Consider the following 71,229-nt stretch of genomic DNA (forward strand, 5'->3'; position numbering starts at 1 on the left):
CGTTCCAACCCCCATTGAGGCTTTGGTCATGGTCACGCCCACAAGGCAGGGCAGAGGATGGAGAGGAGTTCCTGCGCTTGTTTCCGGGACGCTGGAACTATACAAATACAGAACTATGTTTGTTATATTGTACACATATTTTTACTCTTATTTGAAATATATGTATATTGATACATATGTGAATTTTTATCTGTATACTGTATGTATGTTCTACTTCTGTTTAAGATATTCTGTATACTGATATATATTTAGGATTATTATCATATTGCATATTGCACTATACATTCCTACCTGTGTTAAAGATATTTTGTGTATTGTCACAATTTAAAGTATTTGTCCTTTTACTGTACATTTGCTTACAGACTGTTTGCCTTATTTGTAGGAAGCCTTAGTCCTTAGGTTGTTTAGGTAGATAAGACTTATAGATTTATTGTCACTTATGCTTGTCATCTCTGTAATTATGTTAGTTAGGTTATCCAGATTTATAAATACATAGGTCAGATGGACAGGTAATCTTCAAACACTTCATGGACCTAGAGAATATGGCATTTAAAAAACTTAGAATTCTGTTGACGTGAGACAGAATTGCTCCTGGCAGCACCAATTTGATACCGACAGAATGTTGGGCTCCTAAGACATTTCCATTTGGAAGTTTGTCTTCTTGGCACAAAATGGCCTACTGGGCAATGAACTGCCCTTGCCTCAACTGCTGACAGTACAAATGCTGTCCTTTCTGGACAAGCGGGACACAAGGAAAGCACCCACTATACTTTGCCAAGACAGGGTAAGATGGTCTTTCAGAATTCCTGCTTCTGAAAATGGTCTGTCAGATACTCTAGGCCTGTAGCCAATTTGAATGCACCAAGGATGCTGAGAAACATTAGGTGACTGTCCAGGCTGCTAGCTGTCTCTGTCTACTCTTGCAAGACTCCCAAAAGTTGCTTGCGTCCTTCTCACATTTCTCAGGTAATATTATATTCCTTCTCAGGTCTTTGATGAGGTTGGAGATTAGCAGTTATAGTTACAACTTAGTATATATACATATATAATATCTTAGATAGAATATATTATGTATTAGACTCAGGTTCTTCAGGATAGGACACATTTGGAATGATCTTTGTAACATGCCACCTACCCACGCTCTAGACTTCCCTGGAATTTACTATGTGTTTTTTGCTTGATATTGTGTGCACTTATTGTAATTCCAACTTATCTAATTCATTATCCCTCATTACTCCTGGACAATATTTGATAACCATCTCTTTGTATATAGTCTTGTATTAGGTTAGAACCTTCTTATTTAGACAAAAGGGGGAGATGTAATGGATAGCCATCCCAGCATTGGACTGGAAGTTCCAAACCCCATTGAGGCTTCTGTAATGGTCATGCCCACAAGGCAGGGTGGAGGATCTAGAGGAGGTTGTGCACTTGGTTCTGGGACCCTGGACGCTGGAGGGAGACGGAGTAGAGTTCTCCAGAAAAAACTGCCGGACTGCACTATACCTTTGCCAGACCCTGCAACCTACCCCTTCATTGTAAGTTACCCCACAAAATAAACCTCCCTTTTAAGTACGTGGAGTGGCCTAAATAATTTTACCATTACACCCACATTCCCAAGATGTGGGGTAGTATATTTTGGTCATTCAATGGCTTATGGATAATTGTTATTGTTTAAGATGGTAGGTACAATTTTTTAACTTTAGTGGTCAAAAATAGCTAAACAATTAGATTAGATACAGGGTTCTTGTTTGAAAAAAAAATAAAAAAGAAGATATGGAAAAGGGTATATCACTGCATTAGGAATCCACTCTGAAAAGGGAAGATATAGAAATTATAAGATAAAAGGTACATTTTTGGATCTACACAGAAAAAAAAAAGAATATTGATAGGATAAGGTAAAAAGGGAGAGGGTTGGATCTACTTTTAAAAAGGAACTACTTGTTTTTAACAAGATAAGTAATGAAAAATTTTGTCTCAAATTGTCAAATATTAATAAAATGGACATTATATATATACATATATACACATATATGTAATGGAGTTTTTTGTCTGAATGTGTCAAATGATAATGGACTAGCCATTGTTAATATAATTCTTGACAGTATATATTGTATATACTTATTGGATATAGCTTTTCTTCTATTAGTTATAAGCTTTTTTAATTTAAGACAAAAAAGAGGAAATGTGATAATGAGTTCCCAATATATTGTGTACCCTAATTAAAATTATCTGGGGTAAGAGAACAGAAAAGCCACTATGCATCAAGGCCAGAAAATGGTGGCACACACACACACACACACACACACACACACACACACACACACACACACACACACACACACACAATCCTAGCATTCCAAAGGCAGAAATCTGTCTGGATCTTTGTGATTTCAAAGGCACACTGCAAACAGCCAGGTATAGGGACACACTCCTTTAATCCCATGAAGTGGTGGCAGGAAGATGGATGTTGTATAAGGTATGAGGAGCAATAGCTAGGCCTGGATAAGCTTTTAGGCTTTTAGTAGCAGTTTAGCAGAGATTCATTCTGGATGAGGACTTAGAGGCTTCCAGTTGAGGAAAAATGGTCAGCTGAGGCTTTTGCGAGATGAGGTAGCTGTGGTTTGTCCTGTGTCTCTGATCTTCCAATATTCACCCCCATAACTGGTACTGGATTTGTTTTTATTAATAAGACCTTTTAAGATTTGTGCTTCAAGAGATACTTCAGTATATTGGAGAACATATTGTTGCTTAGTCAGGCTGACAGGGTGGTGTGCAGAAGCCTGAAACATGCACAGTTAGCTCCTAAACATGCTGCCTATCCACATGATCACACTGGTTCTGAGCAATAACAGGATGACCAAGATAAAATAGTTCCTTTTCTAGTTTGGACCTCCTTAAAGACCTCCATGATCCCTGCTGCCCCAGAGTTATGTTGATAGCCATAGTTGACTTCCCCAGTAGGTTGAAACACAAGGTTCATGTGGATGTCCATCCTCTGGGCTGCCACCTGAGGTCATGTGGATGTCCAAATACCTTGCTACTGTGGAGGCCAGATAGATTTCTGTATTGTGTGTTAATGAAGGAGGGCAGATTAGTATCCATCTTCCTGGGTAACACTAGAAACTATATTTATGTAAGTGGCCCATACTGCTGCAGAGGGTGGGACATGCAGGGAAAGATGTTCCTGTTGCTGCGACATGCATAGTTGATGTGTGAGACCCATGTTGGCCCCTAAATCTCACTATAATGAATGCGTTATGCTAGTAAAACATCTTAAATGAAAAATTCTGTAGGTCTCTGAAGTGTTTGAAGACCAACTTTCTATCTAAAATGTATCCCTACACTTACGTTTGAAAACAAAATAAAAAAAATAAAAAAAAGACTAAAGCTTAAATCACACATCAGTGCTCATGCATTCATAGAGGGACATTTTGACATCACACTCTTAACAATGGAGAGGTCATCTAGACAGAAAAGTAAACAGAGAAATACTGGAGTCAACAGACTTTATGAACCAAAAGACCTAACTTATATCTATAACATATATTTACCCAAACACAAAAGAAGGCACCTTCTTTGTGTATCTCACTGAACATTCTCCCAAACTGACCATAGAGTCAGACTCAAAGCATGTCTTAACAGACATAAGAAAGCTGAAACCACCCCCATTCACTCTATCAGATCACAATGGATTAAAGTTGAATATCAACAACAACAGTAATAATGGAAAGCTTGCTATTCATGGAAACTGAACAGTTCTCTACTGAATGATTACTGGGTCAAGGCAAAAAGAAAGAAAGAAATTAAAGACCTTTTAAAACCCAATAAAGCATACCCAGACTTATGGGCCAAAATGAAAGTAGTGGTAAGAGGAAAAATCATTTTTTAACATAAAAACAGGTTATAATTCAAAAGTCCAGGGTTATTTTAAACAGGAAAATATACTCTGTATAGAAAATATTGAAAAACATATCATTTCCCAATTTAAGTACTGTGGTTCAAAGTCCTTGTAATTTAGTTCAAATATTGGAATTGTACAATATTCTGTTGGTATTAATGGAATTGTCAGAACTTCTCAACAACGTTACTGACTCTCAGTATGCCAAAAGTGTGGTATTATATATTGACACTGCAGAAGTTATCCCTGATGAGTGAGAAGTAACTTTCATGTTTCTTCAGTTACAATATATAATCAGGAATAGGAATAATCCATTTACATGTAAATCACACCTGATCCCACATGAGTGTGCCAGGCAATCTAGCACATGGTAATGAGGAGATTGATAGGAAATGTGCTGGAGGCCTCAGAATTTCATTAAAATAACATCATGTCACTAGTAAAGTTTTAAAAAAGTATTTTTCCATAACCTGGCAACAAGCCAAGGAAATTGTAAGGAAATGTCCTACTTGATCATTTTTTATTTTTTCTTTATTATATTTCTTTTTAAATTTTACATATCAGCTATGGGATCCCCTGTCCTCCCCCTCCCACCCCTATCCTCACCTTCCCCCCAGCCCCTTCCTCCATTCCCATCTCCTCCAGGTCCAACACTCCCCTGGGGATTCATTTAAACCTGGTGCATTCAGTACAGGCAGGTCCAGTCCCCACCTTCCAGGCTGAGCAAAGTGTCCCTGTGTAAGCCTAAGGTTCCAAACAGCCAGCACATGCACTAAGGACAGGTCTAGTTCCACTGCCTGGGTGCCTCCCAAACAGTTCAAGCTGTTCAATTGTCTCACTTATCCAGAGGGCCTGATCCAGTTAGGGGCTCCACAGCTTTTGGTTCATAATTCATGTGTTTCCATTAGTTTGGCTGTTTGTCCCTGTGCTTTTCCAATGTTGGTCTCAACAATTCACACAATTGGACTCCTGGAGCTCCTTCTGGGGCCTGCATGAGGATCTCTGCATCCACTTCCATCAGTTATTAGATGAGAGTTCCAGCATGACCTTTAGTGTGTTTGGCCATCTGATCACCAGACTAGGTCAGTTCAGGCTTTCTCTCGACCATTGCCAGTAGTCTACAGTGGAGGTATCATTGTGGATTTCTGGGGATCTCTCTAGCACTTTGCATTTTCCTGTTTCCATGTGCTCTTCATTTATCATGGTCTGTTATTCCTTGTTCTCCCTTTCTGTTCTTGATCCAGCTAGGATCTCCTGTTTCCCTAAGGTCTCTTTCCCTCAAAACTTTCCCTTCATTACTGCCACTGTCATCCAGGTTGTTCCTATAGATCTCATCCATTTTTCTGTCATTGGGCAATCCCTGTGTCTTTTGTAGGGTCTCATTTTCTAGGTAGCCTCCCTGGAGTTGTGTAGCAGTCTATTTATATTTGATTTACATGTAGTATCCTCCTATGACTGAGTACATACCATGTTTGTCATTCTGAGTCTGTCAATCAGGATGAATTTTTCTAGATCCATCCATTTGCTTGCAAACCTCATGATGTCATTGTTTTTCTCTGCTGAGTAGTACTCCATTGTGTATATGTACCATATTTTCTTTATCCATTCTTCAGTTGAAGGGTATCTAGATTGTTTCCAGGTTCTGGCTACTACAAACAATGCTGATATGAGCATAGCTATGCAAATGCCATTGTGGTATGATTGAGCATTCCTTGGGTATATGGTCAAGAGTGCTACAGCTGGGTCTTGGGGGAGATGGATTCCCAATATTCTAAGGAAGCGCCATATTGATTTCCAAAGTGGCTGTATAAGCTTACGTTCCCACCAGCAGGGCAGGACAGTTCCCCTTCCTCCACATCCTCTACAGCATAAGCTATCTTCTGTGTTTTTGACCTTAGCCATTCTGACTGGTGTAAGGTGGTATCTCAGAATTGTTTTGATTTGCATTGCCCTGATGATTAGGGATGTTGAGCAATTCCTTAAATGTCTTTCAGCCATTTGAGCTTCATCTGTTGAGAATTCTCTGTTTAGTTATATAGCCCAATTCTTAATTGGACTGTTGGACATTTTGATGTCTAATTTCTTGAGTTCTTTACATATTCTGGATATCAGCCCTCTGTCAAATGTGGGGTTGATGAAGACCTTTTCCCATTCTGTAGGCTGTCTCATTGTCATGTTGACCATGTCCTTTGCTCTACAAAAGCTTCTCAGTTTCAACAGGTCCCATTGATTGATTTTTTTCTCTCAGTGTATATGCTACTGGTGTTATTTTTAGTAAGGGATCACCTATGCCAATGCATTCAAGAATACTTCCTTCTTTCTCTTGTACCAGGTTCAGAGTAACTGGATTTATGTGTGCTGTTTGATCCACTTGGACTTAAATTTTGTGCTCGATGACAGATATGGATCAATTTGCACCCTTCTACATATTGACATCCGGTTATGCCTACACCATTTGTTGAAGATGCTTTTTTTCCATTGTATAGTTTTGGCTTCTTTGTCAAAAATTATATGTTCATAGGTATGTGGATTAATGTCAGCGTCTTCAATTCAATTCCATTGTGTCAGTTTTGTGCCAGTACCTAGCTGTTTTTATTACGGTAGCTCTATAATAATGCTTGAGTTCGGGGATTGTGATTCCTCCAGAGGTTGTTTTATTGTACAGGATTCTTTTGGTTATCTTGGGTTTTTTGTTTTTCCTTATGAAGTTGAATATTATTCTTTCCAGATCTGTGAAGAATTGTGTTGGTAATTTGATGGGGATTGTGTTGAATTTGTGGATTGCTTTTGGTAATATTGCCATTTTTACTATATTAATCCTGCCTATCCATGATCATGGGAGGTCTTTCCATTTTCTGACATCTTCTTCAATTCCTTTTTTCAGGGACTTAAAGTTCTTGTCATATAGGTCCTTCACATGCTTAGTTAGAGTAGCCCCAAGGGAATTTATATCATTTGTGGCTATTGTAAAGGTTGACATTTCTCTGATTTCCTTCTCATCCTGTTTGTCTTTTGTATATAGGAGGGCTAATGATTTTTTTTGAGTTGACCTTGTATGCTGATGTGTTTCTGAGGTTGTTTATAAGTTGTATTAGTTTCTTGGTTGAATTTTTGGGGTCACTCATGTCTACTATCATGTCATCTGAAAATAGTGAAAGCTTGATTTCTTCCTTTCCAATTGGTATCCCTTTAATCTCCTTATGTTGTCTTATTGCTCTGGCTAGCATTTCAAGTACTATATTGAATATGTGTGGAGAGAGGGGACAGCCTTGCCTTATTCCTGATTTTAGTGGTATTGCTTTGCGTTTCTATCCATTTAATTTGATGTTGGATGTTGGCTTGCTGTAAATTGCCTTTATTATGTTTAAGTATGTTCCCTGTATTCCTGATCGCTGCAAGACACTTATCATGAAGTGTTGTTGGAATGTGTCTAATGCATTTTCTGCCTCTAGTAAGATGATCATGTGGTTCTTTCCTTTGAGTTTTTTATAAGATGTATTACATTGACAGATTTTCCTATGTTGTACTACCATTGCATCCCTGGAATGAAGCGTACTTGATCATGGTGGATAATTCTTTTGATGTGTTCTTGGAATCTGTTTGCCAGTATTTTATTGAGTATTTTTGCATCAATGTCCATGAGGGAGATCTGTCTGTAGTTTTCTTTCTTTGATGCATCTCTGTTTGGTTTAGGAATCATGGTAATTCTAGCCTCATAGAAGGAGTTTAGTAATATTCCTTCTGCTTCTATTGTATGGAACAATTTGAAGAGTATTGCTATTAAGTCTTCTTTGAAGATCTGGTAGAATTCTGCACTGAAACCATCTGGTCCTAGGCTTTATTTTATCTTATTTTATTTTATTTTCATAGACTTTTAATGACTTATTCTGTTTCCTTAGGCATTATTGGAATATTTGAATGGTTAATCTGGTCTTGATTTAACTTAGGTATCTGGTACCTATCCAGAAAATTATCCATTTCTTTTCAATTTTCCAGTTTTGTGGAGTAGAGGTTATTGAAGTATGACCTGATGATTCTCTGGATTTCCTCACTGTCCGGTTTTATTTATGCCCCCCTTTTCATTTCTGATTTTATTAATTTGGATGCCCTCTTCTCTATGTCTTTTGGTTAGTTTGGATAAGGGCTCGTCTATTTTGTTGATTTTTTCAAAGAATCAACTCTTTGTTTTATTTTTTTTATTATTGTTCACATTATTTCTATTTCATTGATTTTGTCTCTCAATTTGATAATTCCCTGGATTCTGTTCCTCCTGGGAGACTTTGCTACTTCTTGTTCTAGAGCTGTCGGGTGCGGTCTTAAGTCATTGGTGTGAGATTTCTCCAACTTCTTTATGTTGGCATTTAGTACTATTAATTTCCCTCTTAGCCCTGCTTTCATAGTGTCCTGTAAGTTTGGGTATATGGTGAATTCATCTTCATTGATCTCTAGGAAGTCTTTAATTTCTTTCTTTATTTCTTCCTTAACCCATTGGTGATTCAGTTGAGCATTGTAAAGTTTTCATGAAATTGTAGGTTTTCTGTAGTTTTTGTTTGTTTGTTTGTTTGTTTGTTTTTGTTATTGAAATCAAACTTTAAACCATGGTGGTCTGATAGAATACAGGAGTTTATTCCAATTGTTTTGTATCAGTTGGGGTTTGCTTTGTGGCCAAGTATGTTGTCAATTTTAGAGAAGGTTCCATGGGGTGCTGAGAGGAAGGTAAATTCTTTTTTGGTTGGGTGGAATGTTCTGTAGATATCGATTAAGTCCATTTTAGTCATATCATCAGTTAAATTGAATATTTCTCTGGTAAGTTTCAACTTGGCAGATCTATCCAGAGGTCTAAGTGGGGTGATGAAGTCTCCCACTCTTAATGTGTAAGGTTTTATATGTGATTTAAGCTTTTTTAATGTTTATTTTACATATGTTGTGTTCTAGTGTTTGAGTCATACATGTTCAGAATTGAAACTTCATCTTGGTGGATCTTTCCTTCAATAAGTATGTAATGTCCTTCATCATCTCTTTTGATTGATTTTCATTTGAAGTCAATTTGCTGGTTATTAAGAGGGCTACACCAACTTGCTTCTTAAGACCATTTGATTGGAAAGCCTTTTCCCAGCATTTTATTCTTAGGAGGAGTCTATCTTTTGAATTTGAGGTGTGTTTCTTGTATGCAGCAGAAAGATGAGTCCTGTTTTCTTATCCATTTTGTTATCCTGTGTCTTTTTATAGGTGAATTAAGTCCATTGATATTAAGGGATATTAATGACCTGTGATTGTTCATTCCTGTTATTATTTTTATTTTTTGGTGGTACTGTGTGCTTACTTCTCTTCTTTGGGGTTTATTGCTGTGGTGTTATCTATTGCCTGTTTTCTTGGGTGTATCTGACTGCCTTAGGTTATAATGTTCCTTCTAGTGCTGTCTGCAGGGCTGGATTAGTGGAAAGTATTGTTTAAACCTGGTTTTGTCTTGGAAGGTCTTGTTCACTCCATCTATGATGATTGAAAGTTTTGCTGGGTATAGTAGTCTAGGCTGGCATCCATGGTGTATTAGTGTCTGTATTATTATCTGTCCAGGTCCTACGGCTTTCAAAGTCTCCATTGAAAAATCTGGTGTTATTCTGATGGGTTTGCATTTATATGTCACTTGGCCTTTTTCTTTTGCTGCCCTTAGTATTCTTTATTTATTCTGTATGATTAGTTCTTTATTTATTATGTGGTTAGAGGACTTTTGGGGTGGGTCTAGTCAGTTTGGTGTTCTATAGGCTTATTGTTACTTCAAAGGCATTTCCATTTTTAAGTTGGGATAGTTTTCTTCTAGGGTCTTGTTAAACATATTTTCTGTGCCTTTGAGTTGGTATTCTTCTCCTTCCTCTATCCCTATTATTCATAGGTTTGGTCTTTTCATGGTGTCCCAAATTTCTTGGATATTTTGGATCATGACTTTGATGGCTTTAGTGTTTCCTTTGACTGATGAATATATATCATCCACCATATCTTCAACACAAGAGATCCTGTCTTCCATCTCTTACACTCTGTTGGTTATACTTGCATCTGAATTTCCTCTTTGTATACTCAGATATTTTAATTCCAGCATTCTTTCTGCTACTGTCTTCTTCATTTTTTATATTTCCATGTTTAGTTCTCAGACACGTTCCTTCATCTGTTTCATGGCTTTTTCATGATTTTCAGTGGAACACAAGGTATTGGACACTTGAGACCTTGGAAACGGGTTGAGTAGAGGGAAAGTCCAAAGTGGACTGTTTGCTCCCAGTTGAGCCCGGGCTTGGGCTCAGGCTGCTTCCAGGACTTGACATTTTACTGCTCTTGATGTTGCTGCTGCTGCTGCTGCTACGCGGGAAGACCTCTGTCCAATCTTGTCTGTGTTCCATTGGCGAATACTCATGAGGCTTATCTCCAGGACAGTTTCTGCACCACAATGTCACCAGTCTCAAGGCGAAGACAAAGTCCCCCAGGTCCGGCTCTGGATGGGGCCCAAACTGGGACCTTTCTAACCAAATGGCGGCTAAGGCCTTGGCAAACGGGACCAGGAGCTGCTCTTTCCTCAAGAGCCTCATTGTCTGCTCGAAGCCCATCTCCGCCATGGTGTCGCAGAGCTTAGGCAGGGAAGAGAGTTTCTTGAGGCTCTGGTAGTGCTTGCTTGGCTCTGTGTCTGCGCACAGGTGCTGCCGCAGCTCCTGCAGGGCTTCTTTGTTCGAAGCGGCCTCCATGTCCACTGACGAAGACCCCAGGGGGCACCCCGGGAGCAGCAGGGTTGACTGGACAAGGCCTCTGCCTGGGGACGCGACTGGCTCTTCTGAGCAGAGGACACTGGGCTGGCCTGCCAGTCAGCTGGCACTCATTGCCTCACTGCTGCTCTGCTGGTCCCACCCCATTGCTTTGAAAGTGGTGGGTGGGCCAAGACTCTTACCACCGCCCACTCAAACACCTAGGCTCTATATTCTGGGTATGCCCTTTCTGACTTTCAGGCTTCTAAGCCACACCCACAGACAAAATCTCTTGTTCTCCTGGAGGGTGGGGGAGTGCCGTGGTGGGGGCCGGGGGAGAAACCAAGCACAGAGACCTGATGGGTCCCAGGCCACTAGCTCCCTTCCAGATGACCCCTCTGCCTTGGGACCCTACAAGGTAACTTGTGTCTGCTTTTGGCATAGTGTGCTCACAAGGGGCTCATTCCAGCCTAGGTTGCATCCCATAGATGGCAACTCCTCACACTGCTTGTGCCACAAATGTATGGAGTCCATTTCTCCACACCCACCACCCTGTCTCTTTCTCTTTCTCTCTGTGTCCCAAGATGTTTGTTCTTCTCTAGTGAGACAGAATGTCTGTGATCTCTTAGTCCACTCCCCCATCCATTTTTTTCCTAAACTATCCTTCATTCTTTATCTTTTTCTCTTTCTTTCGTTTGCATGTTTTGTTTGTTTGTTTGTTTGTTTGTTTGTTTTGGGAAACAGGGTTTCTCTGTGGAACGGCCCTGGCTGTCCTGGAACTTGCTTTGTAGAAGAGGCTGGTCTGGAAATTACAAGGATCCACCTGCCTCTGCCTCCCTGAGAGCTGAGATGAAATGGGTGTGTCACCACAATCCACTTTTATCCAATTTTTGACACACCTACACAGCCAAACAGACATGGAGATTCACCTGCATACTTTCTTTTCAGTATCTTGGTGTTGGTTTTCTTTTCCTTTCATTTTGACTCAGTTTGGCTCCTCTTGTGGAAGTTTTACCTCTTGGTGCTTGTGGACTGCATGCCCAACTTTCCTGACCTATTTATCTATCAGCTCTTTATGGCTCTTTGTATCTCCAAGTCTATGTATCCATTTGTCTGTGTAGTAATCTGTAGGATTGCATGTACAATTATCTTCCTAATGGATTAGTTAGTTGACTGAAGGGAACAGGCATTCACGACTGGGGATGAGGTGGGGCTGGAATCAGCCTCAATCCATATATGTCTGCAAATTAACTGCACTGGTGAATCAAGAAGTTGAGTGTATCTGTATGCAATCCCCTAATTCCTATGGAAGAGGAAGGCAAAGTCTGGGTTCTTCAAGCACTTCTTTGATTCTTTGTTTGTCTCTTCTTTCTTTCTCTATTTCTTGTTCATTTATTTATTTATTTATTTCAGTTGAATCCAAGGTGTTGGTCACTTGAGTCCTTGGGAAGGGGTTGGGTGGAGAGAAAGTCCAAAATGGAGAGTTTGCTCTGGGAACCAAGGTGTTTTTGCGGGTGGAGTTCTATGCGCTCCCAGGTGGTCAGAAAGCACCTGTGGGTCTAGGGAGCAGGCAGGGAGGCCTGCCCAGCATTTGGAGAGAGGTCTGTCAGCAGATGGAGCGGAGCACTAACAGGCACTGCAGAGCCTGGGCTCTCCAAATGGGGAGGGCCTGTGGTCTCACTTTCAGGCAAGAGGAGAGAGCAGGTGTGGTCCAGAGTGATTGCCAGCTATCACTGGTCCCAAACCCAAGTGCCTGGGATTTTCTGGTATGAGGATAAAGACTCACCTCTTAGTTTTGTCAGGTGCTGGCAGGCTCTGTCTCAGGGAAGAGTTTCAGTCTTGGAGGGTGGGAGGGATTTTGGGAGGTGAGGCTTGGGTTACAGGGCCTGATGGTGGAGGGGGTAGTTTGGCCTCTGTGCAGGAAGGCTGCCTGCCAACTGGCCTGAAATTGGAAGTGCAATGGGTGGGGGTATATGGGGACAGGTTTCTGCCCCTGGGCCCAAAGCCTAGGGGCCTGGGTGTTCTGGTATGAAGATAAAGACTCACCTCTTAGTCCAGTCATGAGCTGGCAGGCTCTGTCTCAGGGAACAATTGCAGTCTTAGAGAGTATTTATTACTCTTAACAACTTAACCAGTGATATGCCATGAACACACTACATATCAACAGTGCTGGGATAGTCATAAACAATTGACAGTTAAATATTAGGACAAATTTTCTACATTGAAAATGGCAAATGTCCAACAAGATGTAAATTGTTGACGCTATGTGTTCTATGAGATATAAATTAGTTTAGGCATTTCTAAACAAAACTCTGCTGGCTAAAGATTAATTCAGGGAGTCTGGGACTGTTAATTCAAACTAATCACTCTGGTTTGGACTGTGATTATAAATCAGAAAGGCTGTGCCTTCTCGTTTTTTACCACATTCCCATTTCAGTTGAGTTTTCTGTGATTGTGAATCATGAGCAAAGAGCATGTCTTGGTGTAAGAAAGAGTACAGTGGGTTGGGCTTGGTTATTTCCGTAGGCTAAGCAAGGATGTCAATTAAATATACTTGCCTCCTTGATTTTGATCTGCAAAATGAAGACTTAGCCAATAGTTCCCATCTCATTTTCACATGCAAGTGTAAGCCACCTCAGGAGAGCAACTGACAAGAAATCTAAAACTACAACTGACTATATTAGTTCCTTTTCTTCTTTGCTGACAAAAGCAACTAAGGTGGCTTTTTTCTCAGCTCAGAGGACATATAATCCATCACAGTCATGGGAGAATGCATCATCAAGTTATATTGTATGTGCATTGGGAAGCACTGAGAGATGAATGCTTGTGCTCATTTGATTTCAGTTTTACCCATTTTTGCTCAGACCTCTACACCAGCCCATGCCATGGTGCTATCCTCACTGACATAAGGTCTTCAGTTCAATTGCACAGACATGTCTCATAGTATGTCTCCTCATAGATTCTAAAACCCTCAACTAGAGAAGGAATGTTACTCATCTCACCAACATCTTGTTTTGAAAGGGGCACATGCAATGAGGGAATGGACATGGAAGTTTCCAATATTTGAAAGTGGGGAAAAACTGAAATTATGTCACACCACTGCCATCCTGAGACTACACAATGAATAGCAAATACTTTCTCCCATACATATGAACTGTAGATATGAATGGGTTTTTTTCTTCCTTGAGTTCTCAAATTTCATTCCAAGATGTTAACACCTTTGTTGATGTGGATTAAAGCCAGACTGTATATCCTTGGATTCAAGGTTGTCTCCAAAAGCTTGTCACAGTCATTTAAATGAGAATCATTCTCTAAGATTTTCCAATAGGTACTAAATCAGTTGTATCCAGATAAAATAGGAAGACAGACTCTCATGAATGTAAACCTGGTGGTTTTGACCATTTCAACATTTTTAGCTTTTTCATTAGGGAGATGTGCTAACATATTTTAAATAAAAATTTAAGGTATGATTTGCATGGTAAGTAGAGGAAGTGATTGTGGTCAGGCTGAATCCTTCTTCTTACCCAAGCAGCTAACACGGAGTAGTTACTTCTTCTAAGTCCTAGATATGGACCTACTAATGTGTGCTTTTAATATTAATTAAGAAAAGTTTTAGTTCTGCATGTGTAAAGATAGTGGAGCCAATGGCGTTTGGAAGGCATTTTCTAGCCTTGCTCATGGCAATTCCACAAACCAGAAAGCAGAAGACAGAGTTATTTAAGGAGAAGAGGTATATTTCAGATTATTTCCAGCATCTGCTCCTCAGGAGGTGTCCCAGATGGAAGTGTGTCTCTTTGTGCTGAACCTCCCCTCAGTTGGGTGAATGAACAGGGACTTCTGGTCAGGAGGTGGATTATATGGCTAAAAACTCAACAGCACAGTCCATCTTCTTGATTCTCCAAGAACATTGCCAATCTGGGCTCTGACATCCACATGTCAGTTGAGGAAACTGAGTTATGGAAAATGAAATGCCTTATGCCCAAGTTCAAAGGCTGGTGATGAAGACACATGACTATAATAATCACAAGTACACAAGTACACAGACACACAGAAACACATGGTGTGAGAAAATAAGCATTGGGGTCCACATGACAGATAAAAATGATGACCCATTACACCTTCTCATGGGGAGATCTGCTGTACACTTGGAAGATGGATAACATCAGCTTTCCCTGTTCTGATCTTTACTTCCTCTCTTGCTTCCTAGGGTTGCCAGAATCAAGGAGAAGGAACCAGACCTCCAGGCTCTGTCACACCCCAGGACACACCTGCTACCTGGCTGTTTATGGACAATAGTCAGTGGGACCAGCCTCTGAGCAGCTTCAGAAGCTGCCTGTATAGATCAATACAGCTCTCCTTAATCAGTCTCAGGTTCCTAAATGCCTTGCCTGTTAGGGCAGATTGCCAACTCCTTTTTTTATTAAGAAAATATTTCCATTCATTTTACACACCAATCAAAGATCCACCTCTTCCCTCCTTCTGCCTCCCCAGCCTTCCCCTCATAATCAACCCCCTACTTCTACCCACAAGAAGGCAAGGCCTCCCATCAGGAAACACATCCAGTAGAAGCAAGTCCAAGCCCCTCCCCACTGCCTAAGTCTGCTAGAGGTGACCCATAATAGGTAATAAGCTCCCCAAAGCCCTCTCATGCACCAGGGGTGGATTCTGATCCTACTGTCTGGGGGCCCCCCAAACAGATCAGGCTGCATAACTGTCTTGCCATGAAGAGGGCCTAGCCCAGTCCCATGCAGGCTCCACAGCCATTGATCCAACTTTCATGAGTTCCAACTAGATTGGTTTGGTCATCTCTGCAGGTTTCCCCATCATGATCTTGATACGCTTGCTCATAAAATCCTTCTTCTCTGTCTTTGACTGGACTCCTGAGGTGCTGCCTGGTGTTTGGATGTGCATCCCTGGATCTGCTTCCATCAGTCATTGGAGAGAATCTCTGTGATGACAGTTGGGGTATTCACCGATCTGGTCACTGGGGTAAGCCAGTTCAGTTCAGGCACTCTCTCTACTATTTCTAATAATCCAAGCTGGGGTCATCCTTGGGGATTCCTGGGAACTTCCCTAGCACCCGATTTCTCTCTATCCCCATGATGTCTCCCTCTATCTTGATATCTCTTTCATTGCTTTCCCACTCCATCCCTGTTCCAGCTCAACCATCCTATTTTCTTACATTCTCATCCCCTATCCCCTATCCTCCATTGCCCATCCCTCATCCCCATTTGACTCATGGAGTTTTCATCTGTTTCCTTTTCCCAGGGTGATCCATGTGTCCCTCTATAGACTTCCTTGTTACCTAGCTTCTCTGGAGTTGTGGGTTCAAGTGTGCTTATCCTTTGTTTTACATCTAGTTTCCACTTATGAGTGAGTACATACTATGATATGTACCACATTTTCTTAATCCATTTTTCAGTTCAGGGCTTCAAGGCTGTTTCCATGTTCTGGCTATTTCAAATAATGTTGCTATAAACATAGTTGAGTATGGGTCCTTGTGGTATGATTGAGCATCCCTTGAGTATATGCCCAAGAGTAGTATAGCTGGGTGTTGACGAAGATTGATTCACAAATTTCTGAGAAACCGCCATACTGATTTCCAGAGTGGCTGTATAAATTTGCACTCCCACCAACAGTGGAAGAGTGTTTCCCTTTCTCCATATCCTCTCCTACATAGGCTATCTTCAGTGTTTTTATTTGTTTGTTCTATAGAAGGAAGAGATTATTTTCACGTATAGTTCCAGAGGGTTAGGGGCCCATCATGGCAGGGAGGCATAACAGCAAGAACAGGAAGCTGAGATCTCAAAGCCTCAATGGAAAACATGAAGCAATGAGTTAACTGGAAGTGTTGAGCTTTTAATCTCTAATCGAATCCTTAATGACATACTACTGCCAGCAAGGCCTACCATCCAAGCCTCCCACAATAGCACCACCAACTGGTTGCTAAGTGTTCAAATATCTGAGCATATAGGGGACATTGTCAACTCCATCCAGTTAGCTGTAAAGTGAAAGCCAAGGAGCAATTTGTCTCCTGATAGCTTATGTAGTAGAATACTTTTAATGTTGTCTTGGGAACTCACATCTCTCTGGTTAATTCACCTGTACTCACACCTGTTCCAAACTTTTCCAAACTTATCTCCTCACATCTCAAAGGAGGAGGAAGTCATCTTTGATTTTTCAGAGAATAAAAAGAGCTCTGTCTTCATCTGTTTTTGATCATAGCCATTCTGTCAGGTGTAAGGTGGTATATTAGAGACATTTTTATTTGCATTTCCATGATGTCTAAGGATGTTGAGCAATTCTTTAAATGTTTTTCAGCCATTTGAGATTCTACCTTTGAGACTTCTCTTTTTAGCTCTGTAGCCCATTTTTTTTAGATTGTCCATTATTTTGATGTCTAGTTTCTTGAGCTCTTTATATATTTTGGAGATTAGTCCTTTGTCACATGTAGGGTTGCTGAAGATCTTTTCCCATTCTGTAAGCTGTCATTTTGTCTTAAATACTGTGTCCTTTGCCTTACAGAAGCTTCTCAGTTTCAGCAGGTCCCATTTAGTAGTTGTTGCTCTTGTCTGTGCTACAATGTTATATTTAGGAAGTGATCTCCTGTGCCAGTGCATTCAAAGCTACTTCCTACTTTCTCTTCTATCAGGTTCAGTGTAACTGGATTTATGTTGAGGCCTTTATCCACTTGGACTTGAGCTTTGTGAATGGGGATAGATATTGATCTATTTACATTCTTCTACATGCCGACATCCAGGTTTGCCAGCACCATTTGTTGAAGATGCTTTCTTTTTTTCCATGGTACAGTTTTAGCTTTTTTGTCAAAAATCAGGAGTTCATAGGTGTTTGGATTAATGTCAGGGTCTTCAGTTAAATTCCATTGGTCCACATATTGGTTTTGATGCCAAGACCAAGCTGTTTTTGTTACTATAGGTCTATAGCAGAGCTTGAGGGCAGGGATGGTGATGCCTTCAAAGTGGCTTTATTGTACAGGATTACTTTAGCTATTGTGAGTTTTCTGTTTTTCCAAATGAACTTGAGTATTGTTATTTCCAGGTCTGTGAAGAATTGTGTTGGGATTTTGATAGGGATAGCATTGAATCTGTAGATTGCTTGTGGTAAGATTGCCATTTTTACTGTTAATCTTACCTATCTACAAGCATGGGAGATCTTTCCATTTTCTGATATCTTCTTCAGTTTCTTTCTTCAGAGACTTAAAGTTATTGTCAAACAGTTTTTTCACTTGCTTAGAGTTACCCCAAGGTATTTTATATTTTTATGGCTATTGTGAAGGATGGTGTTTCTCTTATTTCTTTATCAGCCTATTTGTCATTTGTATATAGGAGGGCTACTGATTTTTTTGAGTTAATCTTATATCCTGCCACATTACAGAAGTTTATTATCTGTAGGAGTACCCTGGCAGAATTTTGGGGGTCATTTATGTATACTATCATATTATCTGCAAATAGTGAAAGTTTGACCTCTTCGTTTCCAGTTTGTATCCCTTTGATCTCAATTTGTTGTCTTATTGTTCTACCTAGAACTTCAAGTACTATATTGAATAAATATGGGGAGAGTGGAGAGTCTTTTCTTGTTCCTGAGTTTAATGGAGTCGCTTGGAGTTCCTCTCCATTTAATTTGATGTTGGCTGTTGCCTTGCTGTAAATTGTCTTTATTATGTTTAGGTATGTTCCTTATATTCCTGATCTCTCCAAGCCCTTTATCATGAATGGGTGTTGGATTTTCTCGAAGGACTTTTCAGCATCTAATGAGATGATCATGTGGTTTTTTTCTTTCAGTTCGTTCATATGGTGTATTACATTGACAGATTTTCATATGTTCAACATCCTTGCATCTCTGGGATGAAGCCTACTTGATCAAGGATAATTTTTTGATATGTTCTTGGATCCAGTTTACCAATATTTTATTGAGTATTTTTTGCATCAATGTTCATGAGGGAGATTGGTCTGTTATTCTTTCTTTGTTGCATGTTTGTGTGGTTAGGGAATCAGAGTACATCATAGAAGGAGGTTGGTAATGTTCCTTCTGTTTCTATTGTGTGTGGAACAGTTTGAAGAGAATTGGTATTAGCTCTTCTTTGAATAACTGGTAGTGTTCCACTTTGAAGCCATCTGGTCCTGGGCTTTTTTTGTTTGGGAGACTTTTTTGTTTTGTTTTTGTTTTTGTTTTGTTTTTGCTTTTTTGTGATAGGGTTTCTCTTTCTGGCTTTGTGCCTTTTTCTGGAACTCAGTTGGTAGTCCAGGCTGGCCTCAAACTCACAGAGATCTGCCTGGCTCTTCCTCCCCAGTGTTGGGATTAAAGGCATGTGCCACCACCACCCCCGGCCTGCTTGGGAGACTTTTGATGACTGTTTCTATTTCCTAAGTGGTTATTGGTCTATTTAAATTAGTTATCTGGTCTTGATTTAACTTTGGTATGTGGTATCTATCTAGAAAATTGTTCATTTCTTTTACAATTTCTAATTTTGTAGAGTACAGGTTTTTGAAGTATGACCTGAAGATTCTCTGGATTTACTCATTGTCTGTTGTTATATCTTCATTTCTGATTTTGTTTATTTGGACACTCTTCTCTGTACCTTTTGGTTAGTTTGGATAAGGGCTTATCTATCTTGTTGATTTTCTCAAAGAACCAATTCTTTGTTTCATTGATTCTTTGTATTGTTCTCTTTGTTTCTATTTTTATTGATTTCAACCCTCAAATGTCTATTCCTCCTGGATGAATTCCCTTCTTGTTGTTCTAGAGCTTTCAGGTGTGCTGTGAAATCGCTAGTGTGATATTTCTCCAACTTTTTTTTGTGTGCATTTAGTGCTATGAATTTTTCTCTTAACATTGCTTTCATAGTGTCCCATAAATTTGGGTATGTTGTACATTCATATTCATTGAATTCTAGGAAGTCTTTACTTTGTTTCTTATTTCTTCCTTGAGCAATTGGTGATTCAGTTGGCATTATTCAGTTTCCATCAGATTTTTGCCTTTCTGCAATTTTTGTTGTTGAAATGTAATCTTAAGCCATGGTGGTCCCATAAAATACAGGAAGTTATTCCAATTTTTTTACATGTTGAGATTTGCTTTGTGACAGAGTATGTAGTTGATATCAGAGAAGGTTTTTTGGGGTGCTGAGAAGAAGGTATATTCTTTCGTGTTAGAGTGGAATGTTCTGTAGATATCTATTAAGTCCATTTGAGTCATTGTATCTGTTAGTTCCCTTATTTCTCTGTTAAGTTTCTGTCTGGCAGATCTGTTCAGTGGTGAGAATGGGGTGTTGAAGTCTCCAAGTATTAATGTGTGGGGTTTGATGTGTGATTTAAGCTTTAGTGTTGTTTCTTTTACAAATGTGGCTGCCCTTGTATTTAGGGCATAAATGTTCAGAATTGAAACTTCATCTTGGTGGACCTTTCCTGTGATGAGTATGTAATGTTTTTCCTGACCTCTTTTGATTGATTTTAGTTTGAAGTCTATTTTGTTGGTTATTAGGATAGCTACATCAGCTTGCTTCTTAAATGTATTTGATTGGAAAATATTTTACCAGACTTTTACTCTGAGGTAGGGTCTGTCTTTGATGATGAGGTATGTTATTTATATTCAGCAGAAAGATGGATCCTGATTTGTTATACATTCTGGCCTATGTCTTTTTATAGGTACATTGAATCCATTGATATTAATGACCAGTAATTGTTAATTCCTGTTATTCTTTTGGTAGTAGCGTGTTTGTATTTCCCTTCTTTGGGATTTACTGCTGTGGGGTTATCTATTGCCTGTGTTTTCATGGGTGTATCTGACTTGCTTAGGTTGGAATTTTCCTTCTAGTGCTTTATGTAGGGCCGGATTTATGGATAGGTATTGTTTAAATCTGGTTTTGTGTTGGAATATCTTGTTCACTATGTCTATGGTGATTGAAAGTTTTGCTGGGTGGATTAATATGGGCTGGCATCCATGGTCTCTTAGTGTCTGAATTACATCTGTCCAGGTCCTTCTGTCTTTCAAAGTCTCCATTGAGAAGTCAAGTGTTATGCAGGTGGGTCTGCCATTATAAGTCATTTGGCATTTTTCCTTTGCTGCTCTTAATAGTCTTTCTTTATTCTGTGTGTTTAGTGGTTTAATATGTGGTGAGAATACTTTTGGGGGTGGAGATCTAGTCTATTTGGTATTCAATAAGCCTCATTTATCTTCATAAGTATTTCCTTCTTTAAGTTTGGAACTTTTTCTTCCATGATTTTATTAGATATATTTTCTCTGCCTTTAAGTTGGTATTCTTCTCCTTCTTCTTTCTCGATTATTCTTAGGTTTGGCCTTTTCATGGTGTCCCAGATTTCCTGGACATTTAATGTTAATACTTGTTTGGATTTAGTGTTTTCTTTGACTGACTAATCTATTTCCTCTATTGCATCCTCTACACCAGAGATTCTGTCCTCCATATCTTGTATTCTGTTGGTTATGCTAGCATAGAATGTCTAATCTCGCTGGTATAATTCTGGTAGAATTCTGCACTGAAACCAACTGTTCCTGGGCTTTTTTTGATTGGGAGACTTTCAATGACTGATTCTATTTCCTTAGGTGTTATTGGACTATTTAAATGGTTTATCTGGTCTTGATATAACTTAGGTATGTGATACCTATCCAGAAAATTATCCATTTTTTTAGACTTTCCAATTGTGTAGTAGAGGTTTTTGAAGTATGACCTGATGATTTTCTGGATTAACTCATTGTCTGTTGTTATGTCCCCCTTTTCATTTCTGATTTTGTTAATGTGGGTGCTCTCTCTTTGCCTTTTGGTTAATTTGGCTACGGGTTTGTCTATCTCGTTGACTTTTTTCAAAGAACCAACTCTTTGTTTCATTGATTTTTTTGTATTATTCTCTTGGTTTCTATTTCGTTGATTTCAGCCCTCAATTTGATTATTTTCTGGCATCTATTCCTTCTGAGTGAGTTTGTTTCTTTTTGTTCTAGTGCTTTCAGTTGTGCTATTAATTCATTGGTATGAGATTTTTCCATCTTCTTTGTGTACATTCAGAGCCATGAATTTTCCTCTTAGTACTGCTTGTATGGTGTCCCATAAGTTTAGGTATGTTGTACTTTCATTTTCATTGAATTCTTGGAAATCTTTAATTTCTTTCTTTATTTCTTCCTTGATCCATTGATGTTTAAGGTGAGCATTATTCAGTTTCCATGAGATTGTAGCATTTCTATCATTTTTATTGTTGTTGAAGTCTAACATTAAGGCATGGTGGTCTGATAAGATACAGGTTATTCCAATGATTTTGTATCTGTTGAGATTTGTTTTGTGAACAAGCATGTGGTCATTTTTAGAGAAGGTTCTATGGGGTACTGAGAAGAAGTTATATTCTTTTGTGGTAGGATGGAATGTTCTGTAGATATCTATTAGGTCCATTTGAGTCATAACATGTGTTAGGTCCTTAATTTCTTTGTTGATTTTCAGTCTGGTAGATCTGTCCCTTGGTGAGAGTGAAGTGTTGAAATCTCCCACAACTAATGTGTGGGTTTTGATGTGCATTTTAAGTTTCAGTAAAGTTTCTTTTAAGAATGGGGGTGCCTTTGCATTTGGGGCATAAATGTTGAGGATTGAGACTTCATTTTGGTGTATTTTTCCTGTGATAAATATGTAATGCCATCCTTATGTGTTTCGATTGATTTTAGTTTGAAGTCTATTTTATTAGATGTTAGGATAGCTACACCAGCTTGCTTCTTAAGTCCATTTGCTTGGAAAGCCTTTTCCTAGCCCTTTACTCTGAGGTAGTGTCTGTCTTTGAAGTTAAGGTGTGTTTCTTGTATGCAGCAGGAGGATGGATCCCGTTTTCTTATCCATTCTGATAGTCTGTGTCTTTTTGTAGTTGAGTTGAGACCATTGATATTGATGGCTATTAATGACCAGTGATTGTTGGTTCCTATTATTTTTGTGGTCGTGTTGTGTTGTAATTCTTTGGAGTTTGTTGGTGGGGGATTATCTATTTTCTGAGTTTTCATAGGTGTGTTTAGCTTCTTTAGGTTGCCTTTTTCCCTCAATTAGTTTCTTTAGGGCTGGGTTTGTGGACAGGTATTGTTTAAATATGGTTTTATCATGGAATAATTTGTTTACCCAGTCTATGGTGATTGAGAGTTTTGCTGGGTACAATAGTCTGGGTTGGCATCTGTGGTCTCTTAGTGTCTGCATAACATTTGTCCAGGACCTTCTAGCTTTCATAGTCTCTATTAAGAAATCTGGTGTTATTCTGATGGGTTTGCCTATACATGTTACTTGGTCTTTTTCCTTTGGGGCTCTTAATATTTTTTCTTTGTTCTGCATGTTTAGTGTTTTGATTATTATGTGGTGAGGAGAATTTTTTTTTTGGATCCAGCTTATTTGGTGTTCTGTAAGCTTCTTGTGTCTTCATAGGTATTTCTTACTTTAGGTTAGGAAAGTTTTCATCTATGATTTTGTTGAATATGTTTTCTGTGCCTTTGAGTTGGTAATCTTTTCTGTCTTCTATCCCTATTATTCTTAGGTTTGGTCTTTTCATGGTGTCCTAAATTTATTGGATATTTTGTGTTAAGACTTTTTTGTCTTTAGAGTTTTCTTTGATTTGAATGTAGATACTGGCCATAGAGTTAATTCAATCATCCATCCATTTAGAATATTGCTATTTACAGGAACTCACCTACAGCAAACATTAATAAAAGCAAAACCAAGACCCACAACAAGACCCTGCAATCTACAGTCCCTGTCCCCATATCCATCCACCTGGGATCCTAGCCACTTCCTATAGAACAGAAACCAAATCACCATTTCACATTAGACCAAGAGTTTGCATTGGACCAATAACTCAAACTGGACAAAGAGATGAGGAGGTGGGCTGAACTCTATGCAAAAATACATACAACAACATGAAGAGCAATAGGGAATCACTGGAAACTTGCCCTACATCAATGGCACCAAGAAAAATTGTGAAAGAGGGGTGAGAAAGACAGTGAGAGCCAGAATACCAGGAAGTGTGCTGTGAAACAGTCTCTTCTAGAAATGGCAGGATAAACAAGACCAGAACCATGTACATGTTGATAAAACTGTGGAAAATTTTGAGAGTTCCCATCCCTAGATAAAGAATTAGGCTCTATTAGGGAGGAGCTCCCTAACTGATCATCCAACACAAAGTGGTCAGCCCTTCTCATTGTAGTATGAATCTTAAAGAGTCTTATTAATAACATCAAACCTGAGGCCAGTTATTGGGGTGACCGCTGGAAGATCAGAGAAGCAGAACAAGCCACAGCTCCCTCACCTCACCAGTTTCTCAGCTGGTCTTGTTTCCTCAGACTGCATGCTTCTGAGTCCTCATCCAGAATGAATCTCAGCTGAACTGTGCTGCTCAAAGCCTAATAGCTTAACCAGCCAAATGGTGAACTAGGCAAATGCTTCTAGTTTCTGGTCTTCACGCCTTATATAATTTTTCCCCATTCTGCCTCCACTCCCTGGGATTAAAGGTTTGCTTTTTGGGATTGAAGGTGTGGGTCACCAAGCCTGGCTGTTTCCAAAGTGGCCTTGAACTCACAGGGATCCACCTTGCTCTGCCTCACAAGTGCTGGGATTAAAGGCGTGTACCACCACCGCCTAGCTTCTGCTATAGGTTGTTCTGACCCATTTTCTAGCCACCATTTTTGGTTCTGAATCTAGTGGCTATTTGTTCTTTGACCCCAGATAAATTTATTAGGGTGAACAATATTTTGGGGAATACAATACCACCACATCTCATGGCTATTCCCTGGTGTCAATTTGACTACATGTGGAGTTAATCAAGAGAAAAATGTAGCAACCACCCTGAATCTAGAGGAACAAAACTACGTGAATTTGGGCACATATGCAGAGAGAGAGAGAGAGAGAGAGAGAGAGAGAGAGACAGAGAGAGACAGAGAGATGGAGAGACAGAGAGAGACAGACAGAGAGAGAGTGTGTGTGAGAGAGAGACAGACAGAGAGAGAGTGTGAGACAGAAACAGAAGAGACAGAGAGAGAGAGACAGAGAGAGAGAGACAGAGAGAAACGGAGAGAGAGAGGAAGCAGTGGTTCAGTCTACAATGCTGGATATATCATCTGGTCTTCAGTCTACTTTGAAATCCTCCCCAAAATAGGCTCTTATACCAGTGAAGGGATGAACTCACCAGTGGGAGTGAGAGCAAGAAAACAAAGAGCAAAGTCGAGAGAGTTTCCTTCTTCCATGTCCTTTTACATTGAATGCCACCAGCTAAGATTTAAGGTTGATTCCCACACCTCAAAACATCTGAGTTTAGGTGGGGCTTCCCACTTCAAATGATTCAATCAAGAAAACTCTCACAAGAAAAGTCAGAGACACTTGGGTTTTAGTCAAAAATATTTTTTTTTATTCAGACCTAGTTTCTCTGTGTATTGTTGGAGCACAGCTTTGAATTCATTTTGTAGATCAGGATAGCCTCTAACTCAAAGAGATCTGCCTGCCTCTCCCTCCAGAATGCTATGACTGAAAGTATGTGTGACCACTGCCTGGATTTCCCAAGTATTTATTTAAAAAAGAAAAAAGAAAAGAAGGGACAGTTGAGAGGGTAGAGAAAGGGATGAATCTCAAAGAAATCACAGTTGAGGTCAATGTGATAAAAATGAGTTGAACAAAATTCTAAAGAATTTTTGAGAACTTTTTAATGTTGATATTTGCTAAAATTGCAGATTGATATCATTAACAGTGAAATTACAAAAGGAAAAGCAAAAATATAAGCATACCACACAATATATCAAACAGTGAAATATTGTAGCAAAATTACTCTTTACTTATTTATTTTTTTTAGAAAAGTTCTAACTGTATATCTTAGGCAGGCCTTGAACTAAAAGTCCTCCTGCTTCCCATCCCTAGGACTCTATGGATTAAAGGTGTGATCTACCACACCCAGCTAAGCAGGAACTCAGGAAGCCTTGTTGTGGAGATTGGTTTGCAATATTGACTATAGAGTTAATTCAATCTTCCATCCATTTAGAATACTGGTATTTAGTGGAGCTGACCTATAGCAAGCATTAGTAAAAGCAACATGGGAGGAAGTGGGCGTGGTCTTCTAGAGTATATAAGGACACTCTTGGGGCCAGCCAGGTTTATTCTTCTCTAGACCAGACAGAGTGTGTTTCCATACCTTCTGGCTCCTAGACTGCTAGATCTATTCCCTCCACACATTGAGGATCAGACCCCAGAGCTGAGCTCCTATTGTGTCTCCACTAAACACTGCTGAGTCCAGAGACTATTTCTTGGGTGAGTACACAATTTAACGTGGAAAGTTGTTGGTGCTTTCTACTTTATTACCAAACTGAGGTTTCTGTTTAAAAATGCTTAAAATTTGGCTATTTATCAAAAGAGATTCTGATCCCATAAGATCATCTTGCTTTGTAAATATACTGTGAGTTACAGCTATAGATAATTTTACTTTATCCATTTACAATCTTTCTTTGCTCTGATGTTGCACCTTTCAATTTTGATCTGTCTCTTAATTTTAAGAATATATATAGAGTATTTCTGTATATAGTTCATAGATGTGAGATCAATACCTCTAAATTATTTTTACATGATTAATGCATAAAATATCTCCTCTGTATATATTGATAATTACTGGCATTTAGAGATATATTCTATGAGTATTATGTATAAAAGTGAAAAGTCATTATTTAGCAAAGGAAAATCATTTAGTACTTTCCTGTTGTAAACTATAGGAAAACATCACAGTGTGAAATAATGTTTGATAATAGTTTACCATCTTTGAAAAACTGGCTCTTCCTGTTATTGGTTAATTTGCTAGGTTGCAAGTATACATGTGATTAAATTAGAGAAAACTAATCACAATATTCTATTCAAGAAAGTAGATTCTGGTTATACTCTGGTGCAATTTTTTAATTTTCTGCATTCAGTTTTTAATTCATAAATTATTTTGGAATGACATATCTAATATATAGAAAAACATACCAAATGAGTGTGATCAGATAAATTAAGGAAGGCAGCATTGGAGTCTCCATCTCTTTTCTAAACTAATCTTGACAATGAGTATTAGTATTATTTTCACGGTAAATAGGACCACCAGCTAAAGACATGGAATCCATTTGCTTCAGACCACAGAAGCTGAAGTTATTTGGGGGAGGTTTATCTCAGTCAATCCAAGATTATTTATGTAGACCTACAAGGAGAAGGAACAATGGGCACCTGTTGATTAAATATGAAATTCTGGTATGAGAGCCTCATTTATGCCTCAGGGTTCTTCCCATAAACTGAAGCCAGGAACTGTATCTTTGATAAACAAACAACTTTCCTCAGAGGGTACCTAGCATTCAACTGGATGGGATTTAGGATAGATATGGAAACCTCTGGGGATGTCTGTGAAGGATTATTTGGGGTAGATTCACTGCAATTGGTAAGTTCCACACTAAATGCTCATGAGATCACTTGACCATTCTATGGTTTGAGGTATCAAACTAAAGAAAAGGGAACAGGAGCTAAGCAGCAAGTGTTCCTTGCTTTCTTCTTGTTGATTTTTGATGCAATGTGACCAGGTACCTCAAACACCTGCCACCATTTATTCCCCACAATGATGGACAATGTCCTTGAATTATGAGCCAGCATAATCCTAATTCTTGTTAATTATTTCATCAGAAAGAAGACAAGTAACTAATGTTGCCTTCAAGTGTCCAGAGGTGGGACAGTGGATGTGAAGGACTAAGATGGGAAAATCAGAAATTAAGGAAAGCGTTTACTAGGGACCATGTGAAATAGGGAGTGTATTCCTGGATGGCCAACAAAGAAGGGTGTTCTAACCTACGTAGGTCTGTAGTGAAAGGCAAACATGTGGATTTGAAAGAGTTTGAACACTCTAGTGTATATTTATTTATAAACACTTGGAAAGCAGTTCTCACACCAGCAACAAGACACTAATTTGAATGAAGTCTCGAAAAAAGATGCAGGTGGTAGGTTGCAGAAGTATATCAGATTAATCTATATTTCTGTCAGGCAGAGTGAAAGAGGAAAGATCAGCAACTGCAATCCTATACATATCTTGATTTTTGTTGCTGAAAAATAAAGCCTGCTTTTCCATATGCAGAATTAAATCAAAACTTGCCTCAGTTTTTGTTCAGTTTCTGACTTCTGTGTGGTCAAATAATAGCAATTCTGCTTTCGTTCTTTCAGAGAAATGGAGTCAGATATCTCACAAGCCTTCCAGAAAGAACTCACCTGCTTCATCTGCTTGAGCTGCCTGACAGACCCAGTCACCATAAGCTGTGGCCACAGCTTCTGTCGAGCCTGCCTCCTCCTTTCCTGGGAAGACATCCAACCTCCTGTCCAATGTCCTATGTGTAGGGAACCATCACAGAAGGACTTGAGAACCAACATTGTTCTGAAGAAGCTGGTGTCCATTACCAGACAAACCAGCCTCCTGAAGGACCTGAGCTCTGAGGAGCAAAAGTGTGTGACCCACAAGGATACTAAGAGGATCTTCTGTGCTGAGAAGAGGATCTTCCTCTGCCAACTCTGCTCTAACTCCCATGAGCACAGAGGACACAGACACTGTCCCATTGAAGCAGCTGCTGAGGATCAAATGGTAAGTGATGATTCTGAGAGAACTTGAAATCTGGAGAGAGGTAGGCTTAGCAAACTGCAGGAAGATGCTGGTCCTCATTATGACAGAGTCATGGTTTTCAGAATGGTGGCACTTTATTAACATCTAATAAAGTCAGGGTGACTAGGAATGTAAACATCCTTTCAGGGACTCATGAGTGTAAACATCATTTGTATTTTATGATGCATTACGCCATGGTCACTGGAAAGTGCAATACTAACTTCATATCTTTTAAAATGTCTATGCACGCCTTTAATCCCAGTACTTGGGAGGCAGAGGCAGGCAGATCTTTGTGACTTTGAAGCCAGCCTGGTCTGCAGAGTGAGATCCAGGAAAGGCACAAAGTTACACAGAGAAAACCTGTCTGGAAAAACCAAAAAAGAAAAATTTTGTCTATGACTGGATAGTAATTACAAAAAGTACATTAGAGTCAGGTACAGCCAAGCATGTAATCAAAATTATTAATCACTATACCTGTGCAAAAGGGTAAGGTGCATTTTCAATTCTATTTTCTAATCTAAAATTCATAGTTACAAAAAGAGAAAAATGAAGGATAATTTTGATTCTAGTACTCTCAGTAAAATAATTGTAATAATTACACAAGAGTATGTCTATCAGTATTATTTTTCAAAATTGATATTCATCATTTTTTTACAGGAAAGACTTTTGAAGCGAATGGCATCTTTATGGGAGAAGGTCCAAGAAAATCAAGAGAATTTAGAGGTAGAAAACAGAATGAGAACTCTTTGGATGGTGAGTAAGAGAACCATGCTTAAAATCTGCTTGATGCTGATATTTTCAAAATTCGCCATTCAAGATTTCAATGTAAGGCATAGGATATGATACTAGGAATATGTGTCCTGCTCACCTCTCATTCTGAGTGTATAATCTATCTCTGATATTGGAAAGAATGGTCTGCCTCTGGCAGAAGAGTCTTGAACTAATACGTGAATTGCTGAGGGTTCTGCACACTGCATTAGGCTTTATGACTACACCATGAATTCTAATTACTAAACGCAGAGTTTCATGTTTTTGTTCACATATGAATAATCAATCTTTTCATTCAGGCACCTCTGCATCTCTAATATAGATGTAAATGCTTCTTAGGGTTGGATAGCCTGTGTAATAAATAAAAAAAATAAATAGGGCATTTATGTTTTCTGAGGTGTGGAGACAGTCAATCAGAATATATGCAGCAGAGTTATACAAGTCATTTGTGAAATTTTAGCATAAGAGTATGCCATGAGGCAGGACAAAATACTTAGCAAATATGATTGAGAATGTTCCTTTTTCTTCAGGACTACTTGACTTTTCGGGAAGAAATGATCAGGACAGAGTATAGGAAACTACATCCACTCCTCTGTGAAGAGGAAGAGAAACATATTGAGTCTATGAGACATGAAGGCCAATGTGTTTTAGAGAAACTCAGGACAAGTGAAGCCACGATGGTCCACAACAGAAAACAACTAAGAGAAACTTATCAGGAGCTGATGGCAATGTCCCAGGAGCCATATCTCGTCTTGCTGCAGGTGAGCACGGAGGAGTGCAGGAAGAGGCTTTACTGACTTAGGACCAAGTGGTGATTGATATACTAAGATAGCTTTCAATATTACCTACATTTTTTAAGGGTGTTTCCTTTTCAGAAATTTTTCTAGAGAAACAAAATTATGTAATAATCTTGAAAGAACAAGCTTTTTGAAATTATGTCAGTAGATTCTCCAGGGAATATGTCCTAACATTTGTCTTTTGTGCCTTGCTTCTCTGAAAACTGAAATTCAGTGATTTCTATTTCTAACATTCTTTACCTCTACTTGAATATTGTGCACAATTTTAAAGTAACCCATGTCTTAATTTCTTCTGTTTGAGCGCTGTGTTTTTGAGAGTCCTTTAGGAGGTTGGCATTTTGAGATAGGATCCTATTTGGTAGTACATGATAGCTTATAACTCACACTAATGCTCAGGCCACTAAACCTGCAATTCTGAAATGCACATGTGAAGCACCATTCAGGGGTGAGACCACCCTTTTGAAGTATCCTTAGCTAAAGTATCCCTATGTCTTATAGACAGGCTCAGGAAAAGTTACCTTTGCAGACTGGTGGGCGTTCAGAAGCAATGTACCGTCAATACCCATGTCCTTCTCAAAATTTACTCTCCAGTCTGATTTCATTAAGAATTCAAGTTCTGCTAATCTATTTGGTTGGCATCATCTGGAGACATGAATGTAATTTACCAGGATAGATAGATTGCTGCGATGGTGACTGACATTTATATGAACTTTAGAAAGTTTTTTTTCTGTTTGTTTGTTTGTTTGTTTGTTTGTATTTCATTTCTTCAGAAATCTAAGTTTTTCTTCTTTTCTTTGCAGGGTTTGGACGACATGTTCAGAAGGTGAGTTTGGCCATCAGTGCAAGTCAGGATACCCTGAAATATGCTATAAAAAGTTTCAATTTGCCTTAGGAAGGTGCAGATATCTTTTACATAGAAAATACTCAATTGTTTTTGTGGGATATTTTTTGCATTCTTTTATTTGTTTCCTTATTTTTATGTGTGTGTGTGTTGGTGTGTGAATGTGTGTGTATGTACATGCACATGTGTGCAGGTCAGAGGACAACTTCCAGGGGACGACTTCTCCTTCCATCAAGGGTTCCAAGGATTGAACTCAAGTTGTCAGGCTTGTGTAAACTGAGGTGTTTGGCTGAACTTGGAAAGAAGTTTTTCCTAATCACCCTGTGATTCCTTTAGCACCACACAGGTCAATATTTTCTTTTCCATGCAGGAGTGAGTCAATGCAGCTGAGCATGCCGCAAGCTATTAATCCAGAACTCAATGCCCTACCCATCACTGGACTGACTGAAAGTTACAGGAAGTTCCAAGGTGAGTGTCTCCACTGATAAAATGACTAGAGGTACTCTTCAATAATAAGATAACCTTTGTAAACACAAATATTTTCACTCCCCAGAAATATGTCTAGGTAAGTCACATTCTATTGTTATTTAATCACATTGTCATCTTACAAACAAATCAAAAAACAGAAATGCATACTAATATCATGTTGTATGTAATAGTGGCTGAAAAGAGACTATCAGTTGTTCATTGAGTAGAATGGTTATTTCACTCTGGACAGTAGAATTCAAACCTAGTGTAGCCAGTGATGGAGGTATTTCATTGTTTTCCTTTCAATGTGTTAGCAATTAATTTCTTACATTGCATTTTACTCTATAGATTAAAAATACACAAGATAAGGAGGTGCACACTAGTAATCCCAGCATCAAAAACCTAGAGTGTGGAGGACTGTCAATGAGGTTGAGGACAGTCTGGTCAACATAGTGAGTTCCATGCCAGTCTTGGACAAATAGAAAGACCTAACACCAAAGGAACCAAAAAAAAAAAAAATTAAATAACTTAACAGACAAAGCCATGTATCATGAGCAATGAAAATGAAACAAATTGATAAGACATGAGGCAGTGTCTAAATCCCTCTAGTAGATATAAAAGTCAAATGTAACCTCATAGAGAAAGAGTATCAGAGGAACCAGAGATTAAAGGAGGACAAATACATCTAGGGATCCACTTCTAGAGCATATTTAGAATCTCCTTGAGTATAAATATGCTCATTTAGATGCAAATCAAAACACCAATATTAAAGTTATCACTATGTCTATCTACATAAAAATAACTTTTCATGTAGTTCATGAGCAGGGCCTTTGCTCTGGCCCTTGCTGCAATGCACACATAATCCCTTATCAGGTGTTATTAAAAGTCACCTGACAGAAGTAGGCTGAGGCTCCCTCCTCTACAGCATCTAAAATTTTCAGACAACTTTTCAGCATGCTACCAATCTTTTCTTGTGGAAACCCTTGACATTGGTGTATTTGAGCCAAATTTATCCTCAGATCTTAGCCTTCCCTTTTTAAAATCTATGAATACTCTGTGGAACTCTCTCACCTGAGAAATGTAAACTGTCATTTTGCCTAAATGTTGTTTCTTCCAACAGTGCACATTTCACTTTCAAACATAACCATTATCCATCACAAGATAAACATCTTTAATGCCATGAGAAGATTCAGCTTCAGACATCACCATAAAGATACAACTGCGGATTCTGCTGGGTGCTATTTTGCTTCCTGGAGATTACAGAACTTCATCTTAGGGAAATATTACTGGGAGATTGATTTTAAGGACTCTAGGGACTGGGCTGTAGGGGTCTGTAAGGATTCCTTGTTAAGGGATAGAAACCAGGTGATGGAACCTGAAGGTGCATTTCTTCTTGTGTGTGTGAAGGAGGGTAATCACTATAGTCTCTTCACCACATGCCCAGTATTCCAACACTATATAGAGAAGCCACTGGGCCGAGTTGGTGTGTTCCTTGATTGTGAAGAGGGATGTTTAAGTTTCATTAATATTGCCAAGTGTTCCCTCATACACAAGTACCCTCCTGGCACCTTCAAAAACCCTGTCTGGCCTTACTTCTCCACGGGGGAAACCTGCAATCCAGTACCATAGTGATTTTTAAGTACTCCCTACTGTAATGTTACTTTTGTTATTGCTATTAAATATTAAAAACTATTAAATGAAATTCTGTAGTCCACATATTCCACAATGTATCCTTAGTTTCATAGTGATTTTTGTTTTTATGTTTTTGCATACTTGAAATTAAGTCATTATGCTAAGATACTAAGAGAGTAAGTAGTCTCAGAGACTCACGCTCTAGTTGGCTGTTAAAGCCCCTTTTAAGTGTACTCAGGACCCTCAGCTGCATTCTAGCATAATAAAAACATGCTCTTCCTATGGGATTCCACTTATGGTGTCAAGCTGGAACACAGTTATGTGTTGTGCTTGTTATTTTAATGTCAGTTTGACACAGACTCTTGGTGTTTTGAGACATGGTTTCTCTGTATGGGTTGGGCTGTCCTCTGCATTCCAGGTGCTGGGATTAAAGGCATGCACCACCAACACATGAAAGAAACATCCTTCCTTCCCTCTTTTCATTCTTTCTTTCTTCCTTTCTTCAATTCTTCTTCCTTCCTTTGTTCCTTCCTTCCTTCCTTGCTCTTCATTTGTTTCTTCCTTCCTTCCTTCCTTCCTTCCTTCCTTCTTTCTTTCCTTCCTCCTTCCTCCCTCCCTCTTTCTTTCTTTCTTTCTTTCTTTCTTTCCTTATTTTTTTTTTATTTGAGACAAAATTTTTGAAACCTTGGGTGTACTGGACAAGTCTATGGAGGTGGCTTGTCCTGAAGACTCATATGTGTGTCTGCCTCTGCTTTCCCAGTGGTGTCATTAAAGGCTTGTGTTACCATGAGAACAGGAAGAAACAAAGTGCTAGAGAGGTACCCAGAAATCCACAATGATACATCCACTGTAGGCTCCTGGCAATGGTCAAGAGAAAGCCTGATCTGACCTAGTCTGGTGATCACATGGCCCAACACTGTAACTGTTGTGCTGGAACTCTCATCCTATAACTGATGGAAGTGGATGCAGAGATTCTTGGCCAGGCTCCAGGTGGAGCTCCAGGAGTCCAATTGGTGAGAAAGAGGAGGGACTGTAAGAGTGTGAATTGTTGAGACATCGATTGGAAAAGCACAAGGACAAAAAGCCAAACCAATGGAAACACATGAATTATGAACCAAAAGCTGTGGAGCCCCCAGCTGGATCAGGTCCTCTGGATAAGTGAGACAAATAAATAGCATGAGCTATTTGGGAGGCACCCAGGCAGTGGGACCAGGACCTGTCCTTAGTGCATGAGCTTGCTGTTTGGAACCTTGGGCTTACACAGGGACACTTTGCTCAGCCAGGAAGGAGGCGACAGGGCATTCCTGTACTGAATTTACCATGTTAAGCTGAATCCCAAGGGAAGCCTTGGCCCTGAAGGAGGGGAGGGGAGGGGCTTGGTGAAAGTTGGGGGCAGAGGCAGAAGGGGGGAGGACAAGGGAACCTATGGCTGATATGTAAAATTAAAACACAAATGTAATTAAAAAGTAAATGAATATGCTACTTATTTATTTATTTGTCTATCTATTTATTTATTTATTGTTTATTGTTTATTTGTTATTTATTTATTTTTGGGGAAGAGTGGGATTCAAGACAAGGTTTCTTTCTGTAGACTTGGCTGTCCTCAAATTTGAACTGTAGATCAGGCTGGCCTCAGAGTCACGGAGATCTGACTGCTCTCCTTCCTGAGTGCTAAGACTAAAGGAGTGCAAGACCACCCCCAGGACACAATTCTTCAGATGTCTTGAAAAGACAATTATCAGATTCCTATGGAAATACTAAAAGAGAAAACAACAAAAAACGAGAAGAGGCTCTCTGGGTGGTCACCCCAGGATGCTCTCTGCCCTGGAATTGCTGGCAATCACTCTGAACAATACCTTATCTCTCCTCTTGCCTGAAAGTAAGCCCTCAAGAACACCCCATTTGGAGAGCCATGACTCTGCAGTGCCTACACCTGGGATCTCTGCTCCTACTCCATCTCCTGACCGACCTCTACCCAATTGCTGGGCAGGCCTCCCTGCCTGCTCCCTAGACCCACGGGTGCTTTCTGCCCACCTGGGAGCGCCTAGACCTCCACCTGCAAAAACACCTCAGTTCCCAGGGCAAACACTCCACTTTGGACTTTCCCTCCACACAACACCTTCCAAGGACTCAAGTGCCCAACCCCTGGGCTTCAACTGAAATACATACATACATACATACATACATACATACATACACACACAAACAAACAAACAAACAAGAAACAAAGAAAGAAAGAGAGAAAGAAAGAAGAGACAAACAAAGAAACAAAGAAGTGCACCAAGAACCCAGTCTTTGCCTTGCTCTTCCATTGGAATTCGGTTATTACAGACAGATACACTCAACTTCTTGATTCACCAGTGCAGTTAATTGGCAAACATGTATGAATTGAGGCTGATTCTAGCCCCACCTCATCCCCAGTCAGGACTGCCTGTTCCCTTCTGGCAACTAACTAATCTGTTAGGAAGATAATTGTACATGCAATCCTACAGATTACTACACAGACAAATGGATACATAGACTTGGAGATACAAAGAGCCATACAGAGCTGATAGATAAATAGGTCAGGAAAGTTGGGCATGCAGTCCACAAGCACCAAGAGGAAAAATTCCACAAGAGAAGCCAAACTGAGACGAAATGAAAGGAAACAAAAACCAACACCAAGATACTGAAAAGAAAGTATGCAGGTGAATCTGCGTGTCTGTTTGGCTGTGTAGGTGTGTCAAAAATTGCATAAAAGTGGATTGTGGTGACACACCCATTCCATCTCTGCACTCAGGGAGGCAGAAACAGGTGGATCCTTGTAAGTTCCAGACCAGCCTGGTCTACAAAGCAAGTTCCAGGACAGCCAGGGCCGTTCCACAGAGAGACCCTGTTTCCCAAAACAAAAAAAAAGGGAAATGAAAGAAAGAAAAAAATAAAAAGAATGAAGGATGGTTTAGGAAAAAAAGTGGACGGGGGACTGGATTAAATGATCCCAGACATTCCTGTCTCACTAGAGAAGAACAAACATGGTGGGACAGTGAGAGTAAAAGAGAGAGACAGTGTGGTGGGTGTGGAGAAATGGATTCCATACATTTGTGGCACAAGCAGTGTGAGGAGTTGCCATCTATGGGATGCAACCTAGGCTGGAATGAGCCCCTTGTGAGCACACTATGCCAAAAGCAGACACAAGTTCCCCTGTAGGGTCCCAAGGCGGAAGGGTCATCTGTAAGGGAGCCAGTGGCCTGCGACCCAGCAGGTCTCTGTGCTTGGTTTGCCGCCGCCCCCCTGCCCACACCACTGCACTCCCCCACCCTCCAGGAGATCAAGAGATTTTTGTCTGTGGGTGTGGCTTAGAGGCCTGAAAGTCGGAAAGGGCGTGCCCAGGAGATCCAGCCTAGGTGTTTGATTGGGCGGTGGTAAGAGGGCTTGGCCCACCCACCACCTTGCCAGCAATGGGGTGGGGCATGCAGAGCAGCAGTAAGGCAAAGAGTGCCAGCTGATTCACAGGCCAGCCCAATGTCCTCTGCTCACAAGAGCCAGTTGAGTCCCCAGACAAAGGCCTTGTCCAGTCAACCCTACTGCTCCCCTCGGCGTGCCCCTTGGGGCTTCCTCATTGGACATGGAGGCTGCCTTAGACAAAGAAGCCCTGCAGGAGCTGCGGCAGCACCTCTGCACAGAGACAGAGCCAAGCAAGCTCTACCAGAGCCTCAAGAAACTCTCTTCCCTGCCCAAGCTCTGTGACACCTTGGCAGAGATGGACTTCGAGCAGACCATGAGGCTCTTGAGGAAACAGCAGCTCCTGGTCCCCTTTGCCAAGGCCTTAGCCGCCATTTGGTCAGAAAGGTCCCAGTTTGTTAATGATATCCAAGGAGATACAATCTATCAATCAATCAATAAATAAATAAATATTTAATCAAAGGAATGGAGGAAACACACACCATAACAATAGAAAAGTTGAATTCATAAGCACAAATAATCACTTAATATTAATTATCAATTCCCCAATAAAGACTCTGACTAACAGACTGGGTCAGAAACAAAGTCCAACCTTCTAGGTTTACTTTGAACTTCTGTGTATAAATCATTCATATTAAACATAATTTCACTTATCTGAATTTCCATTGTACCAGAGCTTGCTACAGGATACAAAACTTTTATGGTTATCTACAAACTGAATGTATCTCTAAAGTACCTTTGATTTATATGCCTTTGGACACTTAAAGTAGCATATACTAATATGTCCTTTTTGGCTTGAGAGATGGCTCAGACATTAAAGGCTAGGTTCATAACTAAAAATAACATATTCTTTCATGTATCTGAGATAATCAATACCTTATGAAGCAGAGTGTTTTCTTAGTCATTGTTCTATTTCTTTGAAGAAAATCCATGATCTCATCAACACTTACAAAAGGAAAGCTGTAAACTGAGTGCTTTCTGTTTTCTCAAATGAAGTTGAGTATTGTTCTTTCCAGGTCTGTGAAGAACAGTGTTTGGATTTTGATAGGTATTGCATTGAGTCTATAGATTGCTTTTAGAAGATAACCATTTTTACTATGTTAATCCTACCTACTTTTTAGCATGGGACATCCTTCCATTTTCTGAAATTGATTTAATTTCTTACTTCAGAGACTCAAAGTTCTTGTCATGCAGGTCTTTCACCTGCTAAGTTGTAGTTACCCCAAGGTTCTTTATATTATTTATATTATATTTATGTTTTATTATTTGTGTCTATTGTAAATAGTAATGTTTTTCTAATTTTTTTCCTCAGACCAGTTATCTTTTGTGTATAGGAGAGCTATGATTTATTTTAGTTAAATTTGTGTCCTTCCACATTACGGAAGGTGTTTATCAGCTGTAGGAGTTCCCTAGTAAGTTTTTTTTTGGTCTCTTATATATACTATCATATCATCTATAAATAGTGAAAATTTGACTTCTTCCTTTCCTATTTGTATCCCATTAAAATCCTTTTGTTTTCCTTTTGCTCTAGCTAGAACTTCAAGTACTATTTTGAATAAATATGGTTAGAGTGGACATTGAAATATTATGGGCAGAAAGTGAACCTCAGCAAAAAGTGCTTGCATTAATTTTTTTGGGAGATTAACAGTAAATTTCCCAAAAGTGAAAGAATTGAACTTATAAAGAAAGCTGATTGGATTTTTCCTCACATTATATGGGAAACACCCATATCTGGAATTTTTACATTGTATACAGATTAAACAAACAAGGAATGGCAGGTTTCAAATCAAAAAAATTAAGTAAAGTGATGCAAAATCCCAACTATTTGGTTCTTAAACGTCAGGGGTCACCTGTAAGGGAGACAAGTGGCATGGAACCCATCAGGACTCTGTGCTTGTTTTCTCCTACCCCCCTTAATTCTATGACACAAGAATGTATGGGACAAAATTGAGGAAGTAGAAAAGAAAATTGAATCATTCACAACAGTTATACAGGACCTGAAAGAATCCTTCAAGTTTTCTTACAAAGGCTGTTGCCAGCAGTAAACCAAATGATACCAGAGTCAGAAGCTAGGCAGATAATGATCAAAACTTTGGATTTTGAGAACATGAATGCAGCAAGCAAAAGTATAATATGGCCATTAAAGGCATGATCTGTACCCTTGATCGGTTAGATCAGGGTCACAATTAGTATAGAGTTTCATGACCATGATGATATGTGAATACATTTCAACACGTTTGAGAAAAAGTGTCAGATATTTTGGGAATGTAAACAGGGTGTTCCTACAAAAACTGTCTATTCAATAAAATAGGGAAACAAAATGCCATTCACTTCTGGATTATGCAGAAGTTATGATAAGGTAAATATTATACCAAGGAACATATATCAACAGGGGACAGCCAAGGTAATCCTTTCCCTCTATCCTCAGGAAACTCACAGAGTGGCCTCATGCAGGCCCCCACAGCAAATTCAGTTCAGACCTTTCCTGCCATCATAAAAGAAGCCACTACTCAGAGCAAGTAAATAAACAAATGCCTTTAAAAAATACACAGGCTGCTCAGGGGATAGAACAGCTGTGGCAGAGAAAACAGGAACATTTGGAGAAACCATAAAGCCAATTTTTGTCAAAGTTCTATAAATGAACAAATGCCAAAATTAAAAATACAAATAAAAGATGATTTCATGGATGGTTTATTAGACATGGGTGCAGATGTGTCAATCATTACACCAGAAATTTGGCATCCAAATTGGCCTCTTCAGGAGGTAAATGTTCAGATGTTAGCGATTGGGACATTATCTCAAGTGAAACAGAGTGCAAAATTGTTTGAAAGTATAGGACCAGAATGACAGAGAGGAAAATTAAAGCCATATGTGCCTCATGTAGCTATGACCTTTAAGGTCCAGCACCTATTACACTAATGGAATACTCAGAATAACATTCCTCCATCTCTCAGGAAATCATAAACTAACATATAACTCTGACAGAAATATAAGGAGGTATTATTCTAAAGAATGGTCACCAGCCATCCAGATGTATAACAACAGGGCACAAATCTGATGATATTCCAAAGACACCAACAGCTCTACCTTTAATATGGTTAATAGACAAGCCTCTGTGGGTTCAGCAATGTCTTTTAACAACAGAGAAACTACAGGTTTAAAAGAGCTGGTAGAATAGCAGTTAAATGCTCAGTACATCCAAGAATCAAGCATCACTTGCAAAGAGAGAAAGGAAGACAGAGAGAGAGAGAGACAGAGACAGAGAGACAGAGAGACAGAGAGACAGAGACAGAGACAGAGACAGGGACAGAGATACAGAGAGACAGACAGAGAAAGGAAGAAAGAAAGAAAAATTAGAGCACCAAGAAGCCAGAACTTTGCCTTCCTCTTCCATTGGAACTCAGTGGTTGCAGACAGATACAGTCAACTTCTTGATTCTCCCATGCAGTTTATTGGCATATATCTATGGATTGAGACTGATTCAATCTCCACCTCATCCACAGAGGAGAGCTCAGTTCTGGGCTAGAATGATTGCCAGAAATTCCACGGCAATGAACATCCTTTGGTCACCTCCCCTTGAGCATCCTTTTGTAATGCCAGATGGCCTTGGCCATGAATGGGGCAGGTTTCTTCTCAGGCTGGGTCTTATTCCTGTCCATGGACAGTGGCAGGGTATACTCTGTGGCAGGCTGTGGGCAGAGACATCCTGAAGGCTGCTCATTTCAGAGGAGGACACTCCTCCATTTCCAGAATCAGCTGATGGTCTGGTCTACTGGCTTGAGCATGGAAGGCAATCATCCGGGTTTGGTTTCCTTGAGGCTTCTTGGCTTGCACACCTTGGAGGCAGGCTAGCAAGGCTTGCATTCTCAGCTCAGGGGACTGCTGTAGCTGGAGGATTGTGGCACTCTCAGTCTGGGTGTGATTTGGCTTGTCAATGTGTATCTGGGGAACTGGACTCCTCCTCTTGCTGCCAGGGCTCAGCTTCTTCAACTGTGTCTTGGCAGCACATTTTCCATGGGCTGTGGGGTTCAGAAAGGCTCCAGTTCTTATAGTGCTGCAGCAGCTTGTTACATTCAGGAACTGAATAGACTGGTGTTTTGAAGTTTTTTCTGCAAGCCCAAGGCAAGTCTTCTTGATGAGTGTGGAATGAAGTCTGTTCCTGTACTCCCAGAAGGAAGCATGATTGCAGACTGAAGGCTTCTTCTGGGAGGAGACAACCAGAGACTACATGGCCATTTGGATCCTGGTGACTTTCACACTTGCCCCATGGCACCTTTTCTTCAAGGCTAAGGGCCTCAGCTTTTCAGGTCCTTTTGCCCCCAATCTTGCATCATGTCAGCCTCAGCCACAGTGCAGAAGAAGGAAGAGGGTTGTCAGAGTTGAGGCAGGCCTCCAAAGCACCAAACTGGTGCTCTTCCTTGATTCAGTCGCCTGGAGCCTTTCCCCCAGCATCTTTGAGCTCTCAGGGCTTCTCGGTACTTCCTTGGGACTTTGCTACAGGCACCTGGTTCTATGCAGTTAGCTGTGGTTCCTCTAAGGACACTCTTGGCCTCTTGCTTCCTCTTGGCTTCAGCCATTTGTTGAGAATCATCCTTCTTTCTGGGCTTGTTTGTGTGCTTGGGTTTGGATTTCTTCTAGGTATTGGTCTCTGTGTGGGTCTCGGTCCCCAGCTCTTGTCCAGTCAAACCTCGGGTATTCTTCAGTGGACATGGAGGCTGCCTCTGGCCCAGAAGCCTTGCAGGAATTGGGGCAATGCATGTGCACAGAGACAGAGCCAAGCAATCTCTACCAAAGCTCAAGAAACTCTCATCCATGTCCAAGCTCTGCCAAACCCTGTCTGAGATGAACTTCAAGCAGACCATGAAGATGTTGAGGGAAGAGCAGCTCCTGTTCCCCTTTGCTAAGGACTTAGATGCCATTTGGTCAGAGAGGTCTCAGTTTGGGCTCAATCCTGAGCTGGAAGCAGGGAGACTTTACCTTGGCCCTGAGCATGATGACATTGTGTCCCTGAAACTGTCTAGGAGACAAGCCCCATTAGTCCATTTCAAGGGAACACAGACAAGATGGGACAGAGGTCTTCCACATGAGCAGCAGCAGCAGTAGCAGAAGTGGCAAACACTCAAGTCCGGGCTGCAGTTGGAGCCCAAGCCCAAATGTGAACCTAGAACATGGAGCTTGCCAAAGCTCACACACTATCCTCCACCAAAAGGTATCTGGCAGCCCAAGGCTGGAGCCAAGAAGCAAGAGGCCAACTGTGTCCTTAGGGGACCCACAGCTAGCTGCACAGAAGCAGGTATATGCGGCAAACACAGGAGGAAGTACAGAGGAGCCCTGGAGGCTCCAAGCTGCCAAGCCCATCTCCAGCAAGTCACATGTTGGGGGAAAGTCTCCAGGCCACTGGATGGAGGAAGGGGCCCCTGCTGATTCTGGAGAAGCCTGCCTCAACTCTGACAGCTTTCCTACTCCTCTGCTCAGCAGCTGAGGTTGAGACAGACTAGGTGCAAGAGGAGGGGGGAAAAACCTGGTAAGCTGTTGAGGTCCTGGAGCAAAGGTTGCCAGGGGCAAGTCTGAAAGTTGCCAAGATGCAAATGACAATGGCATCTTGGCTGGGAAACTCCTTGCACAAGATGCCTCCAGACTCCAAGCTGGCTTCCAACTGGGTGGCCCAGAGCACTCTTCCTTGCACACTGACCAAGACTGCCTGCCTTGGGCGCGCAGGACCCATTTTAAAACACCAGTCCTTTGGGGTCCTGTACCTGCAAGGATTCAGCAGAACTCGGGATATAGAGATAATCTATACCTTATGAAGCAGAATGTTCTCTTAGTCGCTGTTCTATTTCTATGAAGAAACTCCATGACCTCGGTAACACTAATAAAAGCAAAGCTGTTAATTGAGTGCTTGTGAACAATTTCAGAAACTGGATCCAGTATCATCATGACAGGGAACAAGCCAGCAAGGAATGAAAGACATGGTGCTGGAGAGGTAGAAGAGAGCTACACACTTACCAGTAGACAGACAGACAGAGCTTGGTCCTGGCACAGGCTTCTGAAACCTCAAAGCCCATGCCCAGGGACAATCTTCCTCCAACAAGGTTAAACCTGCTGATCCTTTTAATTCTTTTAAAAATTTGGGATCCCTGGAATCTAAGCTTTTAAATGCCTGAGCTTTGGGGACTTTCTTATACAAAACACAAATGTTATGATCTTATTTTGATACTCAATCTCTTTTATGGGCCATTGCTCAAATCTGGGCTTTTATTCTGTCATATTCTTGTTAGATAAGTATATTTTACCTGAATGATCCAACTAAGAAAGTTGCACCTATTATTTTGTATTTTCTCATTCTGAAACAAAGATTTCCTTTCCTCAAATAAGTGCCTTTAGTCTATTTTTTTCCAACATTGCCTTTCACATTTTTAACAATCTTTATAAAAAAGGCTAAAATACGGCAATGTGTTTGAGGCAGCCAATATTACCGATAGTCAATAGAAAGTTCTGAAATATCCACTGTGTTTGTGAACTAATGGAAACTATAAAGGCACATTTATGCTTATGTGTAATTTAATAGTGAATATATATTTTCACACTACTTACGTTATTTTTTATAAAGTTGGTGCTTAATGATTTTACTTAGTTTTAACTTTTATAAGATTGCACATGTTTATATGGATTTTTTGTTGTTATTGTTATTGTTTGTCTGTTTTGCTTGGTTTCATATGCTGATTTTGTCAAGACAGAGTTTCACTCTGTAAGAACTCTAGTTGTCCTGGGACTCATTATGAAGATCATGCTGGCCTGGAACTCACAGAGATCTACCTGCCTCTGCCTGCCAAGGGATGGAATTAAAGGCATGTACCATTGTGCCTGGCTGCTTATACTTCGTCTATCAATAATAGGGCCTTTTCTACTAATTGGAGTATAAATCAACAGCATAGGAACACATTCCTGGGGGTAATATGGTTATAATTTATTATATTCAAATTATACTTTCCAATTCTGTAGGAGCCCACAACTGACTTAGTTTCTCAGTTTGAATCTGAAGTCTATTCTAAGTCTATAGAGTTCAAGCTTGCTTGCTCTGGGTCTGTGTAAAAGTCCTGATTTGCCCACAAAGACTCTGTGAAGGGCTCTGAGAATGTCCTGTTAAGCCCACACTAAGAAACATAATCTAGCTTGATGCAGGCTACTGATGCCAGCCGAGGAACATTGAGATAGAAAATAAAACTGCCTGCTCCTTGATGCAAGGCAGGATAGAGAGTTTTTTGATGCCTGTGCTGTGCTTTGTTCTCCTTCTGACTTTCAAGACTGTATATAAGTTGGCTGTGACATATATTTGGGACTGTCCATCACTGACTGTCAGTCCTCTGTACTCTGTTATGTCTTCTTCTTTGTGTCTACATTCCACATGCCTCCACCCAGCTACCCAGTTGACTGGTCAGCAGGTTCTGACACAATTCATGGGAATTTTTCATTTTACTTGGACAACACAAAGCCCATTGTGTTACATATCTGCAGAGAAGAGAACAAACAAATATTTAGGAAGACTTAATGAAATTTTATAGGTGATATACCAATAGGCTAATTTACTCTTTTTCTTGAGAAATGGTTTTCTAGACAATTTGTCATTTTTCTTCTGATGTCTCATTTGTCCAGTGTTCTTCAGATTGCTTAGCCTTCATTCTCCTAAAAGACAAAAACAAAACCTTTCCCCAATGTTTTCCCAAGTTATATCCGATTAAATGAAAAGCATTTGCTAGTGGTATAATTTAGTTGAAATTGGATGGTCATGCTGGTTGATAAACTATCACCTCTTCTATTTAAGAGGTCTCTCTTGCTCAAATGAAACCTTAGTCAATTGTGATTGTATCCACAGCTTATGTTCTCCTGTAGAAACAAAAGCAAAACCTCTTCCCCAATGCAATACACAATCTGGTTTCCATTCTGATGTCAGTACATCTTTAAAGTATATAGGCTGATTTCTTTCTGTACTTGTTTATATTATCCAGTGTCTCTCTGCTGCTATTGTTCCTTTCACATTAACATTGAGAAAAATCAAATTTAATGGAGCATTATGTAACCTATTGCACGTTGTTTTTTTGTTACCCCATTCTGTTTATTTAGAACATTCTTTAGAGTTCTGTTTGATCTTTCTATAACTGCTTGGCCTGAAAGAATATTTGGCATACCTGTAATATACTTCATATTTTAATAAGCAAAAAAAAAATCATTTTGCCAAAGACATATGCAGGAGCACTGTCAGTTTTAATTTGTGCAGGTATACCTATGGTGGCCATAACCACTAGCAAATGTGTGATTACAGAATCAGCTTTTTCTGAACTCAAATCAGTTGCTCATTGAAACTCTGTATAAGTATCAATGGTATGGTATGAATATTTCAATTTTTTAAATTCTGCAAAGTGAAACACATTAATCTGCCAGATTTCATTCTTTTGAGTACCCTTTGGGTTATATCCTGCTGATAATGGAGTTTGATTGTGAAAAGAACAAGTAGACTATTTTCCTTGACTTGTTGTCAGGTTATGGAAAAACCCTCTTATAAACCTTTACTATTGAGATGATGTTTCTTATGAAATTGTGAGGCCTCCAGCACATTTCCTATCAATAATTTATCAACTCATCCTTACCTTTTACTAGAGGGCATGGCAGACTAGTATGGGATTGAATGTGAGTTATATATAAGTGATGCTTCCTATTCCTGATTATATCTTGTAGCTGAATAAACACTCAAGTTAATTCTGACTCATCAGGGCTAACTTCTATAGTGTCCATATGTAATACTTTTGGCATACTGAGAATCAAGGACCTTGTTGAGAAGTTTTGACAAGTCCATTAATACCAAGAGAATAGCATACAATTACAAATTTGAACCAAATTATAAGGACTTTGAACAACATTACTTAAATTTTCTGATTTGTAACCTGCCTTCCCTTGTTTGTTTGCATCTGTATAATATGTACAAAGTCCAGATATGGATTTTCCCCATATAATATGAGTAAAAACCCAATCAGCTCTCTTATAAGTTCAATTCCATCTTTTTCCTTTTGATATTTGCTGTTAATCTCTCCCCCAAAAATTACTAAAAGCTCTTGGTGAATGTTCACTTTCTGCCCATCTTTTATCAATGTCCTCCTTAGTTAAAAGTATGACAATTTCTGCTGAGTCTATTCCTGCTAATTGAAAAAGTCTCAATATTCCTGTTAAAATCAAGTCAGCAATCTGTTCCACATAAGTTTTTAATTTTTTACTTGGTTTACTGGGTAGAAATATCCATTTCAAAATAATGTCTTCCCATTGCATTAAAATTCCTGTCAGAGAATGTCTACAGGGCAAATTAACCAAAATTCAACCAAGCTTTGGTTCCACATGAACCGCATGTCCTTCCTATACTCGCTTTTTTGCCAAGGACAGTTTTTTCTCAGCCTCAGGTGGTAATTCTCTTGGACTATTTAAGTCCTTGTCACCTCCTTGGGTTTTGAACATATTACTCACTTCATCATTTTTACCTCAGCAAAAGTTCATAGATGAGAAATGTCTCTGAATAATCTTTGAAAGTCATTAAGAGTCTATAATTGGTCTCTCCTAATTTGTACCTTTTGGGGTCTAGTATTTGTAGACCTATTTTATGTGCTAAATAATTATTAGAATCTCCTTTTTGTATCGTTTCAATCTCCAACAAGACAAAATTTTCTTAACTTCTTCAAACTTTCTATTGTATCTGCATTTGAGTCAGCTAGTAAAATATTATCAATATAATTATAAATTATAACTTTAGGAAATTTTTTACTTATTACTTACAATGGCTATTGTATAAAATATTGGCACCAGATGGGCTATTCTGCATTTCTTTTGGTGGGATCCTCCATTGAGTTCTCTTAAGTGGTTGAGAATTATTATACATTGGCATCATGAAGGCAATTCTTTGTTTTTCCTGTGAGGGGGTTGAAAAGAAGCAGTCTTTTCAATGGATAAATATAAGAGGCCATCCTTTAGGTAACAAAGTAGGTAAAGGAATTCCAGATTGTAGAGAGTCCATTGACTGAATTAGTTTGTTAATTGCTCTTAGGTCTCTTACCATTCTCCATTTACCAGATTTCTTTTTAATAAGAAATACAGGAGAATTCCAAGGGCTGGTTGATTCTTCAATATGCTTAGCATTGAAAGACTCTTCTAACAGCTCTTCTAAAGCATGTTGTTCCTCTGTTGTTAAAAGACATTGCTGAACCCATTCAGGCTTGCCTGTTAAGCATATTAAATGTAGAACTGTTGGTGTCTTTGGAAGATCATCAGATTTGTGCTCTGTTCTTATACTTCTGGATAGCTGGTGACCATTCTTTAGAATAAAACCTTCTTATATTTCTTTCAGAAACATGTGGTGGATTTTGATTTGTTTCTGAGGTTGGAGGAATGTTAATCTGAGTATTCCATGGTTGTAATAGATCATGTACCTGGAAGTACATAGCTATATGAGCCATATATGGCTGTAATTTTCCTCTCTGTCCTTCTGGCCACATACATTCAAACCATCTTGCACTCTGTTTCCTTGAGATACTGTTCCAAACCCTAACAGTTGAACATTTACCTCCTGAAGAGGCCAATTTGGATGCCAAAATTCTGGTGAAATGATTGACACATCTGCACCCATGTCTAATAACCATCCATGAAAATACCATTTATTCGTATTTTAATTTTGGCATTCGTTCATTTATAGAAGTTTGTCAAAAAATTTGCTTTATGGTTTCTCCAGAATTTCCTGTTTTCTGTGCCACAGCTGATCTATTCCCTGAGCAGCCTAGTTTATTTTAAAGGACATTTGGTTATTTACTTGCTCTGAGAAGTGGTTTCTTTTATGATGGCAGGAAAGGGCTGAAGTGAATTTGTTATGGGGGCCTGCATGAGGCCACTCTAGAAGTTTCCTGAAGACAGAGGGAAAGGATTACCTTGGCTGTCCCCTGTTGATATACATTTCATAGCACAATAATTTATTTAATTTTTGTTCCATGGCATAAATCATTCATTATATTATGCAATGAATGCCAGAAATGCATCAAATAGTATATAAAAAGATATATATTAAAACTCAAATAAAAATAAATGAAGACCCATTTCTAAAAACACAGGCAATGAATGTCACATTTATGCTCAGTATCATCGCCAAACATTAAGTATATGCTTATTTTTATTATTTTTCTTGGCACAATATTTACCCTTACCACAACTTCTGAATAATCCTGAAGTGAAGGGCATTCTGTTTCCCTACTTTATTGAATAAACATTCTTTGTAGGAAACACACTATTTACATTCAGTTTTCAAATGACTTTGTTTTCTGTACCCAAAACTTCTCAGACTTTTCCTCAAATTTTTGAAATGTATCCCCATATCATCATAGCACAGAGTCTCATGACCCATTGTCTCCCTGATCCAATCCTCCAAGGGTACAGATCTTGCCTTTAATGGCCAGATTATCCTTTTGCTTACTGCATTCATGTTCCCAAAATCCAAAATTTTGATCATTATCTGCCTAGCTTCTGAGTCTGATATCATTCTGTTTATTGCTGAAGACAGCCTTTAAATAAAAGCATGAAGGATTCTTTCAGGTCCTGCATTTCTCTGTTTAGTTTTGTCTAGATGACCTCTCTATTGTTGAGAGTGAAATGTCTAAATCTCCCACTATAAATGCATGAGACCTGATGTTTGTTTAATCTTTAATAGTATTTTCTTTACAAACATGAGTGCAGGGATACCTTTTAGATAGACAGGTGGTCTTTAAACACTTTAGAGACGTACAGAATTTTTGATTTAAGATGTTTTACTACCATAAGGTTTCATGACAGTGAAAGATCCTCCATAGGAAGTATGCCTTTAAGTTGCCCAAGCTAGCCATTTTGGCAAGAAACTGCCCTTGTCTCAACTCATGATTGTAGGCTGTCCAAACTGGAAAAGCAGAATACAAAAGGAAGGTAATTGCTGAAATTTCCAAAACAAGGTAGGACAGTCGCCCAAAATTCCTGCTTCACAGAAAACAATTTGTCAGTATATCAGAGCTACAGTCCAAAGACAGATGCTGCAATGGTGGAGAGGATCCTTGTGTATCTGTACAGGCAGCCAGCTATTTCTCTCATTTCTGTAGTTTTGGAAATTGCTTGCTCTGCATTTCCTTGTTACTCAGGTACTAGTATTCATTCTCTGGTCTATGTTTGGGTCGAAGATTCTACATTTGTAGTTATAGTTCTTTCCTGTTACCAGAAATAAACTTACTTATGAAATGTAAATTTTATAAAGGTTTAAAAAAAAGCCTAAGTTGTTTATCTAAGACAATTTTTTAAGATATAAAAGGTATTAATACCTTAACCAGGCCTACTTCTTGGTCCTCATATACCTCATATACCTTATATACCTTTCAGCTTCCTACCATCACTTCTGGGGATTAAAGGCGTGTGTCCCTATATCTGGCTGATTCCAGTGTGACTTTGAAATCACAGAGATCCAGACAGATCTTTGCCTTTAGAATGTTAAGATTAAAGGTGTGTGTGTGTGTGTGTGTGTGAGTGTGTGTGTGTGTGTGTGTGTGTGTGTGTGTGTGTATAACATACCACCATTTTCTGGCCTTGATTCATTTTTGCTATTCTGTTTGCATACCCCAGATAATTTTTATTAGTGTACACACTATATTGTGGAACATATTATCACATTTCCTCCCTTTTTGTCTTAAATTTAAAAATCATATAACTAATACAAGAAAATCTACAAACAATAAGTATATACAATATATACAGTCACAAATTACATTAACAATGTCTCATCCATTAATATTTTACAGATTCAGATATAAACTATATATATATATATATATATATATATATATAATGTCTAGTCTTTTAATATTTGACAAATGGACACAAAAATTTTTCATTACTTATCCTACTGAAACAACTAGTTCCTTTCTATAAGGAGATTGAATCATCTCCCTTTTTAACTTATCATATCTATATATTTTTTTGTCTATGTAGATCCAAAAATCTACCTTTTATCTTATCATTTCTATATCTTCCCTTTTCAGAGTAGATTTTCAGTGCAGTGATATAACCATTTCCATAACTTCTTTTTCCTTTTTCTTTTCATTGTTTAAACAAGATCCCTGTATCTAATCCCATTTGTGTGGCCTTTTCTTTTTGACCATTAACAAATAAAAAATTGTAACCCACCATCTTAGTCAATAACAATTATCCTTAAGCTATGGAATGAACAAAATACACTACACAACCTCTTAGAAATGTAGGTGTCCTTTCCTTACAATTACTCACTGCTTTCTGGAGAATGTATGGTGTCCTGAAAAGATCATTTTCAGGTTAATGGTCAAGTCCTGGCAGAGGTAGCTATGTCATTTGTTGTCCAGTCTCTGTATTGTGTCACCACAATCCACTTTTATCCAATTTTTGACACACCTACACAGCCAAACAGACACACAGATTCACCTGCATACTTTCTTCTCAGTATCTTGGTGTTGGTTTTCATTTCCCTTCATTTTGACTCCGTTTGGCTTCTCTTGTGGAATTTTTCCTCTTGGTGCTTGTGGACTGCATGCCCAACTTTCCTGACCTATTTATCTATCAGCTCTTTATGGCTCTTTGTATCTCCAAGTCTATGTATCCATTTGTCTGTGTAGTAATCTGTAGGATTGCATGTACAATTCTCTTCATAACAGATTAGTTAGCGGACAGAAGGGACCAGGCAGTCCCAACTGGGGATGAGGTGGGGCTGGAATCAGCCTCAATCCATACAAGTTTGCAAATTAACTGCACTGGTGACTCAACAAGTTGAGTGTATCTGTCCCCAATCCCCGAATTCCAATGGAAGTGGAAGGCATAGACTGGGTTCTTGGTATACTTCTATGTGTCTGTGTTTGTCTATTCTTTTTCTTTCTTTCATTCTTTCATACTTCCTTTCTTTCTTCCTTAATGGTTCAGTTATTTATTCATTGATTCATTTATTTATTTATATATATATATATATATATATATATATGTATATATATATTTATTTGTTTATTTATTTCAGTTGAAGAGAAGGTGTTGGGCACTTGAGTCCTTCAGAAGGGGTTGGGTGGAGGGAAAGTCCAAAGTGCATTTTTTGCCCTGGGAACCAAGGTGTTTGTGCTGGAGGAGGTCTATGCGCTCCCAGGTGGGCGGAAAGCACCTGTGGATCTATGGAGCAGGCAGGGAAGCCTGCCCAGCACTTGGGGAGAGGTCAGTCAGGAGATGGAGCAGGAGCAGAGATTGCAGGAGGAGAGATCCCAGTAGCAGGCACTGCAAAGGCTGGGCTATCCAAATGGGGCAGGCTGGCGGGCTCCCTTTCTGGCAGGAGGAGAGAGCAGGTGTGTTCCAGAGTGATTTCCAGCAATTCCAGGGCAGAGAGCCTCCTCGGGTCACCTCCCAGAGAGCCTCTTCTTGTAATCCCTCATGGCCTTGGCCATGAGAGGGGCAGGTCTCTTCTTAGGCTGGGTCTTGTTGCTGCCCCTTGACGAAGGGCAGGGAGCCCTCTGTGGCAAGTCTTGGGCAGAGGCGTCCTGGAGACTGCTCATTTCGGAGGAGGCCGCCCCTCCGGGTCCAGACTCTGCCTGCTGGCCTGGGTTCCTGGCTGGAGCCTGGAAGGTGGCAATCATCTTGGTTTGGCGGCCTTGAGGCTTCTTGCCTTGCTCTGCTTGGAGGCGGGCTATCAGGGCTTGCAGCCTCAGCTCAGGGGACTCCTGCACCTGGAGGATTGTGGCACTCTCAGTCTGGCTGTGAGCTGCCTTGGCATCGAGTGTCTGGGGACTGGCCTCCTCTTCTTGCGGCCAGGACTCAGTTTCTTCAGCTGTGTCTTGGCAGCGAGTTTTCCAGGGGCAGTCAAGGGGCTCGGCAAGGCGCCCTTGCTGCGAGTTCTGCTGGAGCCGGGCTCGCCCACGACCCGAATACACTGGCGTTTTGAAGTGGGTCCTGCGCGCCCAAGGGGGGCTGTCTTGGTCAGTGTACATGGGAGAGTACTCCTGGCCACCCAGCGGGAAGCCAGCTTGGAGACTGGAGGCATCTTGTGCAAGAGGGCTCCCCGCCAGGACGCCATTGTCATTGGGATCTGGGCAACTTTCAGACTTGCCCTGGGGCTCCTTTGCTCCAGGGCTAAGAACTTGCTCAGCTCTCCAGGTGCTTTTTCCCTCCCTCTTGCACCTAATCCGTCTCAACCTCAGCCTCAGAGCAGAGGAAGGAGGAGAGCTGTCAGAATTGTGGCAGGCCTCCGAAGAATCAGCAGAGGGCCCTTCCTCCCTCCCAGTGTCCTGGAGTCTTTCCCCCAGCATCTGACTCGCTGGAGATGGGCAGGGCTTCTTGGAGCCCCCAGGGCTCCTGTGTACTTCCCGGGGCCTTTGCCACAGGCACCTGCTTCTGTGAGGCTAGCTGTGGGCCTCCTGAGGACACTCTTGGCCTCTTGCTTCCTCCTGGCTCTTGCCTAGGGCTGCGAGTCACCTTTCGGTTCTGGCTTGTGTGTGGTCTTAGGCTCGCTCCAAGTCCCGGGCTCGGGCTCGGGCTCGGGCTCGGGCTCTGGCTGCTTCCCGGACTTGACATTTTACTGCTGCTGCTGCTGCTGCTGCTGCTCTCTTGGAAGACCTCTGTCCCATCTTGTCTGTGTTCCGTTGGCCCGGACTCCTGGGGCTCGTCTCCAGGACAGTTTCTGCGCCGCAATGTCATCAGGCTCAGGGCGAAGGCAAAGTCCCCCGGGTCCGGCTCTGGATGGGGCCCAAACTGGGACCTTTCTGACCAAATGGCGGCTAAGGCCTTGGCAAAGGGGACCAGGAGCTGCTCTTTCCTCAAGAGCCTCATGGTCTGCTCGAAGTCCATCCCCGCCAGGGTGTCGCAGAGCTGGGGCAGGGAAGAGAGTTTCTTGAGGCTCTGGCAGAGCTTGCTTGGCTCTGTCTCTGTGCACAGGTGCTGCCGCAGCTCCTGCAGGGCTTCTTTGTCCGAGGCGGCCTCCATGTCCACTGACGGAGACCCGAGGGGGCACCCCGGGAGCAGCAGGTTTGACTGGACAAGGCCTCTGCCTGGGGACGCGACTGGCTCTTCTGAGCAGAGGACACTGGGCTGGCCTGCGAATCAGCTGGCACTCTTTGCCTCACTGCTGCGCTGCCGGCCCCACCCCGTTGCTTGCAAGGTGGTGGGTGGGCCAAGCCCTCTTACCACCGCCCAATCAAACACCTAGGCTGGATCTTCTGGGCACGCCCTTTCCGACTTTCAGGCCTCTAAGCCACACCCACAGACGAAATCTCTTCATCTCTTGGAGGGTGGGGGAGCGCGGTGGTGGGGGAGGGGGGAGAAACCAAGCACAGAGACCTGATGGGTCCCAGGCCACTGGCTCCCTTACAGATGATGCCTGCCACTTGGGACCCTACAGGGGAACTTGTGTCTGCTTTGGCATAGTGTGCTCACAAGGGGCTCATTCCAGCCTAGGTTGCATCCCATAGATGGCAACTCCTCACACTGCTTGTGCCACAAATGTATGGAATCCATTTCTCCACACCCACCACCCTGTCTCTCTCTCTGTTACTCTCTCTGTCCCACCATGTTTGTTCTTCTCGAGTGAGACAGGAATGTCTGGGATCAATTAGTCCACTGCCCCGTCCATTTTTTTCCCCCTAAACCATCCTTCATTCTTTTTATTTATTTTTTCTTTCTTTCGTTTCCCCTTTTTTTGGTTTTGGGAAACAGGGTCTCTCTGTGGAACGGCCCTGGCTGGCCTGGAACTTGCTTTGTAGACCAGGCTGGTCTGGAACTTAGAAGGATCCACCTGCTTCTGCCTCTCGGAGTGTTGAGATGAAATGGGTGTGTCACCACAATCCACTTTTATGCAATTTTTGACACACCTACACAGCCAAACAGACACGGAGATTCACCTGCATACTTTCTTTTCAGTATCTTGGTGTTGGTTTTCTTTTCCTTTCATTTTGACTCAGTTTGGCTTCTCTTGTGGAAGTTTGACCTCTTGGTGCTTGTGGACTGCATGCCCAACTTTCCTGACCTATTCATCTATCAGCTCTTTATGGCTCTTTGTATCTCCAAGTCTATGTATCCATTTGTCTGTGTAGTAATCTGTAGGATTGCACGTACAATTATCTTCCTAAGGGATTAGTTAGTTGCCGACTGGGGATGAGGTGGGGCTGGAATCAGCCTCAATCCATACAAGTTTGCAAATTAACTGCACTGGTGATTCAAGAAGTTGAGTGTATCTGTCTGCAATCCCCGAATTCCAATGGAAGTGGAAGGCAAAGTCTGGGTTTTGGGTACACTTCTATGTTTCTGTGTTTGTCTCTTCTTTCTTCTTTCTTTCATTCTTTCATTCCTTCATTCTTTCTTTGTTTCTTTCTTTCTTTCTTCCTTAATGGTTCAGTTATTTATTCATTGATTCATTCATTCATTCATTTATTCATTTATTTATTTACTTGTTTGTTTATTTATTTCAGTTGAAGAGAAGGTGTTGGGCACTTGAGTCCTTCAGAAGGGGTTGTGTGGAGGGAAAGTCCAAAGTGCACTTTTTGCTCTGGGAACCAAGGTGTTTGTGCTGGAGGAGGTCTATGCGCTCCCAGGTGGGCGGAAAGCACCTGTGGATCTATGGAGCAGGCAGGGAAGCCTGCCCAGCATTTGGGGAGAGGTCAGTCAGGAGATGGAGCAGGAGCAGAGATTGCAAGAGCAGAGATCCCAGGAGCAGGCACTGCAAAGGCTGGGCTATCCAAATGGGGCGGGCTGGCGGGCTCCCTTTCTGGCAGGAGGAGAGAGCAGGTGTGTTCCAGAGTGATTTCCAGCAATTCCAGGGCAGAGAGCCTCCTCGGGTCACCTCCCAGAGAGCCTCTTCTTGTAATCCCTCATGGCCTTGGCCATGAGAGGGGCAGGTCTCTTCTTAGGCTGGGTCTTGTTGCTGCCCCTTGACGAAGGGCAGGGAGCCCTCTGTGGCAAGTCTTGGGCAGAGGCGTCCTGGAGACTGCTCATTTCGGAGGAGGCCGCCCCTCCGGGTCCAGACTCTGCCTGCTGGCCTGGGTTCCTGGCTGGAGCCTGGAAGGTGGCAATCATCTTGGTTTGGCGGCCTTGAGGCTTCTTGCCTTGCTCTGCTTGGAGGCGGGCTATCAGGGCTTGCAGCCTCAGCTCAGGGGACTCCTGCACCTGGAGGATTGTGGCGCTCTCAGTCTGGGTGTGAGCTGCCTTGGCATCGAGTGTCTGGGGACTGGCCTCCTCTTCTTGCGGCCAGGACTCAGTTTCTTCAGCTGTGTCTTGGCAGCGAGTTTTCCAGGGGCAGTCAAGGGGCTCGGCAAGGCGCCCTTGCTGCGAGTTCTGCTGGAGCCGGGCTCGCCCACGACCCGAATAGACTGGCGTTTTGAAGTGGGTCCTGCGCGCCCAAGGGGGGCTGTCTTGGTCAGTGTACAAGGGAGAGTACTCCTGGCCACCCAGCGGGAAGCCAGCTTGGAGACTGGAGGCATCTTGTGCAAGAGGGCTCCCCGCCAGGACGCCATTGTCATTCGGATCTGGGCAACTTTCAGACTTGCCCTGGGGCTCCTTTGCTCCAGGGCTAAGAACTTGCTCAGCTCTCCAGGTGCTTTTTCCCTCCCTCTTGCACCTAATCCGTCTCAACCTCAGCCTCAGAGCAGAGGAAGGAGGAGAGCTGTCAGAATTGTGGCAGGCCTCCGAAGAATCAGCAGAGGGCCCTTCCTCCCTCCCGTGTCCTGGAGTCTTTCCCCCTGCATCTGACTTTCTGGAGATGGGCAGGGCTTCTTGGAGCCCCCAGGGCTCCTGTGTACTTCCCGGGGCCTTTGGCCACAGGCACCTGCTTCTGTGAGGCTAGCTGTGGGCCTCCTAAGGACACTCTTGTCCTCTTGCTTCCTCCTGGCTCTTGCCTAGGGCTGCGAGTCACCTTTCGGTTCTGGCTTGTGTGTGGTCTTAGGCTCGCTCCAAGTCCCGGGCTCGGGCTCAGGCTCGGGCTCGGGCTCTGGCTGCTTCCCGGACTTGACATTTTACTGCTGCTGCTGCTGCTGCTGCTGCTGCTGCTGCTCTCTTGGAAGACCTCTGTCCCATCTTGTCTGTGTTCCGTTGGCCCGGACTCCTGGGGCTCGTCTCCAGGACAGTTTCTGCGCCGCAATGTCATCAGGCTCAGGGCGAAGGCAAAGTCCCCCGGGTCCGGCTCTGGATGGGGCCCAAACTGGGACCTTTCTGACCAAATGGCGGCTAAGGCCTTGGCAAACGGGACCAGGAGCTGCTCTTTCCTCAAGAGCCTCATGGTCTGCTCGAAGCCCATCTCCGCCAGGGTGTCGCAGAGCTTGGGCAGGGAAGAGAGTTTCTTGAGGCTCTGGTAGAGCTTGCTTGGCTCTGTCTCTGTGCACAGGTGCTGCCGCAGCTCCTGCAGGGCTTCTTTGTCCGAGGCGGCCTCCATGTCCGCTGACGGAGACCCGAGGGGGCACCCCGGGAGCAGCAGGGTTGACTGGACAAGGCCTCTGCCTGGGGACGCGACTGGCTCTTCTGAGCAGAGGACACTGGGCTGGCCTGCGAATCAGCTGGCACTCTTTGCCTCACTGCTGCTCTGCCGGCCCCACCCCGTTGCTTGCAAGGTGGTGGGTGGGCCAAGCCCTCTTACCACCGCCCAATCAAACACCTAGGCTGGATCTTCTGGGCACGCCCTTTCCGACTTTCAGGCCTCTAAGCCACACCCACAGACAAAATCTCTTCATCTCCTGGAGGGTGGGGGAGCGCGGTGGTGGGGGAGGGGGGAGAAACCAAGCACAGAGACCTGATGGGTCCCAGGCCACTGGCTCCCTTACAGATGACGCCTGCCACTTGGGACCCTACAGGGGAACTTGTGTCTGCTTTGGCATAGTGTGCTCACAAGGGGCTCATTCCAGCCTAGGTTGCATCCCATAGATGGCAACTCCTCACACTGCTTGTGCCACAAATGTATGGAATCCATTTCTCCACACCCACCACCCTGTCTCTCTCTCTCTTACTCTCTCTGTCCCACCATGTTTGTTCTTCTCGAGTGAGACAGGAATGTCTGGGATCAATTAGTCCACTGCCCCGTCCATTTTTTTTTCCCTAAACCATCCTTCATTCTTTTTAATTATTTTTTCTTTCTTTCGTTTCCCCTTTTTTTGGTTTTGGGAAACAGGGTCTCTCTGTGGAACGGCCCTGGCTGTCCTGGAACTTGCTTTGTAGACCAGGCTGGTCTGGAACTTATAAGGATCCACCTGCTTCTGCCTCTCGGAGTGTTGAGATGAAATGGGTGTGTCACCACAATCCACTTTTATGCAATTTTTGACACACCTACACAGCCAAACAGACACGGAGATTCACCTGCATACTTTCTTTTCAGTATCTTGGTGTTGGTTTTCTTTTCCTTTCATTTTGACTCAGTTTGGCTTCTCTTGTGGAAGTTTTACCTCTTGGTGCTTGTGGACTGCATGCCCAACTTTCCTGACCTATTCATCTATCAGCTCTTTATGGCTCTTTGTATCTCCAAGTCTATGTATCCATTTGTCTGTGTAGTAATCTGTAGGATTGCACGTACAATTATCTTCCTAAGGGATTAGTTAGTTGCCGACTGGGGATGAGGTGGGGCTGGAATCAGCCTCAATCCATACAAGTTTGCAAATTAACTGCACTGGTGATTCAAGAAGTTGAGTGTATCTGTCTGCAATCCCCGAATTCCAATGGAAATGGAAGGCAAAGACTGGGTTTTTGGTACACTTCTATGTTTCTGTGTTTGTCTCTTCTTTTTCTTTCTTTCATTCTTTCATTCCTTCATTCTTTCTTTGTTTCTTTCTTTCTTTCTTCCTTAATGGTTCAGTTATTTATTCATTGATTCATTCATTCATTTATTCATTTACTTGTTTGTTTATTTATTTCAGTTGAAGAGAAGGTGTTGGGCACTTGAGTCCTTCAGGAGGGGTTGTGTGGAGGGAAAGTCCAAAGTGCACTTTTTGCTCTGGGAACCAAGGTGTTTGTGCTGGAGGAGGTCTATGCGCTCCCAGGTGGGCGGAAAGCACCTGTGGATCTATGGAGCAGGCAGGGAAGCCTGCCCAGCATTTGGGGAGAGGTCAGTCAGGAGATGGAGCAGGAGCAGAGATTGCAAGAGCAGAGATCCCAGGAGCAGGCACTGCAAAGGCTGGGCTATCCAAATGGGGCGGGCTGGCGGGCTCCCTTTCTGGCAGGAGGAGAGAGCAGGTGTGTTCCAGAGTGATTTCCAGCAATTCCAGGGCAGAGAGCCTCCTCGGGTCACCTCCCAGAGAGCCTCTTCTTGTAATCCCTCATGGCCTTGGCCATGAGAGGGGCAGGTCTCTTCTTAGGCTGGGTCTTGTTGCTGCCCCTTGACGAAGGGCAGGGAGCCCTCTGTGGCAAGTCTTGGGCAGAGGCGTCCTGGAGACTGCTCATTTCGGAGGAGGCCGCCCCTCCGGGTCCAGACTCTGCCTGCTGGCCTGGGTTCCTGGCTGGAGCCTGGAAGGTGGCAATCATCTTGGTTTGGCGGCCTTGAGGCTTCTTGCCTTGCTCTGCTTGGAGGCGGGCTATCAGGGCTTGCAGCCTCAGCTCAGGGGACTCCTGCACCTGGAGGATTGTGGCGCTCTCAGTCTGGGTGTGAGCTGCCTTGGCATCGAGTGTCTGGGGACTGGCCTCCTCTTCTTGCGGCCAGGACTCAGTTTCTTCCGCTGTGTCTTGGCAGCGAGTTTTCCAGGGGCAGTCAAGGGGCTCGGCAAGGCGCCCTTGCTGCGAGTTCTGCTGGAGCCGGGCTCGCCCACGACCCGAATACACTGGCGTTTTGAAGTGGGTCCTGCGCGCCCAAGGGGGGCTGTCTTGGTCAGTGTACATGGGAGAGTACTCCTGGCCACCCAGCGGGAAGCCAGCTTGGAGACTGGAGGCATCTTGTACAAGAGGGCTCCCCGCCAGGAGGCCATTGTCATTCCCATCTGGGCAACTTTCAGACTTGCCCTGGGGCTCCTTTGCTCCAGGGCTAAGAACTTGCTCAGCTCTCCAGGTGCCTTTTCCCTCCCTCTTGCACCTAATCCGTCTCAACCTCAGCCTCAGAGCAGAGGAAGGAGGAGAGCTGTCAGAATTGTGGCAGGCCTCCGAAGAATCAGCAGAGGGCCCTTCCTCCCTCCCTTGTCCTGGAGTCTTTCCCCCTGCATCTGACTTTCTTGAGATGGGCAGGGCTTCTTGGAGCCCCCAGGGCTCCTGTGCACTTCCTGGGGCCTTTGGCCACAGGCACCTGCTTCTGTGAGGCTAGCTGTGGGCCTCCTGAGGACACTCTTGGCCTCTTGCTTCCTCCTGGCTCTTGCCTAGGGCTGCGAGTCACCTTTCGGTTCTGGCTTGTGTGTGGTCTTAGGCTCGCTCCAAGTCCCGGGCTCGGGCTCGGGCTCGGGCTCGGGCTCTGGCTGCTTCCCGGACTTGACATTTTACTGCTGCTGCTGCTGCTGCTGCTGCTGCTCTCTTGGAAGACCTCTGTCCCATCTTGTCTGTGTTCCGTTGGCCCGGACTCCTGGGGCTCGTCTCCAGGACAGTTTCTGCGCCGCAATGTCATCAGGCTCAGGGCGAAGGCAAAGTCCCCCGGGTCCGGCTCTGGATGGGGCCCAAACTGGGACCTTTCTGACCAAATGGCGGCTAAGGCCTTGGCAAAGGGGACCAGGAGCTGCTCTTTCCTCAAGAGCCTCATGGTCTGCTCGAAGTCCATCCCCGCCAGGGCGTCGCAGAGCTGGGGCAGGGAAGAGAGTTTCTTGAGGCTCTGGTAGAGCTTGCTTGGCTCTGTCTCTGTGCACAGGTGCTGCCGCAGCTCCTGCAGGGCTTCTTTGTCCGAGGCGGCCTCCATGTCCACTGACGGAGACCCGAGGGGGCACCCCGGGAGCAGCAGGTTTGACTGGACAAGGCCTCTGCCTGGGGACGCGACTGGCTCTACGGAGCAGAGGACACTGGGCTGGCCTGCGAATCAGCTGGCACTCTTTGCCTCACTGCTGCTCTGCCGGCCCCACCCCGTTGCTTGCAAGGTGGTGGGTGGGCCAAGCCCTCTTACCACCGCCCAATCAAACACCTAGGCTGGATCTTCTGGGCACGCCCTTTCCGACTTTCAGGCCTCTAAGCCACACCCACAGACAAAATCTCTTCATCTCCTGGAGGGTGGGGGAGCGCGGTGGTGGGGGAGGGGGGAGAAACCAAGCACAGAGACCTGATGGGTCCCAGGCCACTGGCTCCCTTACAGATGACGCCTGCCACTTGGGACCCTACAGGGGAACTTGTGTCTGCTTTGGCATAGTGTGCTCACAAGGGGCTCATTCCAGCCTAGGTTGCATCCCATAGATGGCAACTCCTCACACTGCTTGTGCCACAAATGTATGGAATCCATTTCTCCACACCCACCACCCTGTCTCTCTCTCTCTTACTCTCTCTGTCCCACCATGTTTGTTCTTCTCGAGTGAGACAGGAATGTCTGGGATCAATTAGTCCACTGCCCCGTCCATTTTTTTTTCCCTAAACCATCCTTCATTCTTTTTATTTATTTTTTCTTTCTTTCGTTTCCCCTTTTTTTGGTTTTGGGAAACAGGGTCTCTCTGTGGAACGGCCCTGGCTGTCCTGGAACTTGCTTTGTAGACCAGGCTGGTCTGGAACTTATAAGGATCCACCTGCTTCTGCCTCTCGGAGTGTTGAGATGAAATGGGTGTGTCACCACAATCCACTTTTATGCAATTTTTGACACACCTACACAGCCAAACAGACACGGAGATTCACCTGCATACTTTCTTTTCAGTATCTTGGTGTTGGTTTTCTTTTCCTTTCATTTTGACTCAGTTTGGCTTCTCTTGTGGAAGTTTTACCTCTTGGTGCTTGTGGACTGCATGCCCAACTTTCCTGACCTATTCATCTATCAGCTCTTTATGGCTCTTTGTATCTCCAAGTCTATGTATCCATTTGTCTGTGTAGTAATCTGTAGGATTGCACGTACAATTATCTTCCTAAGGGATTAGTTAGTTGCCGACTGGGGATGAGGTGGGGCTGGAATCAGCCTCAATCCATACAAGTTTGCAAATTAACTGCACTGGTGATTCAACAAGTTGAGTGTATCTGTCAGCAATCCCCGAATCCAATGGAAGAGGAAGGCAAAGACTGAGTTCTTGGTGCACTTCTATGTGTCTGTCTTTGTCTCTTCTTTTCTTTCTTTCTTTCTTTTTTTCTTTCTTTATTACTTGTGAGGAACCATCTAATTCCAATGGAAGTAGGAGTCAAAGGACTGCGTTCTTGGTTGTCTTCTTTATTTCTTTCTTTCTGTCTTTCTTTCTTTCCTTCTTTCTTATTTGTTTGTTTATGTATCTATCTATGTATTATTCATTCATTCATTCATTCCATTATTTATTTATTCATTTTTTCATTTATTTATTTCCTGTGAATCTAAGATGTTGACCTTTTGAATCCATGGGAAGGTCTGTTTGCTGTGTGCACAGGTGGTCAAGACTTTGAGTGTATCTGTGTGGAAGCGCAAAGCTTAAAAGGTCTTATTAATAGAAACAAACCCAGTGACACTTATTGGAGTGAATCCTGGAAGATCAGAGAAACAGGACGAGCCACTGATAATTTATCTCACCAAATCCTGATCATTTTCTCTAAAACTGGATGCCTCTGTGTCCTCATCCAGAATGAATCTCTGCTGAACTGCTGCTAAAAGCCTAAAAGCTTAACCAGGCCTTGTCTTCGTCCTCATACCTTATATACCTTTCTGCTTCATACCATCACTTCTGGGTATTAAAGGTGTGTGTCCCTATATCTGGCTGATTCCAGTGTGGCTTTGAAATCACACAAATCCAGACAGATCTCTGCCTTTAGAATGCTAGGTTTAAAGGTGTGTGTGTTTGTGTGTGGGTGTGTGTGTGTGTGAGTGCTCCCATTTTCTTGACCTCGATGCATAGTGGCTGTTGTGTTCTCTTACCCTAGATAATTTTCTTAGGGCACACAAAATATTGGGGAACACATTATGACTAAATTTCTTCTTTTTTGTGTTAAATTTACAAAGCTTATAACTAATACAAGAAAAGCTACATCCAAGAAATATATACAATATATACAGTCAAGAATTACATTAACAATGTCCAGTCCATTAACATTTGACAAATTGAGACAAAAATTTTCATTACTTATCCTGTTTAAAACAAGTAGTTCTTTTTATAAGTAGATTCAATCATCTCCCATTTATCTTATCATATCCATATTCTTTTTTTTTCTGATTACATCCAAAAATCTACCTTTCAAATTATCATTTCTGTATCTTCCCTTTTCAGAGTAGATTTTCAGTGCAGTGACATGCATATTTCCATATCTTCTTTTTTCTTTTTCTTTTCCTTTACTAAACCAGAACCCTGTATCTAATCTGCTTTGTATAGCCTTTTTTATCATTAACAATTAACAAATTGTAACAACCTTTTCAAACAATGACAATTATCTATAAGTTTTTGAATGACAAATATATACAACACCACCTCTTGGGAATGTGGGTGTCCTTTCCTTACAATTACTCACTGCTTTCTGGGGAGGAAGACATTTTAGGGAATCCTGAAAAGAACATTTTCAGGTTAATTGTCAAGTCCTGGGTGAGGTAGCTATATCATTTTTTGTCCAGTCTCTGTATAATGGGAAAATGTAGGGCTTGTCTCAAGTCCTTGCTCAAGTTGTTTGTGAATCAGAATCATCTCAGCTAGCCATCTCCCAATTGTCCTGAGAAGTTTATAGTCCAAAGCTGATCTTTTTGTGGTGTTAATCAGGTTAAAGGCTTTCCCATAGTCAATGTTGAATCATCTTTGTGGGATCCTATCCTCCTTTTGTAGATTTCAAAGTTGCTGTTAGGTGTGGTCATGATTCCCTGTAGAATTTTTGTGTTCTTGTTGTTGTTGGGGTAAATGCTGAAAGATTAGAGAGAAAGAACAGCCCAAATCTAATCTCATCTCCCCAAATTCTCAGGTGATCCTGTTTTCTCAAACTGAAAGGTTTGAGTTCTCATCCGGAATGAATCTCACCTGAACTGCTGCTAAAAGCCTAAAAGCTTAACCAGGCCTGGTTCCTGTTCCTCAGGCCTTATATACCTTTCTGCTACTGCCTTAACTTCCTGGGATTAAAGACAGGTGTCACTATGCATGGATGTTTGCAGTGTGGATTTGAACTCACATAGATCCAGGTAGATCGCTGCCTTTGGAATTCTAGGAATAAAGAAGTGTGTGTGCCACCATTTCTGGACTCTCTATATAGTGGCTGTTCTGTTCTCTGACCCAAGGTAAGTTTACTAGGGTGCACATTATATAGGGCACAAAATATCACCACATTTTCTCATGCCAATCACCACTCTGGTGTATCTAGTCCCACATCTTCACACACACTCAGTGCTCTGTCCCTCCATCTTTCCCACCTCTCCATCCTATTTTCAATTGTTATACTGGCACTGGAAACTACAGTGTGTAAGACAGTATGTCTTTCCTAACATCTTTACTTGCAAATATTCATTGCAAGAAGATTTTTATGTGGTTTAAGGTTTCTGATTTCTGAAGAGTGAGGGTGAAGATGGAGCTAGGAAGGGCATCTGGGGCAGGTTTCTTGAGAGATTCTGGCTCCTGCACACCTCCCCACCCTTGAATTGTCTTCCAAATCTCCCAGGGCTGGACCTTTATGCTAGTACCAGCTCCACTGCCCCATGTTCTCCATCCCCATTAGGAAAAGCAGCCCAGGCTACAGCTGCAGTAGTTTCATGCTTGAGAACAGCTGGCCATTTCAGAACTTAAATGCTTCTATGGGAGCTCTCGATCTCTCACACTACCCTGTCCTGGTTGCAAGCCAATGAACTGCTCATCAGCCATGACCTTTGTGCATGCAGCCTGCATGTGGGAGGCTGAGGTGAATCCTCTGCCCTACATTTTTCTGTTCCTCCACTTTTTAATTTCATGAGTCCTATTTTTGATAGCATCTTCCCACAAGACTTGCCTTTTTTGTATCATTTTTCTTTTCTTTTTATTATTCATCCATTTACTTTATATCTCAGCTTCAGCCTCCCCCATGCTCCCCTCCCAGCCCGCACTCCCAACCATACCCCTAACCACTCCTATTTCCGCACCATGCAGGAAAGGGCAGGTCTCCCATGAGTATCAAGAAAACCTAGCAAAGCAAGATATTATGAAACTAAGCACCTCCTATTAAGGATGGCAAGGTGACCTAGTGTGAGCAGTAGAGTCCCAATAGTCAGTAAAAGAATCAGAGACAGCCACTGTTCCCACTGTTATGAGACCCACATGTAGGCCAACCTACACAACTGTAACATGCTGAGTACATAGGTCAGTCCATGCAAGTTCCTTGGTTGCTGGTTCAGTCTGTGAACACCTATGATCCCACAATAGTTATTTGTGTGAGCTTTCCTGTGGTATCTTTGACCCCTCTTTCTCCTAGAATCCTTTCTCCTCTTTGGCAGGAATCCTAAGGTCCACCTAAAATTTGGCTATGGAAGACTTGCCTTTTTTTCTTTTAGTTTATTCTGGAGGTATTGCTGGCTCTGCAGACTCCTTTTCACTATCTCCCTCTGGAGCATCTATGGGTCTTTCAGAATTCACAGGTCTACTGCCATCTTCATTTTTTTTCTCTGATCTACAATAATTTTTAAGATCACATGTTTTTATTTTTCTTAATATTATCTTTTTATAGATAAGTCCAAACCTCCATTTTTCCCTGTTCCAGATCTTACCAATCACTTTTATAATTCCTGCTTCTACAAGATCACTTCTTTTAATACCTCTGAATACATGAAATCAAACAGCATTTTGGATGACTATATTTTATGTGTATATAAAATTTTCTGTAACCATTTAATGCTAGTTATCAGCTATCTTACTACTGTTATTAAGTCTGAAATGAGCATAAGAGCACAGGTATCTCTTCAAAATCATGATTTCCATTCACTTTCATAAACAACCAGCAAAGGGATTCATTGGTCATAATGCAGTTGTATTTTAGTATTTGAGTTACCATCACAACATTTTCCATCATGGCTATACCAATTTACATTTCTACTAACAGTTTGCCAGTCTTCTATTTTCTCCTGAACCTCTCAAATAGTTGCTAATGTATTCTTATAATGGACATCCAAATATGAGCAAGAGGAATAATTAATTCTAGTTTTTGTTTGTCTGTTTGTTTGTTGTTTTTTCTTTTTTCCTATCTCTTGTTATTAGTTTTTATCTGAAGTCTATTTTGTCAGGTAATAAAATAGCCACACTGCCTTTCTTCTTGGTTCTTCTACAATATCTTAGAAATCCTTTTGCATCCTGTTACCCTGAGGTGATGTCGACTCCTGATAGTAAGAAACAGAGAAAAATATACTTTACAATAAAACACATTTATGCAATTTGTGCTTACCACTCCAGACTAGGTGGCACTAGAAGGAAAATTTGATCTGAAGAGAAGGTTAATGATACCCAAAGATATACAATCTATCTATCAATCTATCAATAAATAAAAGAATAAATAAATAAATAAATATTTAATCAAAGGAATGGAGGAAACACACACCATCACAATAAAAAAACCTGAATTCATAAGCACAAATAATAACTTAATATCAATTATCAATTCCCCAATAAAGACTCAGAATAACAGACTGGATCAGAAAACAAAGTCCATCATTCTAGTTTTTACTTTGAACTTTCTGAGTATAAATCATTCATAATATTAAACATAATTTCACTTTTCTGAATTTCCATTGTACCAGGGCTTGCTACAGGATACAAAACTTTTATGGTTATCTACAAACTGAATCTATCTCTAAGGTACCTTTGATTTATATGCCTTTGGACATTTCAAATAGGGTATACTAGTATGTTCTTTCTGGCTTGAGAGATGGCTCAGCCAATAAAGGCTAGGTTCATAACTAAAAATAATATATTCTTTCATATATCTTAGATAATCAATACCTTATGAAGCAGAATGTTTTCTTAGTCACTGTTCTATTTCTTTGAAGAAAATCCATGACCTAGTCAACACTTATAAAAGAAAAGCTGTTAATTGAGGGCTTGTGAACACGTTCAGAAACTGGATCTGTTATCATCATGATGGGGAACAAGGCAGCAAGCCATGAGAGACGCTGTGCTGGAGAAGTAGATGAGAGCTACACACTTACCAGTAGACAGACAGACAGACAGACAGAGCTTGGTCCTGGCACAGGCTTTTGAAACCTCAAAGCAATTCCCAGGGACAAATTTCCTCCAACAAGGTTAAACCTGCTGATCCTTTTAATCCTTTTGAAGATTTGGGCTCCCTGGAAACTAAGCTTTTAAATACTTGAGCTTATGTGGCCATTCTTATGCGGAAACACAAATGTTGTTATGATCTTATTTTGGTTCTCAGTCTTCTATTGTGGGCCCTTGCTCAAATTTGGGCTTGGATCAGTCATATTCTTGTAATAAGTATATTATACCCTGAAATAATCAACTATCAAAGATGTACCTATTACTGTGTATTATCTCATTATTCTGAAACGAAGATTTCCTGTCTTCGAATAAGTGCTTTTATTCTATTTTTTCCAACATTGCTTGTCATATTTTTAACCATAATTACAAAATAAGGTAAAATACTGCAATGTTTGTGGCAGCCAATATCACAAAGAGTCAATAGAAAGTTCTGAAACAGCGAAGCGTGGTGGCACACGCCTTTAATCCCAGCACTTGGGAGCCAGAGAGAGGCAGATCTCTGTGAGTTTGATGCCAGCATGGTCTACAGAGCAAGATCCAGGAAAGGTGCAAAACGACACAGAGAAACCCTGTCTCGAAAAATCAAAATAAATAAATAAGAAATAAATAAATAATAAATAAATAAATAAATAAATAAAAATAAAATTCTGAAAGTTCCACTATGTTCGTGGACTAATGACAACTATAAAGGCATATTTATACATATGTGTGAAACAATACTGAATATATAATTTCACCACTACTTATATTATTTTTTTATAAAATTAGTGCTTGCTAATTTTATTTAATTTTAACTTTCATAAGAATGCACTTGCTTATACAGATTTTTTGTAGTTGTTGCTATTGTTTTTATTTGTTTTTCTTGGTTTTGAAGGGGACCCAAGGATACTCTGGAGCAGGATTGCTCTCTCCTCTTGCCAGATACGGTGCCAGCCAGCCCGCCCCATTTGGAGAGCCCAGAATTTGTTTGCAGCACCTGTTCCTGGGATCTCTGCTCCTTCTCCAGATCCTGGATGCCCTCCAGAAATGCTGGGCAGGCTTCGCTGCCTGCTCCCAGACCCAAAGGCGCTTCCAACCACAAAGGAGCACCTAGACCACCATGCAAAAAAAGACCTGGGTTCCCAGAGCCAACATTCCACTTTGGACTTTCCCTCCACCCACCCCTTCCCAAGGACTCAAGTGCCCAACACCCTGTCTTCAATGGAAACAAATAAACAAATAAATAAGAAAATAAATAAGTCACTAAATAGATGGATAGAAGAACAAATAAACAAATAAGTAAATAAGTAAGAAAGAAAGAAAGAAAGAAAGAAAGAAAGAAAGAAAGAAAGAAAGAAAGAAAGAAAGAAAGAGAAAGAAAGAAAGAAAGAGCACCAAAACACCAGACCTTTGCCTTCCTCTTCCATTGGAACTCTGTGCTTGCAGACAGACAACTCAACTTCTTGATTCACCAATGCATTTAATTTGCAAACAGCTATGGTTTGATGATGATCCCAGCCCCACTTCATCCCATCGGGACTGCCTGTTCCCTTCCATCAACTAAATAATCCTTTAGAAAGATACGTGTACATACATTCCTACAGATTACTACATAGACAAATGGATACATAGAATTCGAGATACAAAGATACATAAAGGAGTGATAGAGAAATATGCCAGGAAAGTTCAACATGCAGTCCACAAGCACCAAGAGGTACAAATTCATCAAGAGAAGCTAAAACTAAGTAAAAATGAAAGGAAATGAAAACCAAAACCAAGATAAAGAAAAAAGAAAGTATGTAGGTGAAACTAAGAGTCTGTTTGGCTGTGTGGGTGTGTAAAAAAGGTGAATAAAAGTGGATTGTGGTGACACACCCATTTCATCTCAGGTAGGCAGATGCAGGTGGATCCCTGTAAATTCCAGACCAGCCTGGTTTACAAAGGAAGTTCCAGGACAGCCAGGACGGTTCCACAGAGAAACCCTGTCTCCAAACACCAAAAAAAAAAAAAAAAAAAAGAAAGAAAGAATTAAAGAAAAGGTTAAAGAATGAAGGATTGTTTAAGAAAAATAATTGATGGGGGTGGGGGTGAGAGGACTAGGGGAAGCCAGACATTCTGTCTCACTAGAAAAGAACAAACATGGTGGGACAGAGAGAGTAAGAGAGAGAGACAGGGTGATGGGTGTGGAGAAATGGATTCCATACTTTTGTGGCACAAGCCATGTGAGTAGTTGCCATCTATGGGATGCACCCTAGGCTGGAATGTGCCCCTTGTGGTGCACTATTCCAAAAGCAGAAAAACGTTCCCATTTAGGGTCCCAAGTCCCAGGAGTCACCTATAAGGGAGCCAGTGGCTTGGACCCCATCAGGTCTCTATGTTTGTTTCCTCTGCCTCCTGTCTCCAACCCCTCCTTGCTTCCCCACCCTCCAGGAGATGAAGATAAGGCAAGATATTTTGTCTGTGGTTGTGGCTTAGAGAACTGTAACTCAGAAAGGGCCTGCCCAGCAGATCCAGCCTAGGTGTTTGATTGGGCGTTGGTAAGAGGGTTTGGCCCCACCCCACCACCTTCTAAGCAACAGGGTGTTGTGGGCAGAGCAGCAGTGAGGCAAAGTGTCAAAATGAAATAAGGGAAATGGAGTTTCCATAAGCTAGCTCCTAACAGTGAGCTGAGAAAGAGAAATGCACTTTGGGAAATGTAGTATTTCAGCTAAAGATGCGGATACTGTCCAAAATCTTTATAACTCTGAATGAAGTTTCTTCTCAAAGCAATGCTAGAAAGCTTAATCTTTCCTCTTGAGAACTCAGATCAGACAAAAAGCTACCTATAAGAGCAAACAAGCCACTTTAAAATACTTAAAACCAGCGAAAGCAGTTTATAGTCTGAACTTTGTGTTAGATATGAAGAAACTTATGTTGAAATTACAAGTTCTTTGCCTTTTGAACAAACTGCCTGCAATGAGTGATTCCTTTGCAAATCTAATAGGGGAGACAAGGAAACAGGCATTCAAAAAATGACTGCTTTATAGATGGGAAACAAACCAGAAAATCCAGCTGTCTTACAAAAGAGTTGCTTCACCTGAAAGTTCCTTATAAGAAATCAATGCTAAATAACACAGCTGCTAATATTATCAGGAGTTAAAGCTAATGACGTGAAAATACTAAATCCTGAGAATGCTTTTCTCAGAGTAAGCTAACGAAGGATATGTTTCATGATACAACATCTATTCTTGACTCCTTTGAATAGTAATAGTTTTGGTGAAAATATTGGAACTAAAAACAATCAAGTCAAAATGTTTCAAGAAATTCAAGATGCTATACACAAATTGAAAGCTGCCATGCTTTGTGGGCCATATTAGAACTCACTCCAATCTTCCCGATCCTTTAGCTGAGGGTAATGCAATGGCTCATAAGTTAAAAAAAAAATAGTAGCATTATCCCAAATGGCTCAACAGTCACATGCTCTTCATCATCAAAATAGCAAAAGCTTAAGTAAGCAATTCAATCTTACCAAAGAAGCAGTTCATCAAAGAGTTAAATGATACGGGATATGTCAAATATTTTCCTGTCCCTCACTTGTTGGTAAAGCCTCGCTGTCTTCTTTCTAATCATCTATGCAAATGGATGTTACTCATATTGTTGAATTTGGCTTATTAGGATATGTACATGTGACCATTGACACTTATTGAGATTTTTAATGGCTAGTGCACAATCTGGGGAAGCGTCAAAAAATGTAATTATGCACTGCTTGAAGTGTACTTCATATATGTGTAAACCAAAAATTATTAAAACTGATAATGGTTCTGGATATAGTAGCAAGGCACTTCAACAATTTTGTACCCAATGGGAAATCGTACATAAAACAGGTATACCTTATACTCCTCAGGCACAAGGTATTATAGAAAGGGCTCATAGCAGTCATAAAATACATCTTCAAAAAATAAATTATGCACCTTTTGTTCTGAACTTTTTGAATATGGATGTCTGTGAGCAATCTGCCGCAGATAGGTTTTGGCACATGGGCATCCAGTTGACTTTTGCTCAAGTAAAATGGAAAGATCCCTGCTCAGGATTATGGAAGGGTCCAAATCCTGTGTTAACATGGGGTCATGGACATGGTTTTGTTTTGTTTGTTATGTTTTTTTTCCACAAGAGGAGAATGAAGTTCATTGGTTACCTGACCGTTTGGGGTAAGGAGAATGAAACTAAGGAAGGTCAGCTTTGATGATGTTCCTATAAAGGAACCAGATTGAAAGTGGCTCAATTAGTGTTTCTGAGGCTTTGTCACTGGTTAATGCACATAGTGGGAAATAGAGTTCGGAGTTGTGCTGCTTTTGGCTTTACTTTAAATCACCTATTAGCTGTGAAGTATTTTTGTGAAGAGCTTTACAGCAGCTAAATACTGTAATTTTACCCTCAGTGTCACAAGAAGTTTTTTGGTTGAATAAACCAAAAGTGCTGCTGTGATAGAAGAATTTGTCTGAATTGAAGCACTTAGGGGGTGCTATTATGAATTTGGGTGAGGGTACAGTCTCTAGTTAAAAACAGTTTATGGCTGACAGAGCATATCTTCTGGTTCTGGGAAGGCTGAGAGAACTGGGCAACTTTGGGGTGTGGCCTCATCACAAAAATGTTACAGTCCTATAGCAACAAGTATCACAACTCTATAACGACAACACTCACTAAATCCCACTATCAAGGCTGACTACAATCTCTAAACTTTAGAAATGATGTATGTACTCCCTGTCTAGTTAAAAGAATATTTCGGGTTTGGGGATTTAGCTCAGTGGTAGAGTGCTTGCCTAGCAAGCACAAGGCCCTGGGTTCAATCCTCAGCTCCAAAAGAAAAAAAAATATTTCTAATACAGATTATGATAATTAAGAATAAGGAGTAGAAAAAGATGAAAATAAGATATGTGAGTTTGAAGAAATAATTTTGTCTTGTTAGATCTGTGTTAAAAAATCATTGGGTGTTCGTTAAGTTAGATATATGCTAATGGTAGTTCTATGTAAGTTTGTAAAATAAATTTGTAGAGTTCCTTTAGGAATATAAGCTTGCAAGAAGTATCTAAGGAAGTCTTAATAAGCTTGTAACAAGTAAAGATGCTAGTTGTAAATGTAAGTTCAAATAAGAAATAAGAAATTAGAATCAATATTACATATTCATATATATATGAAATATATTTGCTACAGCAGTTCTATACATTCCTTAAGGAGTATAAATAAGTGTTAATACATTATATATGTGTTTGTAAAAAGTGTAATGTTGAATGTGAGTCTAAATGTTTTGCAAGGCAAAATATGTTATATGTGAGTTCGTAAAAGTGTAAATGATAAATGTGAGTCTATTCTTAATGTACATGGTGAAAGAACCTGAGACACAGAAGGCAGTGTCTTAGTAGACGCAAAGTAGGCAGTCTGAATGGTTTCAAAAGCTCCAGAAGCCACTAAGAAGCTAAGAATGGTGGACACCAGAAACAGCGTAAGAAGGCATCCACAGCTGAGATCTGTGGGAAAATGAAAGGAACATAGAAAAAGCTGAGCTAACCTCAGAATCAGTGCAGTTAAGAGTACTATTGTAACTAAAATGATCTGCCCGTAAGAATAAAAGTTGCTGAGACACTTGTTTGAACTAAAATTGTTAACTGCAAAAAGTTGATTGTAAAAAGTTTCTTCATATTTGGAAGTGAAAGCCTGATGTCAGAATTGATTTTTTTTGAACTTTTTCAACTTGACATAATAAGATAAAACTACAAAAAGATTTTGGTTATGGAATTCTTCATAATTGG

General features: G+C 41.3%; 4 protein-coding genes across 4 annotated transcripts; 1 reads left to right on the forward strand and 3 right to left on the reverse strand.

Moving 5' to 3' along the window:
- The first annotated feature begins 27,812 nt into the window (after positions 1 to 27,812).
- LOC118576479 (tripartite motif-containing protein 43-like) lies at positions 27,813 to 36,092 on the forward strand. The gene is made up of 7 exons (XM_036176730.1): positions 27,813 to 28,229; positions 28,905 to 29,000; positions 29,546 to 29,776; positions 30,613 to 30,635; positions 31,024 to 31,121; positions 32,242 to 32,486; positions 35,940 to 36,092. The coding sequence occupies exons 1-7, from the start codon at positions 27,822 to 27,824 to the stop codon at positions 36,090 to 36,092; spliced, it is 1,254 nt and encodes a 417-aa protein (XP_036032623.1). The 5' UTR covers positions 27,813 to 27,821.
- Positions 36,093 to 50,638: 14,546 nt separating this feature from the next.
- LOC118576480 (elongin-A3 member D-like) lies at positions 50,639 to 52,217 on the reverse strand. Its single transcript, XM_036176732.1, has 2 exons — positions 51,550 to 52,217; positions 50,639 to 51,461 (listed from the first exon to the last, which is right to left on the reverse strand). Exons 1-2 carry the CDS (start codon positions 52,215 to 52,217, stop codon positions 50,639 to 50,641), a joined length of 1,491 nt encoding a protein of 496 aa, XP_036032625.1.
- Positions 52,218 to 54,065: 1,848 nt separating this feature from the next.
- LOC118576481 (elongin-A3 member D-like) lies at positions 54,066 to 55,653 on the reverse strand. Its single transcript, XM_036176733.1, has 2 exons — positions 55,138 to 55,653; positions 54,066 to 55,034 (listed from the first exon to the last, which is right to left on the reverse strand). The coding sequence occupies exons 1-2, from the start codon at positions 55,651 to 55,653 to the stop codon at positions 54,066 to 54,068; spliced, it is 1,485 nt and encodes a 494-aa protein (XP_036032626.1).
- Positions 55,654 to 57,488: 1,835 nt separating this feature from the next.
- LOC118576482 (elongin-A3 member D-like) lies at positions 57,489 to 59,070 on the reverse strand. Its single transcript, XM_036176734.1, has 2 exons — positions 58,561 to 59,070; positions 57,489 to 58,457 (listed from the first exon to the last, which is right to left on the reverse strand). The coding sequence occupies exons 1-2, from the start codon at positions 59,068 to 59,070 to the stop codon at positions 57,489 to 57,491; spliced, it is 1,479 nt and encodes a 492-aa protein (XP_036032627.1).
- Between the last annotated feature and the right edge of the window lie 12,159 nt (positions 59,071 to 71,229).

This window comes from Onychomys torridus, unplaced genomic scaffold (genome assembly GCF_903995425.1).
Source record: "Onychomys torridus unplaced genomic scaffold, mOncTor1.1, whole genome shotgun sequence".
NCBI classification, from domain to species: domain Eukaryota; kingdom Metazoa; phylum Chordata; class Mammalia; order Rodentia; family Cricetidae; genus Onychomys; species Onychomys torridus.

Coding starts and splice junctions, on each gene's coding strand:
- LOC118576481 (XM_036176733.1), bottom strand. CDS start 55,653: ATGGAGGCCGCCTCGGACAAAGAAGCCCTGCAGGAGCTGCGGCAGCAC. Junction 55,035..55,137: donor ACACAAGCCAGAACCGAAAG/GTGACTCGCAGC, acceptor CTGTGGCCAAAG/GCCCCGGGAAGTACACAGGA.
- LOC118576479 (XM_036176730.1), top strand. CDS start 27,822: ATGGAGTCAGATATCTCACAAGCCTTCCAGAAAGAACTCACCTGCTTC. Junction 29,777..30,612: donor CATATCTCGTCTTGCTGCAG/GTGAGCACGGAG, acceptor TTTTCTTTGCAG/GGTTTGGACGACATGTTCAG. Junction 32,487..35,939: donor TGTTAAGGGATAGAAACCAG/GTGATGGAACCT, acceptor GTTCCCCTGTAG/GGTCCCAAGGCGGAAGGGTC.
- LOC118576480 (XM_036176732.1), bottom strand. CDS start 52,217: ATGGAGGCCGCCTCGGACAAAGAAGCCCTGCAGGAGCTGCGGCAGCAC. Junction 51,462..51,549: donor GCCCTGCCCATCTCCAGCGA/GTCAGATGCTGG, acceptor CAATTCTGACAG/CTCTCCTCCTTCCTCTGCTC.
- LOC118576482 (XM_036176734.1), bottom strand. CDS start 59,070: ATGGAGGCCGCCTCGGACAAAGAAGCCCTGCAGGAGCTGCGGCAGCAC. Junction 58,458..58,560: donor ACACAAGCCAGAACCGAAAG/GTGACTCGCAGC, acceptor CTGTGGCCAAAG/GCCCCAGGAAGTGCACAGGA.